General features: G+C 44.3%; 1 protein-coding gene across 1 annotated transcript; it reads left to right on the top strand.

Annotated features, from left to right (window-relative positions):
* Positions 1–8,819: 8,819 nt before the first annotated feature.
* On the top strand, positions 8,820–40,420 carry CALHM4 (calcium homeostasis modulator family member 4). The gene is made up of 2 exons (XM_077487075.1): positions 8,820–9,451; positions 38,099–40,420. Exons 1-2 carry the CDS (start codon positions 8,891–8,893, stop codon positions 38,540–38,542), a joined length of 1,005 nt encoding a protein of 334 aa, XP_077343201.1. The 5' UTR covers positions 8,820–8,890; the 3' UTR covers positions 38,543–40,420.
* The last annotated feature ends 18,839 nt before the right edge of the window (positions 40,421–59,259 follow it).

Raw genomic sequence — 59,259 nt, 5'->3', positions numbered from 1 at the left:
CCACAAGTATAATGTAATTGTCTGCTTTGATTAAGCAAACCCGGCTTTACTGTATACTCAGAGAAGTCGGCAGCTCTTGCTGTTGAAACAACCCAGTTTGAATCAGTGTTTATAAACAACATTGCTCCAGCAGGAGATTATACAAAAATACAAAAGGTAACATGTTGTTACATTTGTATCTTTCTGTTCATTCAACTGCAGATCAAAGGGAAGCATACACCATCTATCTCTGCCTAGGAATGCTGATCCCACACTATACATTCATATCACATTCATATACCAAAGCACAGTACACCTGCTGACCTACCACTATATGATCAATAACCCATTAGGCCCCTTTCATATGATTAGTGAGATCTGGTCCGCCTGTCCATTTTTCAGGCAGACCCGATCTGACCCTACATTTTCCTCTATGGAGCAACGCATGTAAACATACATGTGTCTGTTTACACCCACCTACTTTCAATCTTATGCGATCCACTGAAAGAAAACAGAAGGGGATCCGTTCACCTCCATTTGAGTGGATTGGATTGGAGGGCAGTTGGGTGTAAATGGACAGCGAAGTCCATTTACATCAAACTACCCATAGAGCAGAATAGGCTGTGACCTGTCATCCACCCACACTCCGCAACCGCCAAGATTTTCACTATCCCCGATTACCGCAGACACTGCAAAAAACATCATTAATAAACTGCGTGACAGTACCTCACCTATTGACATCATCCCCACTAAACTACTGAAAGAATGCTCCGACATCGTGGCTCCAACCATAACCCACCTCATAAACCGATCATTCATCGAAGGGATTGTTCCCAGCATCCTCAAACAAGGCATTGTCAAACCTCTACTCAAAAAAACAAACCTGGACCCTCAGGACCCAAACAACCGCAGGCCAATTACAAGCCTCAATACCATTTCCAAGACAGGGGTTGACAAATTTGCTTGGAATCTAGGAGCCAGCTTAAAAAGTTAGGAGCCAGGTCCGTGACGACGATCCGGACCTGTCCCTGGCCTGACATGGAGACGAGTGAGGGGAAGATAGCAGCGCCGTCACCGCCCCCCCGTCTCCAAGTCATTGCCCATAGCTCTTAGAGGGACATTTTATTTTTTTCAAATGACAATTTTTTTTTCAATTGCATTTTAGTGTAAATATGAGATGTGAGGTCTCTCTGACCCCAGATCTCATATTTAAGAGGACCTGTCATGCTTTTTCTATTACAAGGGATTTTTACATTCCTTGTAATAAGAATAAAAGTGACACAACATTTTTTTTAAAAGAACAGTGGAAAAAAAAAAAGTTAAAATAAAGCAGAAAAAATAATAATTTTTAAACGCGCCCTGTCCTGCCCGCATATAAAAATCGGTGTTCGAACCACACATAGGAGGTAGCGCCATGATCGGTAGAGCGAGAGCAATAATTCTACCCCAGACCTCCTCTGTAACTCAAAACGTGCAACCTGTAGAATTTTTTTAAACGTCGCCTATGGAGATTTTAAAGGGTAAAAGTTTGTCGCCATTCCATGAGCGGGTGCAATTTTGAAGCGTGACATGTTGGGTATCAATTTACTCGGCGTAACATTATCTTTCACAATATAAAAAATAATTGGGCTAACTTTACTGTTGTCTTATTTTTTTATTAACTAAATTATTTTTCCCAACAAAAGTGTGCTTGTAAGTCCGCTGCACAAATACGGTGTGACAGACAGTATTGCAACAACCACCATTTTATTCTCTAGGGTGTTAGAATAAAAAATATATATAATGTTTAGGGGGTTCTAAATAAAGGGAAGAGGCAGGTAATATAATACAGGCAGAGGAATCTTCATTAACATTGCTGGTTTGTCATACCAACGGCGACCACAAGAGGGCGCCAGATTCCATAAGGAATCATAGGACCGCAGAAGGCCTCAAAGCCGCGGCCTAAATTTTCGGCCGCCGGCGGAACGGCCCGACGCGATCACGCTGGGGGGGGTCCACAGACACAGGATACCCCCAGCTGTGCTGCCCCAGGCGCGAGGTCACTATTTCTAGTCGCCAATGCGACATGGCGACCGGGTTTTGTCGAGCCCTGTTCCAAGATCATGGAGAAAGCAGTAGTACATCAGCTACAACTCCACCTGGATACTAACAAACTCCTGGACCCGCTGCAATCAGGCTTCCGCCCAGGTCATGGAACAGAAACAGCACTCCTGAAGATCTGGGATGACGCCCTTGAAGCAGCAGATGACGGAGAGCCGTGTCTCCTCGTACTGTTAGACCTAAGTGCAGCGTTTAATACAGTAGATCACAATACTCTACTCGTCTGCCTCACAGAAGTAGCCGGAGTCCAAGACATAGATCTCCAATGGTTCGCGTCCTTCCTAGGAAATCGGTCACAGACAGTGAAACTAGGAAAATACTTTTCCGAATCTCGGGCAGTCACCTGCGGAGTCCCTCAAGGCTCTCCTTTGTCACCCGTTCTCTTTAACATTTATATTTTCGCCCACTGCTCCAAATCATCAGATGCTCAGACCTCTGCTTCCACTCTTACGCTGACGACACACATCTTTATTTAAGGCTCAATGGAAAAAAAGATCACCAACAACAACTTGAAAATTGCCTCAAATCAATAGAGGACTGGATGACCACCAACTCCCTCCAACTGAACGAATCAAAGACAGAGCTGCTTATCTTACACCCAAATCATAAACCCGCAACCAAAACCCCCTGCTCTCTAATAACTGTCTTTGGGCAGGCTATCCCCCCAAAAACCAAAGCCAAGAGTCTCGGGGTTATTTTAGACGCACAAATGTCAATGGATGCGGAAATAGGAGCAGTAGTCAGGGGATCTCACCATCTGCTGCGCATGCTTCGCAGACTCATCCCTTTTATCCCAAAGAATGACAAGGCAGTGGTAGTTGGAACAATCATCAATTCACGATTGGACTACGCAAACTCGCTTTACATAGGATTACCTCAATATGAACTTGCGCGATTACAACTTATCCAAAACACGGCGGCAAGGCTGATAACAGGAAAAAAACCATGGGAATCCATCTCTCCTTCGCTGAGGAGCTTACATTGGCTAACTGTAAAAAATCGGATCACGTTCAAGACCCTTTGCCTCACCCATAAATGCGTGCATAGAGAAGCTCTGCAATACCTAATGGAGAAAATAAATCATTACACACCAAACCGCAGTCTTCGATCAGCCAACAAAAACCTCCTCCTCGTGCCCAAAGCCCGGTATAAATCCAAGGGGGATCGGAGATTCGCTGTCCAAGGGCCCCGGCTATGGAATGCTGTACCAATCGACATCCGTCTAGAAGAAAATCACCTGGCTTTTAGGAAAAAACTAAAGACCTTCCTCTTTTAGCTGATGATCAAAGCTTGCCACAGCGCCTAGAGGCGATTCAGTTCGCATTGTGCGCTATACAAGTATTTCATTCATTCACCCACTAGTAGACTCAGACTCCTGACTTTAGGCCTCCTTCACACTCGCTCTTTGTGGTAATACATGTTCCTGCTGGTAGGCTGCCCTATTTGTGACAAACATGTCAAAGGAGCCCCAGAATCTTTTTTGGGAATGTTTTATCAGTGCGAATTTGCCGTACAATAAAATGCACTGCTAACCGTGTTGGGGGGGGGGGGCATTTGTTGTGCGGTTCTGGGAGGACATTCATGGATGCCCTCCCAGAACTAGAGCTGTAGCAATCTTTCTGCTATAACATGGTCAAGAAGTGGTTAAAGTTTAACCACTTGCTAACCTTGGGATGTACCTGTACATCATTGCGTTTCAGTGGTTATACTTGGGTCATGGTTGAAGGAATTCGTGAATTAGTTCCCCACCTATGGTGTCAGTGGAAGGAACATTCCCCTGTCTTTAGTGTCAGTTGAAGGAATAGTGTTTGTATAAGTGGAATGAATGGTGCTCCAGGGGCTGGATAAAGGTAAGCAAAGTGCAACATCTGGCCCTCGGGCCACAGTTTGCAGACCCCTGGTCTATAAAACCGGAAATGATGAGGATTTTGTCACTTTCGGTTTCAGCTTGTGAAAACATCTTATTAAACCAATTTTGGTTTTATCAGATGCTTTGGAGGGCAGAAGAGAGAAATGGGGTCTAATAGACCCCAGATATCTCAATAAAGAGTACCTATCACTGCCCATGCTATCACAAGGGATGTTTTTCATCTCTTGTGATAGCAATAAAGTTGATCCAAAAAAAAGTTTAAATAGATAAAGCACCCCCATACCCCCATGCTCACGTGCAAAGGTGAATGCACATACATAGGTCCCACATGCATATGCGATATGGCTTGGGCAGCTAGTGGTTAAAGAAAGTTTATTGAAGTCACTAAATTATTTTATTTATTTATTACAGGTACCTACATTATATAGCACCATAAATTAATGCAGCACTTTAAAAATATATTGCACATTCACATCAGTCCTGCTCTCAAGGAGCTTACAATCTAAGGTCCCTAGTGCAGGCCATGGGTTGAATTCCGAACAGATTTTCTTCTCGAAAGTTAGAAATTTGTGCATTTTGCGAACCAATGGTGCCACCATTGATTTTGAAATTTGACCAACCAAGCCTTCAATTTTACCTGATGTTGCTACAGAAAAGATTTTTTGCGGCTGGGAATCTTCTTTTCTTTCCAGTTTACAGCTCTTGCGCATTTATTTTTTCATTATATTTCTTGCACGATTCTCCCATTAATGATTAGAAATTTGTTCCCTTTCCAAAAAATTTACAACATGCCCAATCACTCATACTCTATGACTGCATGAAAATCGGCCATTGCTGTGGGCCACTGATGGTGTGAAACTCTAACAAAAATTCTAGGCTCTTGTACACACGGTCGGACATTCCGGTGGAAAATGTCCGATTGGACTGTGTTGTCGGATAATCCGACTGTGTGTGGGCTCCATCGGACTGTTGGGCTATAAAACTTTCCGACAACGTGATCCGATCGAACTTTGTCCAATTGTGTGTAGAGAATTCCGATCGGGCAAAGTGCCACGCATGCTCAGATCAAATTCCTAGACCAAAGCTATTGGTTACTAGCCTGAACGTAGTCCCGTCGTAATGAAATAACGTCATCACGTTACGTACGATCGGATTTTCCGACAACTTTGTCCGACCGTGTGTATGCAACACAAGTTTCGGACAAAATCCGTTGGACAAAATCCAACGGATTTTGTTGTCGGAATGTCTGACCGTGTGTACAAGGACTAAGTTGCGATTTTCAAAATTCATAATTCGACCCACGTATACCTGGCTTAACTCACATTCACACATACCCATGCTATTGCCAATTTAGACAGGAGCCAATACTTCTATGTTTTTAACCCCAACAAAGGGCCATGGATTAATATTTTCCAATATCCAATTCTAGCACTAGACCTCCTCTGTAACTCTAAACATGTAACCAGTAAAAAAATGGAAAAATTTAGATTTTTAAGTACCGAAGTTTGGCGCCATTCCATGACTGTGTGCAATTTTAAAGCGTGATATGTTAAGTACCCTGTTTCCCCTAAAATAAGACCTAGTGTGATTGTCGGTGATAGCTGCAATAAAAGCCCTACCCCCCAAATAAGACCTAGTTAAAGTCCTTGTAGGTCTTCTTTTCAGGGTAGGGCTTATTTTTGAGGAAACAGAGTAGGGCTTATTTGGGTGGTAGGGCTTATATTGCAGCCAACACCGACAATCAGGCTAGGTCTTATTTTGGGGGAAACAGGGTATCTATTCACTCGGCATAACATCATCTTTCACATTATACAAAAAATGGGATAACGTTAATGTTTTTTTTTATTTTTTTTATTTTTGCGCAAATACCGTACGAGACAAAAAGTTGCAACGACCGCTATTTTATTCCCTAGCGGGTCTGCTAAAAAAATATATAATGTTTGGTGTTGAGTATTTTTTTAGCAAAAAAATGGAGTGTCCGCAATAATGTTGCAGTCATGATAAAAATCGCAGAACGCCACCATTACTAGTAAAAAACAAAAAAATTATAATAAAAATGCCATAAATCTATCCCCTATTTTGTAGATGCTATAACTTTTGTGCAAACCAATTAATTATTACGCTTATTGCAATTTTTTTACCAAAAATATGTAGAAGAATACATATCGGCCTAAACTGAGGGAAAAAAAATGTTTTTTTATATATATATATATATATATTTGGGAGATGATTATTACAGCAAAAAGTTAAAAATATTGTGTTTTTTTTTTCAACATTGTTGCTTTTTTGTTTAAAGCGCAAAAAATAAAAACCGCAGAGGTGATCAAATACCACCAAAAGAAAGCTCTATTTGTGGGTAAAAAAGGACGTCAATTTTGTTTGGGTGCGATGTCGCACGACCACGCATTTGTCAGTTAAAGTGACCAGGGGCGTGGTTGCTTATTGCAATTTTTTTACCAAAAATATGTAGAAGAATACATATCGGCCTAAACTGAGGGAAAAAAAATGTTTTTTTATATATATATATATATATATATTTGGGAGATGATTATTACAGCAAAAAGTTAAAAATATTGTGTTTTTTTTTTCAACATTGTTGCTTTTTTGTTTAAAGCGCAAAAAATAAAAACCGCAGAGGTGATCAAATACCACCAAAAGAAAGCTCTATTTGTGGGTAAAAAAGGACGTCAATTTTGTTTGGGTGCGATGTCGCACGACCACGCATTTGTCAGTTAAAGTGACCAGGGGCGGATCCTGGGGGGGCAACAGGGCAATTGCCCCCCCAACTGAAAATATCACACTGACTGACATGATTTGGTTGTCACAGTCACTTGCAGGCTGTAGCGCTGCTCGAACCGAGTCTCTCTCTCTACTGATCGGCTGATGAGACAGAGAAAGAGACTCTAGTGTGTAATTACATGGCGCCTGGATCAGGAGGAGCCTGGAGATGGGTGGAGCTGCGCCATTGGCTTGGCAACTCTGTACTCATTGCTAGCACCTGGGCCGCCTGGCATCTAGCAACGAGTGATGTCATTGAGTCAGTCATGTTGGACTCAGAGTCTCAGACTCAGAGCCAACATGTCAGTGACAGGAGCTGCCTGGAGTGAAGCCTAGGGAACCAGTTGTTGCTGCAGTCTCAGACCGCAGTAGTGAGTAGTGGCAGTGGCACTGTGTGGCAGAGGCAGAGCGCCAGCAATCTTCCTTCTAGGCGGCTGCCCCCGAGTGTGTAGGCCCCTCCCACCGGCAGCACCTCCTCCTTCCATCTTGTCTACACTCCACAAAGTCACACTGAATGCAGGCCTCCACCTCTGATAGCAGGAAAGTGACACAGCAAGTGACAATTGGCAACAAATGACAGGGGACGTGGCAAGTGACAGTCTGCAACATGTGGCAGGTGACGTGGCAAGTGACAGTCCGCAACATGTGGTAGGTGACGTGGCAAGTGACAGTCCGTAACGTGTGGTAGGTGACGTGGCAAGTGACAGTCTGCAACGTGTGGTAGGTGACATGGCAAGTGACAGTCCGCAACATGTGGTAGGTGACGTGGCAAGTGACAGTCTGCAACGTGTGGTAGGTGACGTGGCAAGTGACAGTCCGCAATGTGTGGTAGGTGACGTGGCAAGTGACAGTCCCCAACGTGTGGCAGGTGATGTGGCAAGTGACAAGACGCAATGTGTGGTAGGTGACGTGGCAAGTGACAGTCCGTAACATGTGGTAGGTGACGTGGCAAGTGACAGTCCGCAATGTGTGGTTGGCAACATGGCAAGTGACAGTCTGTAACTTGTGGTAGGTGACGTGGCAAGTGACAGTCCGCAACATGTGGTAGGTGACGTGGCAAGTGACAGTCTGCAACGTGTGGTAGGTGACGTGGCAAGTGACAGTCCGCAATGTGTGGTAGGTGACGTGGCAAGTGACAGTCCCCAACGTGTGGCAGGTGATGTGGCAAGTGACAAGACGCAATGTGTGGTAGGTGACGTGGCAAGTGACAGTCCGTAACATGTGGTAGGTGACGTGGCAAGTGACAGTCCGCAATGTGTGGTTGGCAACATGGCAAGTGACAGTCTGTAACTTGTGGTAGGTGACGTGGCAAGTGACAGTCCGCATCGTGTGGTAGGTGACGTGGCAAGTGACAGTCTGAAACTTGTGGCAGGTGATGTGGCAAGTGACAATCCGCATCTGTTGGCAGACGACGGTGGCAAGTGACAATCCGCAACGTGTAGCAGGTGGTGTGGCAAGTGACAATCCGCATCTGGTGGCAAGTGACACCCTCAGGGCTCCCACTGATTCTGCATTATGGTGAGTTGAACCATTTAATTTTATATAACAATGTAATAATAGAAACAATGTGCTTCAATCATCCTGACACCATCACAACCATGGCGCCGGGATAATTGAAGCGCTAACACCAGCCATTTCCCTGATAAATTGCCTGCAAAAAAACGTATTTCCTGGCAGTGCCCCTCCCCAGACTAGACTCTAGATCCGCCCCTGAAGGCGACGCAGTGCAGAATCGCAAAAAGTGCTCTGGTCAGGAAGGGGGTAGAATATTCCGGGGCTGAATCGGTTAAAGTTCTAGTGCGTGTAAAGGCAGGCGTCCCAATTGTTTTGGTAATATAGTGTAATTCGCTGACTCCCTTATGTGACTAACTGAGCCTTCTTCCTGCCATAGCTCTCATGTATGTGTAGCCCTGGAAGAAAAGCCCTCACACCTATGTGTAGATTAGGAAGGCCATTGTTTATAAGAAACTACATGGAGTCCTATTACAGAGGAACATCCTCTGACTGACATGCTAATTCCTCTCAGAATGGGTACAGGGAGGGGGCGTGGCCAGGAAGGCAGCGCTGATTGGACACGCCCTGAAAATCCTGAAAGTTCACAGAACATTAGGAGTGCTCCTCTAAGAGAGACACACAGGAGGAGAGGACAGGAGGGCAGGAAACATGACTCTAGCGTCTCTCATTTCTTTCCTGAAAAGTAAGGAGTCCATCATCTTCAATGCTATAATAGCTCTGCTGACAGTGGGCGGCCAGCAGTTGTTCTCCTTCTTCGCCTTCAGCTGCCCATGCAGCCCCACTGATAACCTGAGGTATGGACTGGCCTTCCTGGGGGTGCCCGCTCTGCTCCTGTTCATTGTGGGCATTGTGTTCAATGACAACACGTGGAGGTTGTTTATGGGGACGACGTACGACGTGTCCATCCAGGAGATCAGCAGCCAGAGCCTCCTGATAAAGTACAAGCTCCTGTGCTTCGTGCTGGGGAACATCCTGGGCAGGTCTCTGGTGGCTCCCTTCACATGGCTGGCGGTGACCCTACTCAACGGTGCCTATTATACCTGTGCTGCCAGCGAGTATGCCAATGTACAAAGATACGACATCCTGAAAACCATGAGTGTGGAGGACAGGAGGAGGACCCTGGCTCAGTTCCCGTGCCCGCAACTAGTACTCAGCAACTTCACCAGAGTCCGGGAGGAGGTGGTGCTGGAGCTCAAGTACCAGTCTCAGGTAATCCCTCATCATTCTAGGGCGAAGGATGCCAGGCAGCAGCTGGTACTTGCCCCATCCTACTAAGGCTATTACAAAGATAACCCCCCCCCCCGTTTTTCTACTAAGGCTTTTAGAAAAATACCCCCCCCCTTTTTCTACTAAGGCTATTAGAAAGATAACCCTCCTTTTTTTTCTACTAGGGCTATTAGAAAGATAACCCCCCTTTTTTTTCTACTAAGGCTATGAGAAAGATAACCCCCCCCCCCCTTTTTTTCTACTAAGGCTATTAGAAAGATAACCCCCCCCCCCTTTTTTCTACTAAGGCTATTAGAAAGATAAACCCTCCCCCCCTCTTTTTTACTTTTTTTTTTTTTCTTGTATATCCAAAAAAAAATGCACCAAAAACGCAACACAGGTGTGTTTCTGATAAATTTTAGTCACTTTTTTTGATGCGTTCTCCATTCATTTAACCACTTGCCTACTGGGCACTTTCACCCCCTTCCTGCCCAGGCAGATTTTCAGCTTTCAGCGCTGTCACTCTTTTTAAAACCATTTGCCAACTGGGCCATAGCCGAAAAAGACAGCTACAGCACAGTCGGCTTATTCTGGGAGGGCGTCCATGGACGTCTTCCCAGAATCTTGCTCTTGCGCGGCCCCTGGGATGCGCTCCTGGAAATATCTGTGACCGCATCACGGTAAATGGTCGTGGCCGTTTACCACATGACTGATCTGTCAAATGACGGGGCGATCACTTGTAAACAAATCGGCATCATGTCATGGCTAAGGATGAGCTCAGGCGTGTTTGCATACTCCACGTGCAGAGCCCGCCAGGAAGTCGGCGCAGCACTGCGCTAATCACAGGCAGTGAGACATTTCCTCCATGGGCGGCTGCAGAGATCGGGAAATATCTCACTGCCGGTGATTAACGCAGCGCTGCGCCGACTTCCTGGCGGGCTCAGCACGTGGAGTGGGAGAAAACACCGGAGCTCATCCCTAGTCATGACGCCGCTTCCTCCCTCCCCTCTCTGTACCAATCTGTACAGTGAGAGGGGAGAGATTGTTTGTAACAGCGCTGTGGGCTGGATCGGTAGTGCCCACAGCACTCCTCAGTGCCAACACTCTGCAATTATTTTAATTTTTTTATAATTAAAGAATTTTTATTGAAATATCCATACAAATAGTTCTTTTTCTAATCACTCTGCAATAAATTTTAACAGAAACAAAGAATTTTTTTTTTTTTCATACCGAATTTTAAGTCTCTTTTATTGATTTATAGCACAAAAACCAAAAAAAAAAAAAAAAAAAACAGCGGTGATTAAATACCACCAAAAGAAACCTCTTTGTGTGGAAAAAAAAGGACAAAAATGTCATATGGTTACAGTGTTGCATGACTGAGTAATTGTCATTCAAAGTGTGAGAGCACTGAAAGCAGAAAATTGGTCTGGTTAGGAAGGGGGTTTAAGTGCACAGTGGTTAAAGTGGTTGTAAACCCTTACAAACCACTTTGACCTACAGGTAAGCCTAGATTAAGGCTTACCTGTAGGTCCATGTAATATCTCCTAAACCTATATGGTTTAGGAGATATTTGCCCGAAAACAGGCACCGCTGTCTACGGCACATGCGCCGTAGACAGCGGGGCACTGAGCGCGGCATTCTCAGCGACGGAGCTGCCGCGCGTGTCGGCACGAGAGTGACGTCATCGTGGCTTCGCCGAATGACAGCGGCGGAGCTGCGAGACCCCCACCAACAAGATGGATGCGCCGGACTACAGGGGACAGCGGTGACTTCGCTGGCTCCTGTGTCAGGTAAGTGACACATAATGGGCTACTATGCGATGCATAGTAATCCATTATGCTTTGCCTTTGCAGGGAATGAAAGAGGAAGTAAACTCATCAGGGTTTACTTCCTCTTTAAATAACAATTGCGTGGCCATGCTACAGTGTAACCATGTGACATTTTTTTAAATCTTTTTCTTCACACAAATAGAGCTTTCTTTTGTTGGTATTAAATCAGTTTTTTTATTTATTGATTTTTTTTTATTTAAAAAAAACAAGAATTTTGAAAAAAAAACGTTTTTTTTCTCAGTTTCTGTCGGTAAATTTTGTAAATAAGTATGTGTGTGTGTGTGTGTGTGTGTGGATATATATATTTTATTATTATTTTTGTCCTTCACTGATGTGCGCTGATGAGGCTGTACTGATGGGGAGGTACTAATATGCTGCACTTATGAGTACTGATAGGTTGCACTGATAGTTGGCACTGGTGGGCACTGATCAGCTGCACAGATAGACAGCACCGATGGGTGGCACTGATAACCAGCACTGAATGGCATCACTAATTGGCACCGGTGGTTACTGATTGGTGGATACTGATTGCTGGCACTGGTGGCGCTTTATTTTAATCAGAGCACTGATGATCAGTGCCCTGATTACTTGTCTCGATGTCCCCTGCGAGGAGATTCCACTGATCGGCTCTCCTCGACACACACTCTGTCAGTGTGAGTCGATGAGAGCTGATTACCGGCATTTCTGTGTTTACATGAGATTGGACACAGCCGATCATATGGTTAGAGACCTTTACAGAGATCAGGGTTGCTAGGACACGGCCACGTGAAAGCGGCCGTTCTGGGATGGCGTCCCAGCACGAGAGCTGCACTGAGGGCAGCAAACGGTTAAAGAGGAGTTCCAGCCTGGGTGAAAAAAAAAAAAATGAAAAGATTGCACCTGCAAATACTGGAGCTGCTGACTTTTAATATAAGGACACTTCCCTGTCCGGGGAGCCTGAGATATCGAAGCCGATTCGTCCATCAGCTCCATGTGCAGGCATCGACATCCTTACTAAGGGAAACAGGAAGTGAAGCCTGTTTTCGACTGCACATGTGCGAGTTGCGCAATGCTATTTGAATGGTCCCATCTTCTGGGACACACACAAGTCCCAGAAGGCGACGGGGGAATAAATGTTTACATACATGCTGTGCTTTCTTTTATATGGGGATGCTTTACATTTTTTCACACTCATTGCATTACACTGCATTTAAGGCTGGGTTCCCACTAGTGTGCATTAGATGAGTTTTTCTCTGCATCCAATTCGTATGTCAGGAGATTGTGACCGGCTCTCTATGGAGCCAGTTCACACATCTCTGGTGCGATTTCCACAGGAGCTCTGCACCTTTTGGTCCGTTTCAGGTTTAAATTCAGCCCTAAAAAAGGGCTGAAATTGGACCTGAAACTGTGAATGGGGACGTACCGAACTCCTGCTGTGAGCCACTGCATTTTATAGTGGGGACCCAGCCTTAAGGGCCTATTCACACCTGCGTGAATTTAAAGTAGAACTATAGGCAAAACCTTTTTTTTTTTTTTTTTTTTTTTTTTTTTTTTTTTTTCCATTTTGGATAGAGTAAGGGAGGGTTGTAACCCCTGTCAGATTATTATTATTATTATTTTTTTGCTATCTGTGTCCCATTGGGGAGATTTTACTTTCTGTCCCATAGCGAAACAGGAAGTGAAGGGAAACCCATGCAAATTAAGGGAATCTCGCTGGGAAACACAGGTCACCAGAACTAGTGTCCCCATTGGAAGATTTCCCCTCTATTACTTTTCTGGGGACAACCCAGAATTTGGGATTCTTTTACGTTCACTTTCAATGATAATGGTAAACGGGACAAATATAGAGAAAGTGGATCTCAATGGAGGCACAGACAATAAAAACTGATGGGCATGGGGAGTGCGCATGCGCGGCGCCCTGTGATGGCCGCCTGAACACAGGGCTCCGCAACGTCCCGGCCTCATCGCTCTCTTAGCGGCTGAACACCGCCGTAAATCCGAGCGAAAAGGATAGCGAAGGTATCCAACATCGTAGGGGCTCGAACGGATGCCAAAAGGAAAGGCGAGGAGAGGGCTGAACACCCGTCTCGCTAGCCTCCCCGGAGCGGACGGCTCACCTAAGATGGCGGCGGAGCGATCGCCTCACGAGGCCCTCGCAGACACGAGGGGATTGTCGCCCTGGCGGGACAGACTCCACGACGAGGTATGTGGAGGGGATCTCACCCTTCCCATCAAGGGAGGTCCACAATCCCCTGCATCCACCATATCGCTGATTCAGCAGACTTTGGAGGACATCCATTGCTTATCTCCTGAGGGAGCCCACAGACCACAACTTGCAGAGGCCTTCACGGAAGCAGCACAGCTCATCCCTCACTCACCCCAGTCCCCTCAGTCTCAGGATATGTCCTCTATGTTCTCCAAATTTGCAGAACTGCTTGATAAGGGGCTAGCGCAGACAGCATCCAGAATTACTTCTGACATAAAATCTGATCTCCATATGCTGGGCTCCCGCATTGAAAGTATTGAAAATAAAATGGATGCCACGATCGATCGAGTGAACCAGAATTCCGATCGTTTTCAGGAACTACACGAACAACTTACGCCAAAATCGACGATTTGGAAAATAGATCCCGCAGACTTAATTTCCGCATCAGGGGGCTCCCTGAATCGGTAACAGATGTACATGACGCTGTCCATTCACTCATAAAATCCCTCATTCCGGATATCAGATCTCACAGATTGGAATTGGATCGCGCTCACAGAGCACTGGGTCCCCCCCGCCAAGATGGACTCCCACGCGATATAGTGGTTAAGCCGCACTACTATAGTGTTAAAGAAGAGGTGATGAAGAAAACCTGGTTATCGCCCCAGCTTCAAATTATGGGTCACCCAATTCAACTATACGCTGATATTTCTCCCTTCACCATCCAAAAACGGCGATCCCTGAAACCTTTATTGACGATCCTGTCTCAGAAGAACATTAAGTACTGGTGGCTATTCCCGTTCGGCTTAAAATTTGACTTTAATGGTAAACCTTTCCGCTTCAACTCACTCCATGAAGGAGAACTACTGCTCCGCAAGCTCGGCCTTATCCCATCGGATCCACCATCCCCCATGCAGACCACTTCCTCTGGGATGGCCAAACGCCCTCCGCCTTCCAGCCCTATTACTTCACTCTGGATCTCCCCCAAACACAAGAAAGCTAAAGACGGACTTCCTCCATGATGATGACGTAGTCCTATTTTGGGTTCCGAAAATTTATTTTTCTGTGGGACTCCTTTTCCTTCTATTTTGGAGTCCGAACCTTACCAGGTTCTATTGTTTCAAAACTTTTGGTTAATTGCATTCACTCATTTTGCCCCCATTCCAATACTTGTGATGTGTGCAAGTTATATATCACATCCATTAGCAATGTCTTGTTTTAGGTGTTCAGTTTTATCTGTGGAATTTTTATATATCTTGCCTTTAGGTGAGAGCAGGGGGGGCCGGGACGTTCTCCCTGAGCACTCTTTCCTTTCTGGGTGGGACAGTTCCTGTCTGTGTCATCCAGTCTGGACGTCTCCTCCGTTGTGAGGATAGAAATGTTGGTTTCCTTCGGTGGGCGGAATTGCTATTATCCCCCACCTGGGAAACTTATGTCTTTTTTGTTTTTTTCTTTTCTCTATTTCATTTTCTTCTTTCTCTTCTTTTCTCTCCCTGATATAGCTTATGAAGCGGTATCTCTTTCCCTAGCGTCTCATCTGGATGTTTGGGAGTCTCTCTTGGATCCTCGATGTATACAACTGGTCACCAGCGAGAGGGTAGGTCACAAGGGTATCCCTGCCTTCTGTTCCTTTCTGCTCCATGGCTGACATCCCACACCACAAACCTGTACTGCGCCTAGCATCCCATAATGTGCAAGGTCTGAATTCCCCCATCAAACGTAAGAAAATTTTCCAACATTGTCACTCCCAAAAAATTGACATCCTCTTTTTACAAGAAACACATTTCCCAAAATCTTATCAACCCTCTTTCATCCACGCAAAATTCCCCAAGTTTTATTTAGCCAATTCTGACAAGACCAAGGGGGTTGGTCTGTTTTTTTCGGGCAGAGTTAAATTTTCTTTGGTTTCTGAATGTAAGGACCCGGGCGGCAGATTTATTCTTCTTAAAATTATTATTGAAGAACAAATTTACTCTCTTATCTCATACTATGCTCCCAACAAGGGGCAGGCACAGTTTTTCCAATCCATGCTTAACACCTTGTCTCCACTGACGGAAGGAATAGTCATTTATGGGGGTGATTCTAATTTAGCCTTCGACTCTGGGGTAGACAAAACACGCCCTCCCGGAAGGGACAGGGTTCGTCCGACAAAGCAGAGCCTAAAGGTAGCCAGACAATTATATCACTATGGTCTGATCGACGCCTGGAGGGAACTTAATCCCAGGGTTCGGGATTATACTCATTATTCTAGTCCTCACCAAACCTTTGCAAGAATTGATCACTTCTTTATCCTCCAACAACATATCCCATTAGTGCGTCGGTCCTCCATTAGGGTGCCTTATTATAAGCACTTCTCGCAAACTCTAGCCCCGTATCTTGCTCGGTTTTTTAATCACCTTAGATCTGGCTCTCCTCTGGATAAGGCCCTCAATTCAGCTTTTGTTACGGTTATCCCAAAACCTGGTAAAGACCCTAGTAGCGTGTCTAATTATAGACCCATATCTTTGATCAACAACGATCTTAAAATCTTAACTAAACTCTTGGCTAATCGTCTTTCTAAATTCATTAACCAATACGTGCATGCTGACCAAGTGGGTTTTATCCCGGGGAGACAAGGCCCGGATCAAATTAGGAGGGCAATAGACATAATCTCACTGTTGCAGTCCCAGTGGGACGGGGGTCCCCCTCAACAGGGATGCCTCCTCTCATTAGATCTAATGAAGGCGTTTGACTCGGTGTCCTGGTCATTCCTGTTCCCCACTCTTGAAAGGTGGGGATTTGGACAATCCTTCATGAACATCATTCACGCTCTTTATTCGACCCCAGAAGCTCGAATAAAGATGCAGGGTTATTTCTCGAGCCCCTTCTCTATACGTAGGGGCACAAGGCAGGGCTGCCCCTTGTCTCCATTGATTTTCGCCATGGTCATTGAAACACTTGCTATATCAATCAATCAAATCAATTTAATGCAGTAAACTACAAAATACATTACAAGCAGACACCTGATTCTTTCCCTTGTGGCTGGTTAGAAAAATTACAGGCCAATCCAACCCTACTCCATTGTGTATTGTTGTATACGTTATTGTGTAGATAGGTGTTTTTTCCCTAATAAAATACTTGTATATGTATGACCTAACAATCATGACATGTGAGTTGGAAATGATTATGACAGCAGGCAGTTCTGATGAAGAAACCCTCTGGTTCTAGAATGCAGAAGTTGCATAACAAGACATTGCTCAGCTAAACAGACAACCAAATGACATTGCCAAGCTAGCAAAACCACACTTTCTAGCATCTTAAAACCTGTCAAATATAAAGTTTTTGCATAGAGGTCACCCACCTGCCTTTTTGTCTCTCTTGTAATTCTTTACACCTACATTCCCAGATCTGCCCAATGATTTTTGAATATTTTTTGTAATGGCGGGACTTTGCAGCAGCAGGAATAGTTAGGGCTCATTCTCCATTGAGCTGATTTAGGCTCTGTTCACACTATTGCAAATTGGTTGTGGAATTCCCGCATTCAATTTGCAATAGCAGGAGATTGTGAATGGCTGTCTATGGAGCCGGTTCACCTATCTCCGGTGCGGCTCCGGCGCAGATTTGCAAAGGAGCCCCTGTGCATATCTTATTCCATTTCATGTCCGAATCCAGCCCAAAATTCGGGCTGAAATCAGATCTAAAAATGGTGAACCAAGACGCACAGGACCCCTGCTGGGAGCCCCATCAGTATTGGGTGTGAACCAAGCCTCAATCTGCATTGATCAAAGCAGGCTCAACACAAGAGAATAGACATGGAAATAATTTATTTTCATGTTATGTCCTAATACCAAGTATGAATTGAGCTGCGGAGAGGGGAGCACTAGCAAAAGACAGCAGAGGACCATCCCTGGGTTTATCAGATGTAGCACTGACGAACTGGTCTAACACCAACACCGGGCACCACCGCCTTGCCAGTCTCAAAGAACCTGATGTCTATGCCGCCTCCCGATTGTTGCGTCTTGCAAGCATGCAGATGTTAACAGAAGTGGCTGGGGTGCCTAGCCAGTTGATTGGCCAAAAGCATGGGAGACCCTAGACCAGGGCTCGACAAATATCTTCCCCTCACTCGTCTCCATGTCAGGCCAGGGACAGGTCCAGATCGCCGTCACGGACCCAGCTCCTAACTTTTTTAGCTGGCTCCTAGATTCCAAGCAAATTTGTCAACCCCTGCCCTAGACCAGAAAGCGTAAACACCCCTGGCCTCAAAAAAACTTTAAAAGCCAGATATATCGCTGCCTTGAGCACCAAGCTGGGTAACAACCCAAAAGGAGACCTCGAGAGCATGTCAGACATATCATGAAAAATATGACCCGTGATGGGAAGTCTGCTGAGCACAGCAGGAGGGCTACTGTTCTGGATCCCTTTTGAGGATGGCTTTGATAGGCCTTCTTTATTTTCCGCGCACCCTATCGGGGTCTTCCAAAAACATGAAATGTTGAATCCCAGCCAGATATGTCCTGATAGTGCTGTGGGCCAATTTGAGTTGGGAGTGGCAAAAAGCAGTAAAAGCGAATAGGTACTGGATGTTGTAACAGTCAGGACTAGGAAACCTCGATCAGAAAGCCAAGCAGTGTCATAAGCCTTTCTGGTATTCAAAGACAAAGATTTATCGATCAAGGCTGCTGCGTCCGCCCAATGGGAACCTAATCCATCACTAGCTGTTGGAACCTAAAAGGCGTGGCGCAGGCATCTGTGTCCAGGACCTGCTGGAAAAACAGTGGGAAGTTAAAACGGGGCAGAGCATCAGCCGCTACATTATCTACACCATTGACGAACCTACAATGTATGTGAAAATTCAAATGGAGGGACAACCAAATGAGCTTACGCACAAAACCCATGATCAGCAAGGACTTGGATCTGCCATTGTTGATGATTTCAGAGGTTGCCTGGTTATCTGTGGGGGAAAAAAACACCATCTGTCCTGCCCACAAATGCCCCCATACCTGTGCCACTGCCACTATGGGATACATTTCAAACAAGGCCAATGTCTCCGTAAACCAAGGAATTGCCAAAACCTCATCCTTCTAATACCGGCAATACACGGTTCGAATTTTCTTTTGAAAATCGTATCTAAGAATTTTCGTATGAATTTTGCACCATTAGTGGGCTACAACCACAGCCGATTTTCGTGCGGAAATCAAATTTGAGGAATCGGACATGTTGGAAATTTTTGGAAAAAATAACGATATACTAATCAATGATGGGAGAATCGTGCGAGAAATGTAAAAAGAAAAGAAAATTTACGGAGAGAAAAGAAGATTCCCGGTCACGAAAATTTGTTTCTGTAGCGACATGAGGTGAAATTGAAGGCTTGGTCGGCCGAATTTTGAAAATCAATGGTGGCATCATCGAATCACAAAAAAACAAACTTTCTGATTTTGAAAAGAAATCTGACCGTGTATGGCCTGCATAAGACCCTGCCAGCCAGTGTGAGCCAAAAATGGCCACATGGCCTTTGGTGGCCGCTGCATCTGTAGACACGTGAGGGGGAAAATTAGACACTGCAGGGATAAACATGGTGACCCCATTCCAATGCTGGAGGGACTCATCCCACATCAGTAGATCTGATAGAGCGGAAGGATCCAGGATAACCTGGTAATCTGAGCTGGGGGCTGAAGGTAATAAAGATAACAACCTGGAAATAAAAGCCCTCCCCTGCGGAATGATTATTGCAAAATTCATCATTCCCAGCAGTGACTGCAACTCGACCCTGGTACAGACTCTGGAAACGGTAAAGGCATGAATGCGATCTCTGATCCTAACCAGCTTGTCTGTAGGAAGAGTGGACTGCGTATCAAGCGTGATACCCAGGAAAGTGCGACTAGTAACAGGACCTTCCACACCACACCTGAGCGCTCATCTTTTTAGAGCTACAAGCATTAAGCAGAAGAACAAGCCAAATCCCATTCATTTCAATGACCCCTGTTCACATTCTGTTACCTGAAGCAAAATGCCTGTCGCTCAAAGTGCGAGCTTGTTTTTGGTCCCATAGACTTAGTTTTTATGAGCGTTTTGTTGCTTGTTTTCTGCTCAAACAGCAGCTTTCCACCCCCTAATTTCCTCTCCCTCACCTCCCCCTAGTGCTTTCTATTGGTTAAAAAAAAAAAAACACCTGAAGCTGTAAAACACTTACAAAAATGCCTGAAAAAATGCAAACGCAGTAAATTGCTATGCTCAGGTGTGAATGGCACCGAAGGTAAAAAAACTTCTGCTTTTACAGTTGACATGGGTGGTGGGAATCTTAACGAATATTTTAACATTTTGGGTAAATTTAGTGTTTCATTGTGAGTGCCTACAATTTCCTAGTAATAAGAACAAGTCTCTACATGACAGATCTGTTGTATTAGATAAGGCTCTTGTAAATCGCAAAACGCTTAGAAAGAACAGTGATTTAGGAAGGTTTACAGCTTTTTAAAATACACTTTTGAACTTGCGTGTTTAAACGTTATTGTCCTAATGGGTCCAATATATGGTTGTTACTTTTAGGCAGTGCACATTGTACAGGGGACGCTGGGTTTGGCAGTAAGAAGCGTGACTAATGCACACTGTATGTCTGTTCATGTCACTAGTAGCTGTTTTTCAGGTTTCATGTAAAGTCTTGTTTGTGTTTTAACTATATCTGGGATGTTTGCCAAATTATTGAAATGAAAGACCTTTGTGATTGTAAACCTAAATTTTAAAATAACCCAAACGTGTCCTACTCAATTGCTCTGTGTAATAGTTTTGCGAGGAGCAACCCCCGATTCTCCTCTACTTACTGTGTTCACCCTCCTAGGATTCCCCTTTAGCAAGTTTTGCTGTGGGAGCAGTTGTACGATCATGTGAACACCCATACGATCTGATTTAGCCACATTTTGCAACCTGATTTTGGGGTGTCATTCAGTTAACAGTGACACCCACACAGCAGTCTGCATGAACATATTACGACTGTGATACAGTGCGGGATTCACCTGCATTTCTCCCACCACAGAGCTCACGTTTCACTTTGGTCAGGTGGTGTCTCATTTTGTTGTTGCTTTTAGGGTTTTTGCTTGTCCATCATTTTATTCAGTGCATACCGCATGATGTTTCAGGTGGACTCCACATTTTACGTTCAGGAACAGCAAGGTGCGCTCTGTGTCTTTTGGTCACAGGTCATAGCTAGTTGCACTACATACCAGGATCTGTCATGTCTACCAATCCGTGCGGGCTGAGGTTTCATTTTTAAATGATTGTGATATTTGCAGTTTTCTCGTCTATACTTCATACCTTTTTATAGGTTGCACGTCACTTAGGCCGCGTACACACGGGCGGACTGTTTGCCCAACTTTGTCCGCTGAACAGTGTTTCAGCGGACAGTCCGCTCGTGTGTGGGCTTTCAGCGGACAGTTTCAGCGGACAGTTTGACGGACAAAGTCTTTCGGAAATTCCGAAAAACTGTCCGCTGAAACTTGGTTTGAGCGAACAGTCCGCCCGTGTGTAGGCTACTTTCGAAATGAGCAAACTGTTCCTGCTCGGAGGAAAGTCTGCTCATTTCGAGCGTGTGTGAAGGTAGGCGGGGCCCGCGACGGAGACGTCGCGGGCTCCGCCGCCTGGAATGGACTTAAAGGGGAACCCCAACGCCGAAAAAAATCGGCGTGGGGGTCCCCCCAAAGTCCACAACAGACCCTTGTCCGAGCACGCTACCCGGCCGGCCAGGAAAGGGGGGCGAGCGAGCCCCCCCTCCTGAGCCGTACCAGGCCGCGTGCCCTCAACATGGGGGGTGCCTTGGGGAAGGGGGGGCCGCGCGGCCCCCCCATCCCAAAGCACCTTGTCCCCATGTTGATGAGGACAAGGGCCTCTTCCCGACAACCCTGGCCGTTGGTTGTCGGGGTCTGCGGGCGGGGGGCTTATCGGAATCCGGGAGCCCCCTTTAAGAAGGGGGCCCCCGGATACCGGCCCCCCACCCTATGTGAATGAGTATGGGGTACAATGTACCCCTACCCATTCACCTGTAAAATAAAAGTACCCAAAAAAAAAACACAACACACGAGAAAAAATGTTTTATTGCACAGCTCCGGGGGTCTTCCGTCTTCGGGGGTCTTCTCGCCGGACTCCTCCGCTATCTTCTTGTAGCTCTTTTACTAGCGGAGGAGTCCGGCTTTCTTCCTCCCCGCCGCCGGCCTCTTCTCCCGACTTCGGGGGTCTTGTCCCCCTCTTCGGTTCTTCTGCCGGGCCACCGCGCCTTCTTATAGCTCTTTTGCAGGCGGTGGCCCGGTCTTCTGTCACCGTCGCCGCCTTCCGTTCTTCTTCTTCTTCTTCTTCTTGTTCTTCTTCTTCTTCTCCAGGAGATGTTGACACGACGCTCTCTCCGGCCGGAATGCCAGAGCCGCCCTGCGCTGCCACTTATATAGTGCCAATGGGGCGGTGTCACATGGTATATGTCACATGGGTTGGTCACATGGGTTGATGTCACATGGGGACTATGACATCGTAAGGGGGCAGGGTCACCATGTGACATCAACCCATGTGACCAACCCATGTGACATATACCATGTGACACCGCCCCATTGGCACTATATAAGTGGCAGCGCAGGGCGGCTCTGGCATTCCGGTCGGAGAGAGCGTCGTGTCAACATCTCCTGGAGAAGAAGAAGAAGAAGAAGAAGAACGGAAGGCGGCGACGGCGACAGCGGCGACAGAAGACCGGGCCACCGCCTGCAAAAGAGCTATAAGAAGGCGCGGTGGCCCGGCAGAAGAACCGAAGAGGGGGACAAGACCCCCGAAGTCGGGAGAAGAGGCCGGCGGCGGGGAGGAAGAAAGCCGGACTCCTCCGCTAGTAAAAGAGCTACAAGAAGATAGCGGAGGAGTCCGGCGAGAAGACCCCCGGAGCTGTGCAATAAAACATTTTTTCTCGTGTGTTGTGTTTTTTTTTTTTTTTGGGTACTTTTATTTTACAGGTGAATGGGTAGGGGTACATTGTACCCCCATACTCCTTCACATAGGGTGGGGGGCCGGTATCCGGGGGCCCCCTTCTTAAAGGGGGCTCCCGGATTCCGATAAGCCCCCCGCCCGCAGACCCCGACAACCAACGGCCAGGGTTGTCGGGAAGAGGCCCTTGTCCTCATCAACATGGGGACAAGGTGCTTTGGGGTGGGGGGGCCGCGCGGCCCCCCCTTCCCCAAGGCACCCCCCATGTTGAGGGCACGCGGCCTGGTACGGCTCAGGAGGGGGGGCGCGCTCGCTCGCCCCCCCTTTCCTGGCCGGCCGGGTAGCGTGCTCGGACAAGGGTCTGTTGTGGACTTTGGGGGAACCCCCACGCCGATTTTTTTTCGGCGTTGGGTGTCCCTTTAAGTCCATTCCAGGCGGCGGTGCCCGCGACGTCTCCTTCGCGGGCCCCGCCTACCTGTACACGCGCTCGAAATGGGCGGACTTGCCTCCGCCTTACGTGGGCGAGTCCGTTCATTTCAAAAGTTGAGCGAACTGTTTGGCAAACAGTTCGCTGAAACAGTCCGCTCGTGTGTGGGCAAGTCCGCTCATGCAAATTTTGAGCGGACTGTTGCGGCAACTGTTTGACGAACAAAGTTTCAGCGAACAGTCCCCGCGTGTGTACGCGGCCTTACATTCCTATTTCTGCCTACCACTGTCTGTAGGTTCCAAGCTCTGAATTTTTGTTTTTAATTGCCTGTATTTGCGCTGCAGGTTACTTGAGCTCGCTTACTACATACACATGGGGGTTACGATCACCATATTCACCATCACCCGTTGTTCCTGTTTGGTTACTTTGTTTCACGGCACCTACATGTTCATTTAGAGTTAGGCACGGTGGGGTGTCATCTGAAAGAACAAATTGAACTTTTCTAGGGTCTGATGGTTTAAAGTTGTGTTTTTTTTCTACAGATTTGAACACATGGCATGTTTTGGAGAGCGACAGATTTGCCGTCATCCCTCCTACTCCTGTTAGGGGTTTGGAGCACGGCAGCGCCCCATCTCTGAGAAACTGGACTATACTGAAGCTCATTGCAAAGCTCCAAGCAGGGCAATCCCATTCTCTGCTACAGCGGAGTTGTTCAGGCTTTTATTTTCTAGCCTGTCCTAGCCACAGCCATCCCCTAGTGCAGAGCATGTGTCCTTGCTCACATCACTAACCCAGATTCACACAGTCCTAAACACACTCTCCACTTCAGTTCAACTGCTGCAAGATAGCATGGATGTGATGGAGGCCCACCCAGCCAAGGTGGAAGTTGCTGCTGCTCCTGTAGCCTCTGTGCAAGCTGGCACCTCTGCAGGTAATATCAGTGTGCCATTGCCTGTAGCTATTCCTTCGCCACTAACAGTGCTGCCATCTGTGTCCCCTGTGCACTTCATCCCTGGCAACCTCAAAGATAACTTGGAGGGGAAGGATAAATCTGGCATCCCTGGTCATAGCGTCACAAGACATTGTCGAAAACAAGTCTTATGCTTGTGGGGAAGTCTCTGTGGTTCTCAAAACTAGAGACCCAAGGCTCAATCGTAAACTCAGCATAGTGGAATTTGTTCTGTTCTTCAGTGTTTACAGAGACGTCATTTGTGCTGTTAGTCCTGGCAGGAGAGTTGAGTTGGACCTTTATCTCCACAAGGTGGTGGACCTGGCTCACAAGTACGGTGGCTATACATTTTACGACTATCGCCGGCCTTTTTCAGCGAAGGTTGCAGACACTTGGGCGCAGTTTCAAATGGTCACATGTTGGAGCAACATTGACACGGAACTGTTCTGTAGGCACTTTGTCAATCTGAAATCTCCAACATGTGGCCATTGTCAGTCATCAGCCCACACCACCAATTGGTGTTCCAATCTGGAGCAATCCCTGCCTTCTGTTTCTGCCAGGCAGGTGTCCAGTGGATCCTCCACAGGGTCATCTGGGAAGACCCATAACATTTTTTTTAGGCAAGACTCAGCTCTGTAACAATTTCAATTATGTGACCTGTAACTACAATCAATGCAGACTCCTTCATATTTGCGCCAACTGCTTCAGGACACGCCCCAAATCCTCCTGTCCTCTTAAGTCATCTGGGGCTTCTTGACTAAGCCGAGTCAATGCTTCCAGGTTAGAGTTCTGGTTGTTACCCCACCCATCCCTATCTCTCAGGCAATTTCTTGTAGGGGGGTTTTCATATCATATTTCAAAGTTGGCTTTTGGGTCCAAGCGTAGTCTTGGGCTCTTCAACTTGGAGAGCCCTGCGCAGTCCCAAGGATCTTGAATCACTCACGGAACTGTTTGCTGATTTGAATGTCCCCGTAGCTGCCCACAAGGTGGAAGGGCCTTCCTAGGTATTACCCTTGATACCAATCACATGATCGCCAGTTTTCCTCGAGAAGCTGGATAGGATTCGTGGCACTATTCACAATCTTGTCAGGTCCCCTGTTTGCTCTAGGAAGGATTTGCAGTCTCTGTTAGGCATGCTCAACTTTTGCCTTGAGGATTATTCCTCAAGGCAGGTCATTTGTGTCTAGGCTGTTGGCTCTCCTGCCTTTGTGCCAGGACACAGATTCAGCTGTAAGGTTACAAGCTAACGTGGCTGCTGATCTGCTCATGTGGGACCAGTTTTTGAACAATTGGAAAGCTATCTCCATGTTTATCCATCTTCCTACTGCCAGGGCCCCCAGATTTTTTTTCAGATGCCGCAGCCTCAGTGGGTTTTGCAGCAATTTGTGGATGTCAGTGGTTGGCCGGTCCAAACAAAACCCCCAAAACTAGTGGGTTCTGAGAGGTGTTTTTCAGCTGTAAAAATGCTCTAACATCACAAACCACCAAAAAAAAAAAATGCAGATAGCCACTCAAACACACACCAGTGTTTTTTGTTTTTGATCCATTGAAGAAAGAGAAAAACCAATAAAAATGCTAGCTCTGAAAAACGCTATTGCAAAAATGTTGGGAAAAACTCACTGCAAAGCTACTGCCTTCTTTAAAATATAACGTCCAGTGTGAGGCCTAAGAGTTGAGCTTGGCTCAGCCACATGTCACCTCTCAAGCCTCTTTATGGGCCAGTGAGGCTACCTAACTGGTTAAAGAAAGCTGTCAGGAGCAGGAAGAGAAGTTTGAGTTTTTCAGGAAAAGTAAAGATTTGCAGAAATATTAAGCTTCCTATATCTTTGCATCTACTGGTTATTTTGTTATGCGATTTTCTTTTTTTTTTTTTTTTTTTTTTTTTTCACTAAAGCAATTCTCTGCTTATGTATTGTTTCATTACATTCTCTGTTTTACCTTGGTTTGTGACAGGTTTAGTGTAAATTTTATATTTTAACTGGAACTTTCTGGCATTTATGAACCTAGAAAAAGCATGTAGTTGCAAACGTCTTAAACGGGACTCTTATTAGCAGCAAATGTCAACACAGACAGCTCGAACAAATCTTATATCACTAAATCTATCACCTTTTTAAGCTATTGAGTCTTGCTGTTGGGTCACACACCACATTGAAGGTCCAATAGGTAGACTAATGACAGTGAGTTAAATTAGTTTCAGCCCTAAATAGTCACTAAACCCACATCATAAAAACTATCAATACATGGTGTATTACATGCTATTCATACTTGCTCAGTCCCCATGAGATTTGTTTTCTGTATTCTGCAAATAACCTAGTTGATCCTGCTGCTCTCAGGTCACCAATTCAGGTAAGGATTTTGCAGCTGTGATGGCAACTCTACACGTGCTCAATTTTCTATGCTGAGCATTTCCTCCCTATCACATCTGAGTAGCCCATGTGACTACAGAGTCACACATATGGTCGTGTACACAGTGGTAAATGCCAGAGCGCTCCCTCGCTCCTCCTCCATGCCTACTAACCAGCTAAAGACAATGAGGGGCAGGATATTACATGCAGATTATTGGAGGCTTCAACTCCTCTTATTCTAAGACACAGGCAGGGGGGGCGCGACACAGCCTGTGACTGGTGGAATTCCACCCACACCCTGTTTTATTTCCACAAGAAAATAAAGATTTATTTTCAAGTATATATTTGCATGCCAACTTAAAACAGTTTATTGATCTCATTTAATTATTTTTACTCTGTATTTCAAAGGCCTCTTTTTTTTTTTTTTTAAACATGTGACCAGCAACAGGGGACTACAAGCTCCTCCTGCTTATATTTCCCCACAGACAGGCTGGGAAAGATCTGGGTCATGTGACAACTGTATATTGATTAGAAAAAAGGTACTTGTATTACTACTTCTTTTTTTTTTTTTTTTAATGAAGAGTCCTCCAGCTACACAAATGAGGTGTCCCTCCACCAGGACATTGTATTTTGATAGCAGGACCTGCTGATGGCTTCCAGCCCGTGTCCCTGAACCTTCTGGGAAAATGAAAATATTGAATCTTGTCATGATGCCCCAGGTGTGTGAAAGAGTGAATTGTCATGGGTTTGGGACTTGTCGGCTTTTCTAAGATCATGAAAGAAAGCCTTGTAATGTCGCTCACTTATAGGAATGTGATGGAAGCTGGTGTGTATGCATAATTTATTTTTTGTTTTTGTTTCCATTGAATATTTTTATGGGGGGCTGCAGGATAAGCAGACCTTGTATTTTCATGCAAGGTCCACTTTAATCTACCTGCAGACATTTTAGAGTCCAGCAGTCACAATTCTTTTTAACAAAAGATCATGCTAAGAACATGCATGTTGACAAATATGCATATATATGCTTATGTAGAAGAGCGTGGGAGCATACAGACTATTGGGCATCGTCCTTTCTTGGTGTACAACAGTAGTGATATGCAAGGTAATGTAGCAGATGTGTGCTACAGTTTGGATAGGCCTATAGGTATACAAATGTTCTCAGATACAGTATAAATAAAAAATGTATGATTAACATTTTGAACATTTCTGATGTCTGTAGGTACTTTTTAAGGGATGCTGTGATGGGGGGGGGGGGGGAGAAGAACACTAGAGATAAAGGGCATTCTCCTCTACCTGCAGCATCCACCCAAACCCTCCTGTCAAGCTTGAATACTGGGCTGCCTTGATAGGTATAGCTCCAAGACTTATGGGTAGTGTGAAGTTTGCAGCTAACCCCCCCCCCCCCCCTACACACACACACACACACACACACACACACACACACACACACACACACTCCTTTAGGCCCATCACTATGAAAAGCAGCCTCACTGGGCAGTAAAAAGGATTGTTTGGGAGGCTCTTGCAGCTACGTGACTTGGGCTACTTTCCCACTGGGGTGGGGGTGTGTTAGCGGTAAAGCGCCGCTAGTCTTAGTAGCGCCTTACCATTATTTTAGCAGCACTTTTCAGCTGCTTGCGGGTGCTTTTAACCCCCACTAGTGGCCGGCGAAAGGGTTAAAAGCACCCGTGTTGCACTGCCCATTCATTTCAATGAGCAAGGCATTTTGGGAGTGGTGTATACACTACTCTTACACTGCCCCCAAAGATGCTGCTTGCAGGATTTTTCCCATCCCGCAAGTGCAGTGCGCAAGAACTCAGGCTTTCACACTGGGGAGGTATGAGAGGTGCTTTACAGGCACTATTTTTAGAGCTAAAATGCCTCAAAAGCGCCTCGTTGTGAAAGGGGTCTAAATGTTATACCTGCAGCAGGTTTTTTTTTTTTTTTTTTTTCCTATTACAGAATCGCATTAGGCCCTGACTTTAATGCAATCGTCATCCTTGGAGCTAAAGCCACCTCAGTTGCCAATTATGCCATCTCTAATGCCATTATTGGCCACTGAAGTGATCTCATTAGACAGGGGGTGGCAGGTGTGTGAGATTAGGCCCCTAAATCTGAGAAGTCAAATTATTAGTGAATATTAAATCACTTGGACACAGAGAGGTTTTGTTGGGTCACACAAGTATCCTTTTTAGAATATGCAGAGGGCGAAGCGTCTCAGCTGTTGAAGACTGGCCTGGAAACAGCTTATCTCGTGAGAAAAGCATAGCAATTAGACAAGACTTTCTTACCTATCCAGCTGCTTATTAGGGCTGTCTGAAACTGCTTGTAGGCATGACATCTTGAGAATCAAAGCATTGTGACACTAATGTCTGTTATTGATACTTTGCCTTTTATGCCTGTTTCACACGGACTGTCCGTTCAGAACCGCCTGTCAGTTTTTTAGGTTGAGCTGAACGGACGCTCCATAGACCTCTATGGAGCGTCGGATGTCAGCGGTGACATGTCCTGTTATCTACCTGCTCAGCGGGGATCGGCGGAGCGATACCCCACTGAGCAGAGCGGGCTCCATACACGGACACGTCCGTGTGAAGGAGCCCTTAGGCTTCATGTACACTGCTGCTAGCAAACGGACATTTAGGAGTAGTTGGGCTGTGTGTTTTTTTTTTTTTTTTTCAGCTGCCCCTGAACTCTCCTCTGTTCTTTTAGGGCCCTTTCAACCTGGGGCGGTGCGAGCAGCAGAGGTAAAACGGTGGTATTTTTGGCGCGGCTTTACTGTCGTTTTAGCGGCGCTATTTGGCCGCTAGCCCCCGCTTTAACCCCCTGCTAGTGGCCAAAAAAGGGTTAAAACTTCCCGCAAAGCGCCACTGCCATGCTGCCCCATTAATTTCAATGGGCAGGAGTGGTGAAGGAGCGGTGTATACACCTCTCCTTCACAGCTCCAAAGATATGCTGCTTCCAGGAGTTTAACATCCTGCAAGCGCACAGCTCCAGTGTGAAAGCCCTCGGCTTTCACACTGGAGGCACAGGAGAGGCGCTTTACAGGCGCTATTTTTAGCGCTGTAGCGACTGCAAAGAGCCCCAGTGTGAAAGGGGTCTTACCAGATCATGCACACCGGGTCGTTTCTAGGCAGTTGAGTTTAGAAGCATTTTTTGGAAGCAAAAAAAATACGTTCAGAACGGATGTTCAACTGCTTGTAAACACGGTTACTCGCATTTAGATGCGTTTTTGTTTACAGGCTTTTTTTTTTTTTTTTTTTTTTTACTATTTGAACAAAAAACTATTCTGAACGTAAACGTGGCAAAACAAATGTTAAAGCGGGAGTCCACCGGGACTCCGCGTTTTTTTTTTTTTTTTTTAAAAGCCAGCAGCTACAAATACTGCAGCTGCTGACTTTTAAATAGTGACACTTACCTGTCCAGCGCGCCCGCGATGTCGGCACCCGAAGCCGATCGCTCGCTCGGCTGCCGGGTCCCGCCGCCATCTTGGGTATGGGAATCAGGAAATGGAGCCTTTCGGCTTCATTTCCCGGTTCCCTACTGCGCATGCGCGAGCCGCACGGCGCAATCCGGACGGTCCCCGCTGCCTCTGGGAGCTGTGTGTTTCCCAGCAGGCAGCGGGGCACTTGCTGAAGGGGGCGGGCGCTTGCGGAACGGGGGCATAACGTACGCCCCGTTCCGCAGAGAGCTAGCCCGGAAGTGGGTGCAGTTACCTGGATTATCCAGGTAACTGCACCCCCCTCCCCCCTGAAAGGTGCCGATTGTGGCGCCGGAGGGGGGGGGGATTCCGATGAGCGGAGGTCCATTTTAGGGTGGACCTCCGCTTTAAAGGTCGGTTACTACTGTATCTGTCAAGGTAAATAGCTCAGGAGAGGTTGTAAAATGTCCTGTGTACATGAAGCCTTAATGTGGTTTCAAACGCATGTGATCTTCAGGGTCGTTTTCAATCAGTGGTGGTTAACAGCCATTACAAAGACATGACTAATTGATTTTGTGTGGTTAAAAAAAAAAAAAAAATGCTGGGCAACCAAGTTTGCAGTATGACATTCAGCCCTCAGCAGATATCTATTATTGCATAGAAGCAAACTGTTTCAAATTGAGCATGAAACCAAGTTTCATACTTTTCCATTGAAAATTGGGAGACCCATTTTACTGAAATCAACAAAGATAGTTTTCAAAGCCACCTATCATATTTAACCACTTGCTTACTGGGCACTTAAACCCCCCTCAGTCCCAGACCAATTTTCAGCTTTCAGCGCTGATGCACTTTGAATGACAATTGCGCGGGCATACAACACTGTACCCAAATGAAATTTTTATCATTTTTTTCCCACAAATAGAGCTTTCTTTTGGTGGTATTTAGTTACAGCTCGGAGTTTTATTTTTTGCTAAACAAACAAAAAAAGATGCAAAAAAAAAAAAAAAAAAATCATGTTTTAATAGTTTGTTATAAAATTTTGCAAACGGGTCATTTTTCTCCTTCATTGAAGTGCGCTGATTAGGCGGCACTGATGGGCTGCATTGGTGGGCACTGATGGGCTGCATTGGTGGGCACTGATGGGCTGCATTGGTGGGCACTGATGGGCTGCATTGGTGGGCACTGATGGGCTGCATTGGTGGGCACTGATGGGCTGCATTGGTGGGCACTGATGGGCTGCATTGGTGGGCACTGATGGGCTGCACTGGTGGGCACTGATAGGCACAGTTAAGGCGGCACTAATAGGCACAGATAAGGCGGCACTGATGGGCAAAGATGGGCACAGATAAGATGGCACGGATGGGTGGCACGGATAAGTGGCACGGATGGGTGGCACGGATGGGCACTGATAGGTACCACAGATAGATGGGACTGATGGGCACTGATAGGTGGCACTGATAGGTGGCTCTGATAGGTGGCACTGATGGGCGGCACTGGGGTGCAGCACCTTTGAGGCAGATTTTGGGTGGCACTGTGGGCGCTGCTGGGTGGCACTGTGGGCACTGCTGGGTGGCACTGTGGGCACTATGGGCGCTGCTGGGTGGCACTGACAGGGGGGCACTTACTTTATTTCAGGATGGCACTGCGGGTGGCAGGTGGGCACTGGCAGGGGGCAGGTGTCCGTTTAAATTGCTGGCCGTGATCGGGACTGATGTCCCGAACACGGCCGCCGGCGATCGGCTTTTTTTTTTTCTCCTCGCACTGTCAGCGCGAGGAGGAATACTAGCCGATTACCGGCTCCGTTTTATCACATGATCAGCTGTCATTGGCTGACAGCTGATCACGTGATAAGGGGTCGGGATCGACCCCTTACACGGATCGGTGATCAGGCGAGTCTCACGGACTCGCCGATCACAGAGCGCGCCGCGCGCGCCCCTCAGGGGGCGCGCAGGCCGCTCGTATCCGGGATGACGTCAATAGACGTAGTCCCGGAAATGTGGGTCCGCGCTATTGCCGTCATTTTGCAATAGCGCGGTACCCAAGTGGTTAAAGTGGTTGTAAACCCTTACAACACACTTTGACCTACAGGTAAGGCATACCTGTAGGTCCAAGAAATATTTCCTAAACCTACATGGTTTAAGAGATATTTGCAGAAAGACAGGCACCTCTGTCTACGGCGCATGCGCCGTAGACAGCGTCGCACAGGCGCACTGAGTGTGCCGCGGTCAACGGCGATATGCTGTGAGTGGCGGCTCCCGTGCGCATGCGCGAGAGTGACGTAATCGCAGCGGAGCAGCGAGACCCACCGAGAAGATGGATGCGCCGAACTACAGGGGACAGAGGTGACTTCGCTGGCTCCTGTGTCAGGTAAGTGACACATAATGGACTACTATGAATCGCATAGTAGTCCATCATGCTTTACCTTTGCAGGGAATGAAAGAAGAAGTAAACTCATCAGGGTTTACTTCCTCTTTAAAGCTGAATTAAACCTCCTGTCCTTTACAGCCAAGGAAGCTGTCATCTGGATGGCTTGACAGTTCAATTGAGAGCTAACCTAAGCACACTAGTAACTGTAACAGTTCTAATTTACAGTATGCCTTGAATGCAACTGTTTTGGAACAGTGAAATTGGTGGGTTTAATACTACTTTAAATGTACAGGACAGCTGCAGCCATGGCCCAGTATAACCACTCAAACTGCCATGACGTACCAGTATGCCATTTAACACCAAGTGGTTAAGCTGTCTGATGACTGTGTAGCAGTGACAACAGTTATTTATGTTGAGACTTTAAAATTTCCGGTCCTATGTGACTATGGCAAGGCAGAGCTGGCTACATACAAAAGCAGAAAAGGAAGTGGTATAATATGACATGACTCACTAAAAACCTACAAAAACACACAATTCATAGTCCATTTGTTAGTGTGTCAAAGCAGTGCAAAACATGCACCAGTAATTGAAAGGGAGCTCTAAATCCACCTTAAAGTGTAAAATCACACCAGTACCAGCACCTTTTTTTTTAAAGTGTTCCTAAACCCACAACAATAAAATCAGTCTGTATATTTATAGTAAAGCATGTTTGTTATACTTGCTTTGAAACTTAAAGGGTTAATCCTTTGCATTATGTAAAAAGGCTGTTTGCTCCTGTCTTCTCTGATCCTCCCCTTTAACTGTCCCAATCCATCTGCTGATAGAACAGAGCCTTGGGGGCACTGTGCACATGCTCAGTTTGGGTTGTGTGGTGTGTGCATGTGATCAGCACTGTCCAGACAGAGGGTCAGGGGTCATGCAGCCTCAAAGGACAGTCTGAGTAGAATGAAAACTTCTACAAGCTTTAACCAGTGCTCGACCAGACTGATATATACTGCTGATAAGAAAAGGTATTTTAGTCCATTTAAAATCACTAAAATAATTGCATTTCCATGTTCTGTATACTGTGGGAGACTATTTATAATGATGAATGCTGACCAGAGGATGTTGACCCCCCTAAAGTAGAAAGGTTAAATAGAACTCAATATTTAAATCTTCAAAAGGCTTTAAGGCCTCATGTACACTGCTGCTGGTAAACGGACGTTTAGGAGCAGTTGGGAATTTTTTTTTTTTTTTTCAACTGCTCCTGAACTCTCCTCTGTTATCTTATCACTACATGTACACAGTTGTTTACAGTCATTTCTAGGCAGTTGATTTTTAGAGTCTTTTATTTATTTATTTTTTTGGAACGTAAAAAAATGGGTTCAGACGCTGAGTTTAGATGCATTTTAATAGTTTCTAAACATGGTAACTGGCGTTTTAGCTGCATTTCGTTTACAGGCGTTTTTCATTTTGGGCTATTTTTAACCACTTCAACCCTGGAAAATTTGGCTACTGCTACTTGCTTTAACTGACAATTGCACGGTCATGCGATGCTGTACCCAAACAAAATTAACATTCCATTTTTTTCCCACAAATAGAGCTTTATTTTGGTGGTATTTGATCATCTCTGTAGTTTTGATTTTTTTGTGCTATAAACAAAAGAGCAACAATTTTGGAAAAAATAATACTTTTTTACTTTTTGCTATAATATCCCACTTTTTTTTTTTTCCCCCCTCAATTTAGGCTGATATGTATTCTACATGTTTTTGGTTAAAAAAAAAAAAAAAAAAAAATCGCAAAAGGCATATATCGATTGGTTTTCGCAAAAGTTTTATAGCGTCTACAAAATAGGGGATAGATTTATGGCATTTTTTTTATTATTTTTTTTTACAAGTAATGGCGGCGATCAGTTTTTTTTTTTTTATTTTTTTTTATCGAGAATGCAATATTGCGGCAGACAAATTAGACACTTTTTTTTGGGATCATTGACAATTGTACAGTGATCAGTGCTATAAAAATTTTAAACATAGGTTACTATCTGTCAAGTTAAATCGTTCAGGAGAGGTTGTAAAAAGGTCCTGTGTACATGAACCCTTACAATAGCTAGATGAAAATCCACAATCGTAACAGATCTTGATAATTGTGCAAAGGACATTCGTATATTGCTTCCACAGGGGGCATTATACAACATTAAAGGGGTTGTAAAGGTTCCCATTTTTTTTTTTCACCTTAATGCATTCATTGACAGAACACTGTGAATGAATGATGCACTGGGCAGGCAGAGCCCTGCATTGCTATGTTTTCTGTAGATTTTTGGTAGTGAGCAGGGGGAGAAGATGCCAAACAGGGGATCAGGGGGTACATGGCCCGGTACGTTTATTACTCTCTAACTATGGGTCTAACATGTTACAAAAGGTGAAATTCTCCTTAAGAGTATCTAAAACTAGTGTGCATGGTGGGGGCACAGGTTCACGTTGAAGATCTCTGGTGGAATGGAAAAGCAAAATTTTGTCCACTGGCTGATTTGCGTCTGTACCTGTCGTGGTGGGGTGTGTCTTTGTATTTTTTATTATTATTATTATTATTATACAGGATTTATAGAGTGACAACTGTTTGCACAGCACTTTACATTATAAAGGGAAGACAGTACAGCAACAATACAATTGAATACAAGAGAGTTGGGCCCCTTTCACACATGTGGACCGTATGTCTGTATTTCATCCATCCATATTCGGATTAAATATGGACATACATCAAAATACGGACATGCCTATGGGATAGTGGGTGTCCACTGACACCCGATATCATCCGTCTCTGCTATGGTCCAATTCTGCAGATGGAGGAATATCTGCAGACTGAGCAAGCAGATGTTCACGCTGCGGATCATCACGGATCCCTCCCGTGTGAAAGGGGCCTTGAGAGAAGTCTGCACCTGAAAGCCTACAATCTAAAAGGGAGGGGCTGGTGGAACAAAATGTAATAACTGTGAGGGATGAACTGATAGGAGAAATAAAAGATTGTTGTTAGCTAAAGGCAAGATACAGTAAGTGCTCATGTTTCCTCTTTTCTAAGCTGCATAAAAGAGCTGGGGGGAGGAGAAGCAGCAGCACACCGAGCTTTCCAGTGAATGGTTTGCAGTAGGGGCATGTCGAGACAAGTCTGATCATTGGAGGAGAGTAGCCCAGCATAGCTAGAGAACTGACCACAGTGTGCTCTCCTACTTAGTGTGGACAGTTTTTAATAGGAAAGCAGAGTGACTAGCAGGAACACCAGGGATTTCACACAAAGGAAGCAATACAAAGAGAATAGGATGCTTTCTAATATAAGCACATGGTAAAGCAGGCATATTAAGTTGTAGAGTAACAAACGATTTACTCTGAAACATTTCTATCTGCTGAATGGGTCCTACTGTAATGATATGATCACTGATTAACCACTTAAGCACCGGACCATTTGGCTGGCCAAAGACCACAGCACTTTTTGCAATTCGCTCTGCGTCGCTTTAGCTGACAATTGCGCGGTCGTACAATGTGGCTCCCAAACAAAATTGACATCACTTTTTTTTTTTTCACACAAATAGAGCTTTCTTTTGGTGGTATTTGATCACCTCTGCGGTTTTTATTTTTTGCTCTATAAACAAAAAATTGGGACAATTTAAAAAAAAAAAAGCAGTATTTTTTGCTATAATATCCCCCAAAAATATATATATAAAAACAAAAAATAGTTTTTTTCCTCAGTTTAGGCCAATACGTATTCTTCTTCATATTTTTGGTAAAAAAAAACCCAAAAAAATGCAATAAGCGTTTGATTGGTTTGTGCAAATGCTTGTTTACATTTAGCATATCCCTGTTCTTCGTCTCCGTGAGACTATCGCGGGTATCCCCGCGGACATCGAGTCCGCCAGACCAGCTATCGCTCTCACTGAGGGCGCGCGCTCGCAAGTCACCTCTTAAAGGGCAGTGTACAGGTACATTATTCTGCCTGTACATACCTTTCTGCAGCAGTATATCTGCACGAGGCAGTCGGGAATCTGTTAAAGCTCTGGACCCACTCTGGAGATCCTTGATGTTCTGTAGTCACAGCTTTGACACTTCCCAAGTGTTCAGCATAGCTACTATTCTTACGTCTGTCTCATCCCATTCAGGGCTGGTGGCTGTTCTTTCCATTTTGTATTGCATTGGTTGGTGTGTGTATTTTTGCATTGCAGTGAATGTTTCCCCAGAATTGAAGATTACCAACATGTTGGATTTTATTAATAGTACTTAATAAATATAGTTTCTAAAGTTTTTACTTAATCTGTTGTAAAATTGCCTGTGGATCCTGCCAGTTTCCCTTGGTTCCCTCCTCAAACTGACCATGTCAAGCACAAAGGCAGATCCATGCTGGTGTGGTCAGTTTGCATTCCTTGTATTGGTGCTAGGATACACAGGATGTTGTGCTAATGCATGGTGAGCCTGTATGTCCAGTAGTCGGTTTTATGGAAACACCCTGTCCAGCCCTGCTGTGTTGCAGATGCAGCCTGTATGGGCCTTCATCTGCTTTCTAAAATGAATCCACACAAATGGGGAACACACTGTACCTCTCTGTGTGTCATGTCACACAATGGCCACCACCTTGCTGTACAGACATGCCTTCTGCTATGGGGAAGAAGACAAAGGAGGCATTATATGACCGCAGGATAAAAAATAAGAAAAAGTACATACCGGTATTATTTTGGGTAAAAATAAAAGAAAATTGAGTTGGTGATTTGAGCTTGCTGCTGTAAGCTGGGTTCAAACTATTGTGGATTGGATGCGGATTTCCTCACATCCAATTCGCATAGCAGGATATTGTGACTGGCTCTCTATGGAGCCGTTGTGAATTGCCCAGTGCGTCTTTTGGTCCGTTTCAGGTCCCAATTCAGGCTGAAATCGGACCTGAAATGATGAATGGAGATTCATCGGGCTCCTGCTGTGTGCATGTTCCAGTGTGAACCCAGCCTCAATATTGACTTTTAAACTACTGTGTTCTAAAATAATTTTAAGTCTTTTTATGAGTGCCAGTTTCAGATTGGCGCATGGCCTTTTCATCTTGCAAAGGCTAGGAGGAAAGGACCACTGTGCCTTTGGTACAAGTTATTCTTTAGGACCTTTCCCTCCTGAATACAGCCCACCTGGTCCAGTAGTTTCCTTTGTCCCCATTCCAGCTACCTTCACTTTACAGCTGTGCCCAGAGCTGTATATTTCGGAAGAAAGGTAGGCTGCTCAGAGCAGGGCTACTCTGTGAAGATCGCTACATTTGGGACATAGGCAAGTACTGGACTGGGCTGCCCTCGGGGTGGGGGCATGCCATGAAGCACAACTTGTTAAAAAGCATACAATAGGTCTGCACCACCCCCTTGACCATTGTATATTGACAAGAGGAGAGCCAGGAATAAGGATAATTGTTATGAGATCATTTACCTTAATTGACCATTCCTCATGTTGGCATACAGTGGTCAAAGGGTATGGGCAGACCCATTGGGGTTGATTTACTAAAGGAAAATTGTCTTTTCACTTTGTAAAGGAAGGTGAACATTGCATTACCCAGAGAATGCAGTGCTTTGAACAAGGCACATAGACGAGGCATTTTGCATTGTCTTGGGATGGGAATAGCCGCCCAACACAGCCCTACTACATCTGTTGTGAATAGACTCTTATTGTTAATAGAAAAAGATTTTCTTTTCATACTGCAGCACTGTGAATTTCTAAAAATTCAATGCCATATGGCAACCTGGAGGCGTTCCGTATGGTTGGTGTACAGAACGTCCCCAAAAAATGTCATTTCCTGCTTGTGTGAAGAACTCTGCACAAAGAGTCATGTCAGCTTTTAGGCATTCCCTGCAACAGAAATGTATTTTTTGTTAGATACTCCCTAATAGTTAATCACTTCTAAAGGAATGCAGACATTGCAACTTCTCATCAGAACATAGAATGTGCACCATCTGATTAAAAATTGAATTAGTCATTCCCATTCACAATCCGTATCCAATACATTGTGAAACAAACAGCAATTTTTTTCAGAGCAGAGATGGGTAGGAATCTGCAACAAAGTTTGTGTACAATCACAATGTACATTGATCACCCAAAAGTGCAATTACGTTTGTACATTTTCCACTAAAATGTTTGTGCAAAGGCTATTTTAAAAAAAAAGATATAAGGATTTTTTTATGCTTTTACTCATTCTCTATTATCATTTCTTTCAGGTTACCGGATGGCTTTTGGTGGCATTTGTAGCAGTCCTATTCTTCACAGTCCTATGTGTAGGTAGGTGTTGTTCACCGCTCACCTACCTTCATCTGAGGTATTGGACCAGCTACGTTAATAACGAACAGGCTTTATTTGAGCAAGCAGTGGACCAGCATTCAAGGATTTCTGCTCTGGAAAATATCAAAAAGTTTTTTGGTTTTTCACCTGGGAGTACAAAGGTTTCTGAAATTCGGATCCCATCACGGATGGATTGGAAAGCTATTTCTGGACTTGATCTCATTAAAGCAGTCAATCAGGACTATTGCCATTACAGTCTTCTTCACTCATGGGCAGATGAAGATATAGGAGATGGAAAAATGGTTGCTATTGATTTAGAACAAACCACTGTCGTGCCTCCTCCAGTTCCCATTCCAGTTCCGTCTATATCTATAACTTCATAAACGTGTAGTTCCATCATCTTCTTCCAGTCCACCCAAAATGCATACTGTCGTATGACACAAAACCCACCTAACAGGGCAAAGCAACAGATTACTTTAATCCCTCCTTAACACCAGTACAGAATTCCAGAATTATTTTTGCTCCCCTGCTGCTGCTCTCTTTAGCCATCAGTAATGTTTAAATATGGAGCTTGTAACTCATTTTATTTGACAGTACTTGTGCTTGCTGATTGGCACATGGGCTAGAAAAAGTCCCCAGCCCTAGTTGGAGCAACCAGTTTTACACAGGCCAACCTTTCTTCTCTGCTTTGCATGGCCAAAGCAGAGGAGAGAATATATGCAACTGTGCAGCCCGAAGCACAATTAAAAGGCAATCCTATTTGTTTTCCTACATAGTCAAAAAAAGTTTTGAGATTTATACATCTTCTATGAACATCCTTATAAGGGGACAGCTCTTCCTGCAAGATTTCTCATTATAATATACAGTATTAGGGGGAGAGTAAACGGGAAGTGAGCACACACACTTCCCTCACGTGGGTTGCAACAGACCTCCAAACTTGCCACAAGAGATACAACTCTAAATTTCAACAAGCTAAAATCACTTTTGGGTGGACTGACCAATATCTACCAAAGATTGTAGGCTGCTAAATCCTGAAAATATTTGGAAAATATATGCAATGCAGTTCAATGGGTATAATATATAGGCGGTTCTAACGTTAAAACCCTGTTTTTGCCTTGATGCCTTCTCTGCATTAAAATAAAAAAGGTTTTACCACTTGTTCCACCCCCCCCCCCCCCCACCTCTAAACACTTTCCTGACTGAATCAATCCAGTGCTGTACCCGGCAGCAGTTCTCTCTCCCTGCATCCACAGGCACAGAAGCAACGATGAGAGCCATGTACTCCTGCTGCTGTCAATCAAAGCCTGTAAGGAGGGAGTGGTGAGCGGGCTAAGCCATAGGTGCGCCCTCATAGGAAGTGGCTTCCTATGAGGGCGCACCAAGAAGATGAGGTGCTGAGTGTAGACGGGGAACCCCAGAAGAGGAGGTTTTAGGGCCAGGTATTGCACAGAGCAGGTTAAGGATAACATCACAGAGCTGCACGATTCTGGCAAAAATGAGAATAACAATTTTTTTGCTCAGAATAAAAATCACGATTCTTTTTTTCTTTTTTTTTTTTTTTATTAAAAAAATTGCATTTGAAAGATCGGGGCTCAAATACGGTGTGGCATAAAATATTGCAACAACCACCATTTTATTCTCTAGGGCAGTGATGGCAAACCTGGGCACCCCAGATCTTTTGGAACTACATTTCCCATGATCAACTACACTGCAGAGTGCATGAGCATCATGGGAAATATAGTTCCAAAACATCTGGGGTCTCTACTAAAATTTTTAAATATATATAATAGTACAACAGGTAGTCTTTTACCCCGTCTTATCATTATTTTATACTGTGACATGTCAAGTAACTGTAAAATGCTATTTTATGAAAACAAACCTGTTATTGTATGGAAATACATCTTTTGGGATTCCAAAACTAAATGGTACATTTATTGGCACATTAATTTAATTATTCTATTTAAAAAAATCTTAAGATTCAAATATTTTTTAATGCACTACAGGTAGTCTTTTATCCGTTTCTTATCTAATTAGTTTATACAGTGACATGCCAAGTACATTTGTAAAGTGCTATTAGTTTTTATAAACCCATCTGTTATTGTATGAACTATAAACACTTACACTATTGAGTAATACTTTTATACATTTTAAAAAAATGTACCTTGCTATGTAAAAGTTGTCTTCATTTAGTGTATTACCTCACTGTTTTTTCACTTCTGAAGTATGTGAATTTAATAAAAACTGGAAGTTTATTTATACAAGGTTGTGCATGCAGCTTTTTATTTTTGTTGAACTTTGTTTTACCATTGTTTTTTAACCACTTGCCGCCCGCCCTATAGGCAATTGACGGCTGCAAAGTGGTTGCATAATCCTGACCGGACGTCATATGACGTGATCAGGATTATGAGCCGCTGCACGCCCCCGGGTGCGCGCATCGCGGCGATCGTTGTTGCGGGGTGTCAGTCTGACACCCGGCAACTACGATCTCGTTAAAGAGTCTCCGACGGAGACTCTTTACCACGTGATCAGCCGTGTCCAATCACGGCTGATCACAGTGTAAATGGGAAGAGCCGGTGATCGGCTTTCCCTCACTCGCGTCTGTCAGACGCGAGTAGAGGAGAGCCGATCGGCTGCTCCTCTGACAGGGGGGGTCTGTGCTGATCGATTATCAGCACAGCCCCCCCGAGGATGCCCACACTGGACCACCAGGGACGCCACCAGACCACCAGGGAAAAGGTAATCCTCCCTAGACCACCAGGGATGCCAGTCAGCACAATGGGTGCCAATCAGTGCCCATAATGGGCATCACTGATTGGCATGCATTATTGTTTGGCACTGATTGGCATCCATTACTATAGTGTGCCCACCTGTGCCGCCTATGAGTGCCCACCTGTGCCGCCTATGAGTGCCCACCTGTGCCGCCTATGAGTGCCCACCTGTGCCGCCTATCCATGCCCATCCGTGCCAGCTATCAGTGTCCGTCCATGTCGCCCATCCGTGTCGCCCATCAGTGCCACCTATCAGTGCCACTTCATTGGTGCCCATCAGTGCCGCCTTATCAGTGTCCATCAGTGTAGCCCCATCAGTGAAGGAGAAAACGTACTTATTTACAAAGTTTTGAAACTGAAACAAAAAAAAAACATTATTTTTTTTCAAAATTTTCGGTATTTTTTTATTTGTAGCGCAAAAAATAAAAACCGTAGAGGTGATCAAATACCACCAAAAAGCTCTATTTGGGGGAAAAAAATGATAAAAATTTCATTTGGGTACAGTGTAGCATGACCGCGCAATTGTCATTCAAAGTGCGACAGCGCTGAAAGCTCAAAATTGGTCTGGGCAGGAAGGTGTTTAAGTGCCCTGTATTGAAGTGGTTAAGCAATGAAGATCCCCATGCAACCACCTTGACATTATGTAGCATACAGATAATACAGTGCTAACAGCTGGCGCATATATTAGTAAAGGTAATGGTTTGTTTTGTCCAAGCAAAGTAACGTTAAATAAAACCTGTAGTTAAAGTGGATGTCCATGCAAAAACTAAAATCCCTGCATCTATAGCCACCAGCATTCTAACACTAACCTCTCTATCCCTGCAAAGAAAAAATGAGTATACATACCTTTTTTTTTTTTTTTTTTTTTTTTTTTTTTTTTTTTTTAACCAGTTGCCGACCGCCGCACGACGATGTACGTCGATAGCATGGCACGGGCAGGCATATTGGCGTACATGTACGTCCCTTGCCTCCCGCGGGTCGGGGGCCCGATCGGGCCGGTGCCTGCGGCGGTCGGTATTCGTGCGGGAGCGATCCCGGACGAGGGGACGGCCATTCGTTCATGGCCACCCCCTCGCGATCGCTCCCGACGAATAGGAATCCCCCGTGACATCACTTCCTCTCCTGTAATGTAAACACAGGAGAGGAAGTGATGTATTCTCTCCTCCGTGTCGGTATTTTCCGTTCCGACACGGAGGAGAGCGGATCGGTGAGTTGCACCAACACTCTACACACACAGTAGAACATGCCAGGCACACTCACACCCCCCCTTTACCCCCCGATCACCCCCCCAATTACCCCTGCCCCCCAGTCACAGTGACACCAATGTCATTTTTTTTTTTTTTTGCATTGGTGTCATTTGTGACTGTAATAACTGTTAGGGCAGTTAGAGTTAGCCCCCTTTAGTTCTAATGTACCCCCCTAACCCCCCCAATAAAGGTTTAACCCCGTGATCACCCCCCGTCGCCAGTGTCACTAAGGCTGGGTTCACATTGCAGCGGTTTATGAGAACGAATGTGATTCGCACCGCACTGCAGTGCAAATCACATCCGATCTCTGTGCGATTCGAGTTCAGCCATTCGCCGCACCCGCCGCACCCGCCACACCCGCCGCACCCACCGCAAATTCGCACGGGACCCTTTTTTTGGCCCGCAGCAGAATCGGATCGCATGGGTGTTCACACCATGCGATCCGAGTTTGCAGATCGCACTGCGATATGCGAACTGATCTGGGGGTGTCAGTAACATTTCACTGACACTCCCAGCAGTTCGCATAGGGCAGTGTGAACTGCCGCCGGGAGGCATGCGATGCGGGAACCCGCCGCGGATTTGCGGCGTTTCCGCATCGCTCCAGTGTGAACCCAGCCTAATAAGCGATCATTTTTCTGATCGCCGTATTAGTGTCACAGGTGACGCTAGTTAGGCAGGTAGGTATTTAGGTTCGCCGCAGCTTTTTATAGCGCCAGGGACCCCCATATACTACCGCATAAAGCCCCCTGATTGCCCCCTAGTTAACCCTTTCACCAGTGATCACCATATAACTGTTACAGGTGACGCTGGTTGGTTAGTTATTTTTTATAGTTTCAGGGCACCCACCATTTATTACCTAATAAAGGTTTAACCCCCTGATCACCCGGCGGGTGTCATTTGTGACTAATAACTGTTAGGGCAGTTAGGGTTAGCCCCCTTTAGTTCTAAGGTACCCCCCTAACCCCCCCAATAAAGGTTTAACCCCGTGATCACCCCCCGTCGCCAGTGTCACTAAGGCTGGGTTCACATTGCAGCGGTTTATGAGAACGGATGTGATTCGCACCGCACTGCAGTGCAAATCACATCCGATCTCTGTGCGATTCGAGTTCAGCCATTCGCCGCACCCGCCACACCCGCCGCACCCGCCGCAAATTCGCACGGGACCCTTTTTTTGGCCCGCAGCAGAATCGGATCGCATGGGTGTTCACACCATGCGATCCGAGTTTGCAGATCGCACTGCGATATGCGAACTGATCTGGGGGTGTCAGTAACATTTCACTGACACTCCCAGCAGTTCGCATAGGGCAGTGTGAACTGCCGCTGGGAGGCATGCGATGCGGGAACCCGCCGCACATTCGTGGCGTTCCCGCATCGCTCCAGTGTGAACCCAGCCTAATAAGCGATCGTTTTTCTGATCGCTGTATTAGTGTCACAGGTGACGCTAGTTAGGCAGGTAGGTATTTAGGTTCGCCGCAGCTTTTTATAACGCCAGGGACCCCCATATACTACCGCATAAAGCCCCCTGATTGCCCCCTAGTTAACCCTTTCACCAGTGATCACCATATAACTGTTACAGGTGACGCTGGTTGGTTAGTTATTTTTTTATAGTTTCAGGGCACCCGCCATTTATTACCTAGTCTCACTAGTGTACCCCTAAATTTAGGGGTGTCTACTTTCCAAAATGGGGTCATTTGGGGGGGGTTTGTGCCATCTTGGCATTTTATGGCCTTCAAAACTGTAACGCCCTTAGAAAGCCTGAAGGCGGTGCTTGGTTTTCGGGGCCCCGTACGCGGCTAGGCTCCCAAAAAGTCCCACATATGTGGTATCCCCGTACTCAGGAGAAGCAGCAGAATTTATTTTGGGGTGTCATTTCACATATGCCCATGGCATGCGTGAGCAATATATCATTTAGTGACAACTTTGTGAAAAAAAAAAAAAAAAAAAAAAAGTTTGTAATTTTCCCGCAACTTGTGGCAAAATATAAAATATTCCATGGACTCAACATGCCTCTCAGCAAATAGCTTGGGGTGTCTACTTTCTAAAATGGGGTCATTTGTGGGGGTTTTGTGCCATCTTGGCATTTTATGGCCTTCAAAACTGTAATAGGTAGTGAGAAGTGAACTCAAAAATTTACGCCCTTAGAAAGCCTGAAGGCGGTGCTTGGTTTTCGGGGCCCCGTACGCGGCTAGGCTCCCAAAAAGTCCCACATATGTGGTATCCCCGTACTCAGGAGAAGCAGCAGAATTTATTTTGGGGTGTCATTTCACATATGCCCATGGCATGTGTGAGCAATATATCATTTAGTGACAACTTTGTGAAAAAAAAAAAAAAAAAAGTTTGTAATTTTCCCGCAACTTGTGGCAAAATATAAAATATTCCATGAACTCAACATGCCTCTCAGCAAATAGCTTGGGGTGTCTACTTTCTAAAATGGGGTCATTTGTGGGGGTTTTGTGCCATCTTGGCATTTTATGGCCTTCAAAACTGTAATAGGTAGTGAGAAGTGAACTCAAAAATGTACGCCCTTAGAAAGCCTGAAGGCGGTGCTTGGTTTTCGGGGCCCCGTACGCGGCTAGGCTCCCAAAAAGTCCCACATATGTGGTATCCCCGTACTCAGGAGAAGCAGCAGAATTTATTTTGGGGTGTTATTTCACATACGCCCATAGCATGTGTGAGCAATATATCATTTAGTGACAACTTTGTGTAAAAAAAAAAAATAATTTTTTTTTTTGTCATTATTCAATCGCTTGAGGCAAAAAAATAAAATATTCAATGGGCTCAACATGCCTCTTATCAATTTCCTTAGGGGGTCTACTTTCCAAAATGGGGTCATTTGGGGGGGTTTTGTACTGCCCTGCCATTTTAGCACCTCAAGAAATGAGATAGGCAGTCGTAAACTAAAAGCTGCGTAAATTGCAGAAAACGTACCTTAGTTTGTAGATGTGACAACTTTTGCGCAAACCAATAAATATACAATTATTGACTTTTTTTTTACCAAAGACATGTGGCTGAATACATTTTGGCCTAAATGTATGACTAAAATTGAGTTTATTGGATTTTTCTAATAACAAAAAGTAGAAAATATCATTTTTTTCAAAATTTGCGGTCTTTTTACGTTTATATCGCAAAAAATAAAAATCGCAGAGGCAATCAAATACCATCAAAAGAAAGCTCTATTTGTGGGAAGAAAAGGACGCAAATTTTGTTTGGGTACAACATTGCATGACCGCGCAATTACCAGTTAAAGCAGCGCAGTGCCAAAGTGTAAAAAGACCTCTGGTCATTTACCAGCAAAATGGTCCGGTCTGAAAGTGGTTAAGGTTAAATTGTTTTTATTGAAAGAAACGGTATACAATACAAGTATAATGTACTCATTTCAGATGAAAAAGTGTTACAAGTACATGACAAATATTAAACAAAGTAAGAAAAAGAAAAAAGATATGCTGGATCACGGAAAAAATACAAAAAAAGAAAAAGGGACACAAGGGGAAAATAACAGGACAAAGAAAAAAGGAATTGCAGTACGGTTGACAACATGAAACCGGTTTTTTTTTTTTCCTAGGTTAATCTCCAACATTCAACTCTAGCGCGACAAAAGTAACTAGTATTTAAAATGAAACATATGTCCTTATAAGGTAACGGTTTCCATATGACTCCTCCGCACCCCAAATGGGATCACGCTGTGTCAGAGGAGTCATACCAAGCCTTGTTGAGTAACTTTTTCCACAGAAGGCGTGGAATTGCATTGTACATCATAGAGGAGGCTACTTTCTATACCAGTCCGTCCAACATTTCCATTGCACGTCTACGTTTTTACTACACGAGTTCCTAAAGGCCAATAACCTTTCATATTGAAAATTGAGATTCACTTGAGCTAGAACTTCTGATGGATTTGGGGATAGTGAGCTTTTCCAATGTCGTGCGATAATCAACTTAGTTGTGTTCAGAATTTGAATTACTACTGTGCAGAATTGGGTCGGATAAGTATCAATTCCGAGGTGTAGAATTGCTAAGGCGGGGTCTGGAGGTTGTAGCACACCTGTAATTTCAGCGAGGATGGTGAACATTTTCCTCCAGAGACTAGAAATGCTTTTACAATGCCAGAATATGTGCAATGTCGTACCTACATTACCACAATCTCTCCAACAGAGAGGAGATTGTGTATTAAACATTCTAGCTAGTTGGTGGGGAGTCCTATACCATTTATGTAAGATCTTTTGAGTGAGCTCCCAGTGGCTTACACATCGAGTAGCAATATATGTGCATTTAAGGGCCCTGCTCCATTGAGTAACATCGTAAGATTTGTTCAAATCCTTTTCCCACGTTAGCATGGACGAGGACTTCACCATTTCCTTTTTATATTGGAGAATGTTATAGAACACTGAGATTCCCTTTCCCACCGTGGTGGGGGAGAGAAGGAACTTCCATGCCGAGCTGTCAATTTCAGTGTTTGGTGGAGGAAACTTTAGGAGAAAGGATGAAACCTGTTTATACAAAAATTCACTCTTTTGGGGAATAGCATATGTAGATTTTAATGAGTGGAAAGGTATTAGTCGTGAATCGGAGTATAAGTCGTCAACCCACTCTAATCCATTCTCCTTCCATACATTAACTTTACTATATGGGAGTAGAATGTTCAGTGTTTGAATTGGGAACCTGATGGTGGCACCAAGGTTTTTCCTCGGTTGTTGCAGGCGTAAGTGTCTCCAGGCTAGAATAGTAGCCATGATCGTAGGGGAAAGGTAGGTTAAGGTTCTAGGTCTCCAAGCGTCAGCCAGTAGAAAAAGACTTAAGTGGGAGGTGTTCGCTATGGAAGCTTCTAGATTGGTCCATAAAGGTTCAGATCCCTGTAGGAACCAATGCTTAGTTTGCGAAAGAATTGCTGCCCAGTAGTAGTCCTTAATGTCAGGGAGGCCCATTCCTCCCGCATTTCTATGTATTATAAGTTTGTTAGAAGGGCATCGAGCCCTTTTTCCTTGCCATATGTATTGTTTAAGGAGTTTACTTAGGTCCTGGAAGTGTGACTGTTTATATACTATTGGTAGGGTTCTGAAGATATATAGTATTTTTGGCAAAATCATCATTTTGTAGGACGCTATTCTTCCTGCCCATGATAGCTCTGTTTTAGAGAATTGTGAAATATTCTTCTTCACATCTTGTAAAAGGTTTTTGATATTTACTTCTGCTATATGAGATAAGTCAGTCGTTAGCTGAATTCCTAAGTAGGGGATTTGTTTGGAGGTCCATACGTACGGGAACGTTTTTTTGAGATGTGAGCTTGTGTGTTGGTTTATTCCTAAGTTCAATATTAGAGACTTGGTAAAATTTACCTTATAGTATGAAATATGACCAAACGTTTCTAAGATTTCATGCGCGAAGGGTAGAGATACAGCTGGGTTAGTTAAGTATAGGATGAGATCATCTGCGAACAAATTAACTATATGGTTTTTATGGAGGACTTTGAGACCTGATATGTGTGGATGTGATCTAATGGTCTCCGCCAGGGGTTCTATCATCAGATTAAATATAAGAGGGGACAGGGGGCACCCCTGGCGGGTACCATTCGATATTTGGAAGGATTTAGACAAGTGTCCCATAGTAAACACCTGAGCTGAGGGGTTGGAATATAGTGCTAAGATAGAAGAAAGGGCCTCCTCCCGAAAACCGAATTTTTGCAAAGCCGCCGCCATGTAGTCCCACTGGACTCTATCAAACGCCTTCTCTGCATCTATAGATAGAAGCAGAGAAGGCGTTTTCCGAGCCGTTGCCTGGTGAATAATATTAAGCAAGCGCCTTGTAGCGTCCGACGCCTGCCTCCCCTTCGTGAAACCAGTTTGATCCGGGTTTATCAAGGTTGGCATAAGATCAAAAATTCTATTTGCTACCATTTTGGCATATAATTTAATGTCTCCATTGAGAAGGGAGATGGGGCGAAAATTAGCCGGTGCATCAGGAGATTTACCTGGTTTGGGTAAGGTAACGACGTAGGCCTTGAGCATTTCTGTTGGAAATGAACCGGTCTTCCTGGCTGTATTAAAGATCGAAAGGAGATGAGGGGACAATATTTTGGAGAAGGTTTTATAATATGCATTTGATAGTCCGTCAGGGCCAGGGGATTTTCCTAATGGTAGGGAGTGTATAGCTTTCTCTAATTCGCTAAGAGTAAATGGCTCATTAAGGTCATGTAGTTGGGTATTGGATAGTGAAGGTAGTTGAATTTTGTCTAAAAAGGAATTTATTTGTTCGTTAGATGGTCTGGAGGAGTTGGGATCAGCGTGTAGGTTGTATAAGGCTGCATAATAATCCGCAAATGCATTTGCGATTTCTTGAGGGTGTTCCATTCGCTGTGCGGTTTTAGAGTGGAATAAGAATGGAATTGCTGTTTTGACACGTTTTTCTTTCAGGCGATTGGCTAAGAACTTACCTACCCTATTATTATGTCCATAATAATTAAGTCGGAGCCTTTTCATGGCTCGGTCGTGTATTGTGCAGTACCATTCTCTAATTTTGCAGCGTACATTATATATTTGGTTTGCGAGGTCAGCAGATGGATTTGATTGATTGCGGGTTTCTAGATTACGCAAGTCAGCTAATAGGTCATTTAGCGTGGAAGCTCGGATTTTTGGGATTTTGGATTTAATTTTAATTAAGATTCCCCTTATATACGCTTTGTGTGCGTTCCAATTGTTGAAGGGACTAGTATTAGTAGGGTCATTAATGATGAAGTATTCATCGAGCTGTTGGGCAATTTCTTTATGCAGTTTCGGGTCTTGTAGTATGGTTTCATCATTTCTCCAAATACGGACCGGGACATGGGATCTACCACTATCAATATGAATTACAACAGGAGCATGGTCCGACCATGTAATGTCAAAAATAGAGGATTTTGTAATTCTATGTAACATGTTCTTATCCGTAATAAACATATCCAACCTGGAGTAGGAATTAAATCTAGGGGAGTAATATGTGTAAGATCGTTCACTGGCGTTAAGGCAACGCCAGGCATCAAAAAGTTCCTCTTTAATCAAGAAGTCTTTAAATTTGGGGAGATGATTCCTAACTCCAGAGGATGTGTCTAAATCTTTATCTAGTATCATGTTGAAATCCCCACAAATCAGGATGCTGCCAACTCGCATCAGTTCTATGCGGTTAAAAACTTTCTTCAGGAACCTTAACTGGTGCGAGTTAGGAGCATAAATACACGTAAAAGTAATAGGGATTTTGTTCACTTTACATACCAGAACAATGAATCTTCCATCAGGGTCAATAAAGGAGTTATCAAGTACAAAATCAACCGAGTCTCTTACCGCGATCATTACCCCCCTTTTTTTAGCTGAAATCGAAGAGTGCACAATGAATGGGAAGTTTTTATGCGTGCAAGGCGGCATGGACATTTTGTGGAAGTGAGTTTCTTGTACCGCCAATATGTCTACATTCAGTTTGGTTGCTTCTTGCCATAAAGATCGTCTTTTGGCGGGGTGGTTGAGACCCCGCGCGTTAAGCGACATTATATTAATGCTCATAGGTCAATAGCATGGAGCGACGTGTGCTAAAATGTAATAGACTCCAACTCGCTGTCCTAGAAAATACTCCCATCAGAAAGCAATGGAAAAACAAAAATTTAGCACAATCTAGTAGGAAGTGACCACCTATGATCGAATGTATACGAAATGCTGAAGAAAGTTTGTTGGGTAGTTAACAGAGGAAAGCATTCTGTAAAGGAATAGTTCCATCTGTAGTCTGTCAACCTGTGAACAAGGCTAAGCGCCATGAGATATTCAACCGTGAAAACAGTAATTGGGAAAAAAAGGGGTAAATAACCTAAAACAAAAAAACACAAAACGACGTAACCAGGATAAAAAGTAAGGCCTTCAGAGACCGGGCACTGAAGTGCCCAATGTGGAGGGGTAATGGTACGATGACAGGTACCTGTTGCGCTCGGGGAATTCTTATGGGTCCATTGACGGGAGGAGAACATGTGAACAGATCATATCAGGTGCGACGTGTTTTCGACCTTCTGGGCCTCACTACTTGCCAGTCGTCATGAATCTTGGCTGGAAGGTGTACTATCTGTTGATGGACAGGAGGCGTTGAGTCGGGAAGCACAATTTGCCATTGTCTCAGAAAAGGGAGACCTTCTTCCAAGGAGCGGATGATGTGGGTGGAACCGTTATGGGTTACCTGTAGGGTAGCGGGATATTTCCATTTATATTGGATGTTGTGATTCCTCATGGCCTTAGTTAGCGTTGCCATATTGCGACGAAGTTGCAAAGTGTATTGCGACAAATCGGGTAGAATTTTAAGGGTGGACATACCCTCAGGTAAGATATTCCCTTTTCGTAATGCTTCCATTACTTTCTCTTTAGTGGTATAGAAGTGGAGTCGAAGCAGAACGTCCCTGGGGATTTCTTGAGGCAGGAAAGACGGTTTAGGGACCCTGTGGATTCTGTCGATTGTCACGTCCAGTGGTGACAATGACGGCACTAAGGTGTGAAAGAGGTCTTGGGCGTAGGGCAAGAGTTGTTGTGTAGTGACCGTTTCTGGGACCCCCCTAATTTTAAGATTGTTCCTACGGGAACGGTCCTCAAGGTCCGCCATTTTCCGTTGGATTTTATCAATAGCTTCATGGTGTGCTGAGTGCGAGTCCACCAATGTATTAAATGAGGAGGTGACATCACTCATTTTGTTTTCCACCTGTTGTACCCTGTCGCCAAGTTCGTTTATTTCAACTCTGCATTGGCGTAAGCATGTTGTCATGTCTGTTTGCAATGAGGATCTCAATAGCATTAATAGTTCCTTTAGCATAGTGTCAGAAATGGGTTGCCCTGTGGTCGGAAACTGTGCAAAAGGGTCTTGCGTGCACTGAGGGGTATGTCGACCGCTGGTAAGGTCACTCACCTCCATATCCCTGTCTGTTGCCCTGGGTTGTGGGTGGGTGACTGGCTCCATCCTGGGTTTCGACTTGACTGGGCTCCTGGACGACGGAGACGTGTTGGGAGAGTCAGAGTCTGAAGATGGAGTTCCTGTGTCTTCCTCCATTTGCGCTGCATCTTCCGCTCGAGCCTCCGTGCACACTGGAGGCTGCAGTAGTTGCTGTGTGTGTCTCCCTCCGCCATCTTTCTGTGGCCCGCGATCTATGGCCGGGTAGTAAGCCGATAATTTAAGCTCGTTTGGCTGCTTCTGATGTTTCCGCGGCATGTTGAAATGCACGGCGGGTGTTTCCGAGATGCGGATCGGTCGTTCTGCTGGCTCTGGCAGGTCTATAGCGGGTGATTGCTGCCTGATTCCCCGAGCGCTGAGCGGAGCTCTTCTAGATAGCGGCCATCACGCTGCGCGGTCGCCACGCCCCCCCTACATACCTTTTTTTGATGCCTCTCCGATCTGACCGAATCCTACCCTGATCTGTGAGCCATGACTTTGTTGTGGAGGCGGGTGCAGAGGACACAGACTTACTATGGGGCTTCCATTGTGGTCCATGTGTGATGTCACTTCCAATTAATTTCACAGCCATTGTCGGCTGTGTCCTTTTCAGAGCTTTCCCGCTGGAGATCGGGTCTGATTGGGTTCAAGAAAGGTATGTAGGTACCGGTAGTTTTTTTTTTTTTAACTTTACAGGGCTAGAGAGGTTAGTGTTAGATCGCGGTGTCTGTAGATGCAGGGATTTTAGTTGTTGCATGGACTTCCACTTTATCTATACGTTGGCTGGCTCACAACGGATAGCAGGCGCACAGTGGGGCACGATGCTCGTGGCTGACAGTTGCGATGACCATCGGCCACGAGCGATCGTGAGCTGGAGAGACAGAACAGGGACGAGTGTGTGTAAATACACACTTCCCTTTTCTGACAGGAGTCACAGATCATGTGTTCCTATTGGCTAGGAACCGCAACCTGTCACTTCCTGTAGTTAGTCCCCTCCCCCTTCAGTTAGAATCATCTCCCAGGGAACACAGATAACCCCTTCACTGCCAGTGAAGTTTTTACAGTAATGAATGCATTTTTAATCACACTGATCGCTGTATTAATGCCAATGCTTCAAAATTGTCTTTTTTTTTTTTTGTTTTTTTACCAAAAATATGTAGAAGAATACATATCAGCGGCCTAAACTGAGGAAAAATTGTGTGTGTATATCATTTTTTTTATTTTGTGGGGGGGGGGGGGGGATATTTGTAGCAAAAAGTAAAAAAAAAAAAATGCTTTTAAAAAAAAAAAAATAATTTAAATTGATGATTTTTTTTGTTTATAGCGCAAAAAATAAAAACCGCAGGGGCAATCAAATACCACCAAAAGAAAGCTCTATTTGTGGGGGAAAAAAAGGACGTAAATTTTGTTTCGATACAACATTGCACGACTGCAATTGTCTGTCAGTTAAAGCAAGGCAGTGCCGAATCGCAAAAAGTGCTCTGGTCAGGAAGGGGGTAAATTCTTCCTGGGCTGAAGTGGTTAAGCTACTGGAAAGGAAATGGGCATGTTGTGTTTCTTTTGTTTATAGACCGGTTCTGACCTTCACAATATCCATAAAATATACACCTAGAACACATTAAAGTCAGTTGGAATGTGTGTCTTGTAGTCTGCCACTAGGTAATATGATTGTGCTGAAATTGTCATCCATTCACACTAACAGTACGCATGATATCAGATGATTGACAGGGTTGATTCACTAAAGGAGCTGAGGCTGTTTATATAATGAATGTTTACATTGCAAAGTCGGGGGCTACTTTCACACTGAGGCACTACAGCGCTAAAAACTTACACTGGATCGGTGCGCTTGCAGGACGGTACAAAAAGTCCTGCAAGCCACATCTTTGGACGCAGTAGGAGCGGTGTATTCACTGCTCCTAAAGCGCCTCTTCCCATTGAAAACAATGGGGCAGCGCCACTGCAGTGTCGCTATGCGCGTGGTTTTAACCCTTTTGAGGCTGCTAAAACGACGGTAAAGCGGTGCTAAAAATAGTGCTTGCTTCGGTGTGAAAGTAGCCTAAAGGTAAGTAAACAAGTGAAAGCTGTGATCTTTTGAATATCCATGTGAGAGAAATAAATACTTTATTTTATTTATTACTCCTTGTTATAATTAGGCCCATGCTATTTATTGAATTCACACTGAATTTATTGAATTTATTGAATTCACACTGCCTCCTTGTGACCTCACCAACTCAGCATTCATCACCGGTGACGTTACAAGGGGGTGAGGTTACTGCCTTTCACTTGTTTAACTGTCAGTGGAGCAGGCATTCGGGGGTCAGCATCCTCATGGGCAGAGCTGCTCCCCCCCCCCCCCCCCCCCCGAGTTCAGTGGGCAGCTTTATTGACAATGGATCCACATCAGGACATTGTGTTTTTTGTTTTGTTTTTTAATAAAGGACTTGTAAAAATTCACATTTTTTTTGTGTATGAGTAGGGATACAATGTAGGGGTACAACTCATTCACATGGGGGGGGGGGGGGGGGCTGGGATCTTAGTCTGATTCTCTGACTAACACAAAATTTGTCCGAATTTGTATTGGACTGAAACAAATTGCACATGTCTACCTTTAACCCCTTTGCTGCCAGAGCCATTTCTGCAGTTTTGCACATTGCACATTAAAATAAAAAATCATTTTGAGACAGAAGATTGCATAACACCCCAAAACATTATATATTTTCTGAAAGCAGACACCCTGTTCACTTCCTGGATTTACACAGACACACCTGCAGCTCTCATTGGCCCGCTTATGACTCACGAAAGAGAGCTGTGCCTGATGTCATAAGCCTAGGCTTTTTTTTCCAGACAAGAAACAGGAAGTGGGCTGTATAGGGTATTTATAGCAGAAAAAAAATGTTTTACTATCCAAAGTTAAAACAACAAGGGCAGAAAATTTAATAGATGGAAAGTTGAAAAAAAAAAAAATGACTGAAGTTCCCACTTGCCTACTGGGCACTTAAACCCCCCTCATGACCAGACCAATTTTCAGCTGTTGGTGCTCTCACATTTTGAATGACAATTACTTAGTGATATAATACTGTACCCAAATTATTATCAATTTGTACCCAAATTATTTTTTTGGCATTTTTTTTCATACAAATAGAGCTTTCTTTTGGTGGTATTTGATCACCTCTGGGTTTTTTATTTTTTGCGCTATAAATGAAAAAAGACTGAAAATTTTGAAAAAAAAGGGAATTTTTCTTTGTTATTTTTTTTCATAAATTTTGGCCACGATTTATACTGCTACATATCTTTTGTAAAAAAAATAATCCAAATTTGTGGATATTATTTGGTCTGTGTGAAAGTTAGAGAGTCTACAAGCTGTGGTGCAAATCATAAAAAATTCATCACATCTGATGTACTGGTGATCTCATTTCTTGAGACCCTAACAAGCCAGGAAAGTACAAATACCCCCCAAATGACCTTTTTTTTTAAATTGGACATTCTAAGGTATTTACTAAGATGCATGGTCAGGTTTTTGATGTCGTCATTTTTTCCCACAATTCTTTACAAAATGAAGATTTTTTTTTTCCCCCACAAAATTGTCATTGTAATTGGTTATATCTCTCATGTGGCATGTGTATACCACAAATAACACCCCAAAATACATTCTGCTACTCCTCCTGAGTATTACGATACCACATGTGTGGGACTTTTTTCACAGCCTAGCCATTTAGTGAGGCCCAACATGCAGGGAGCACCGTCGCATGTTCTAGGAGCATAAATTACACATCTAACTTCTTGACTACCTATTACACTTTTGAAGGCCCTGGAGCACCAGGACAATGACACATGACACTGACATGGCATTGATGATAGATGGCACTAATATGTGGCACTGATGACACGTCACACTGATGACAGATGGCACTAATGACACATGACACTAATACGTGGCACTGATGACAGATGGCACTAATACGTGGCACTTATGACAGATGGCACTAATGACACATGACACTAATACGTGGCACTGATGACAGATGGCACTAATACGTGGCACTTATGACAGATGGCACTGATAAGCTCATTCCCACTTCCTGTGCCTGTCAGCCAATCCCAACTTGGCTGACAGGCACAACGGAAGTGACGTGGGAATGAGCTTGGCGCTCATGGATAATGTATTGTGTTCCATCTTGCTAAATGTGAGTGTTTTAGTGTTACTGTCCACCACCCAGCATTGATTCTTAGGACAATGAGAGGAGGACCCTGAAAGGAAATCGTGATTTTTTTTTTTTAAACCACCAGCCATTTATATAAAGTCCTCCAGAAGATATTGCAACCGCTGGTTTTCTAATGCAGTTACCTTACAGCAGTAAGGTGAGAGGCCACTTCACACGGAGGTGTCATGCATGGAATAAGTAGACACCTGTTTATATTTATCAATTTGCACGGTTAAGCCTGTAGCACTACACTCCACTGTTTTTCATCTTAATCTCAAGAAGATTGCCTCAGAGACTTGTTACTTGTCACACCTTCAATTCACTGTTCAGTTTGTCGATCAGCTTGAACACCGATTGACTAATCACCCACATTTGTTATACACGTCGTCTGTTTTTTTTTTTAAGAATTTATTTGCTTGGTTTACACTGCCACCTTGTGCACATCTTTATTATTGTTTTTAAATTTTTAGTACATTTATTATTTAGTGACACATTGGTTACACTTCGGTTCAACAACAGTGAGCATCACTTATTATACACAAACACTTATTGGTCACGGATTCACCTATCGGTGTTTTCAGCCCTATACATTGTTTTTTCTACTTCCAGTGATAGTGTGGGAGTATTCCTCTACCAGTCTTGAATTCTGCTTCTTGGTTATGCTGTAAAACCTTGGATTGCGAGCATAATTCGTTCCAGAAACATGCTTGTAATCCAAAACACTTGTATATCAAAGCAAATTTCCCCATAAGAAATAATGGAAACACGTATGATTCCTTTCACAACCATTTATTCATAAATCTTTCAGTGTATAGTCCTTATAAAAAGAATATAGCAATGTGAAACCAGGATGTGTAACCATAAAATGTCCATCCACAAATGGTAGCCTTCACAAGGGGTTTAGAAGCAAAATCCAGCAAGAGATACAGAGTATAAAATAGAAGAGAGGTGCCTCTAAGTGTAGAAATATGTTGCTAAATGTTCTACCTTCATTAAATGTAACCATATTGCTACATTTAGAGGCGGCTCTGTTCTCTTTTATACTCAGTTGTGACATGATGGTACTTCTATATTGAGACATCACTTGTATATCAAGTCAAAATGCATTAAATAAATGTTGCTTGTCTTGAAAAATGCTCTCAAACCAAGGTTTTACTGTATTAAGTAATGACAAATCGATCATCGAATAAACTGGACCACAGAAGATGTGTAAAATATGCTCTGGTTCACAATGGGTTAAAAAAAAGTATAAGCGCTGAACTGTTTAAAGCTGAATTCCAGGTATGATTTTTAATGCATAATTATTGGTCCAGCGTGGACCAATTGCCAGTATGTATATCTCATACCTAGTCATGGCTACTACAACAATTGTCACAAGCCCCTTGGTCCTGTGCTGCTTCTCTTCTGTATAATGGTCACGGAGGTTTGTTCCCTAGGCACTGTTACCATTTACAAAACACCTCATATTTTTTCAATGAATGCCCCTGATTGGACAAGGTGGAGATTATGGTATCACTGCCGTTCCTTGCTCAACCAGAGAATGCCTTGTATTCATTAAAGAATACAAAGAATTTTGCAAATGGCAGCAGTGCAGAGTAAGCAACCCCCTGCAGTCAGTATGTTGAAGGGAAGACAGCAGAAGACCCGTAAGATCAGAGTGATCACTCTGGTAGTGCTGACAACTACACTGATTGGCAGCTTCCCGAGCAGACCGTCAGGTGTAAAATATGCATATTTACATTGTTCCAAGTTGAACCAATGTAACGATGCAATAAGAACCATAGCTAGACCTTAGTTTTACCCACTTAACGTCCACCTCATAGCGGATTTACTGCTACAGAATGGCTATATATATATATATATATATATATATATATATGTATATATATGTGTGTGTGTGTGATTCTGCACTTCTGCCCGCAGGGGGAGCGCACGTGATTAAACACAGCAGAAGCTGATCTGCGGGTGCTGGGCACTGGATGTCCTCCAGTGGTCGTCGGTAAACCACAGGACGGAGATGCAAACGTAACTTATTTGCTCCATGAGGTGAAAATCTCTTCTTCAGCTAACTATTATGTTGTGCTGTGGGTCGGCTACACACACAAATGTTATTGTTGTTAATGTATGTAATGCATTAATAATAAAAAATATTCAGCCTTTTCAACTCCTTTAATTAATTGCTTGGAGTCTCTAAAAAATTGCCTGAGTTTGCCACATTTTAGAGCACATTGTCACTGTAACTTCACCAACTTAACAAATACACTGGTTTGGAGCATTGAAATAAGAAGCCACACATTGTTAATATAAAACATTTTACTCCAAGCACATTCACATGTGCGTTCTAAAAGGTTTTTGAACAAACCAACATCTTGGTGTATAACATATATGTTTGCCATTATTTTGCCTTTTTTGGGTCTATACAGACATGTTTAAAAACATAAGATACACATCCCCAACGCAGGAACTTATAAAGTTCGACTTTGCTAAGGTGAAGGCCATATGAGACATTAGTATCCCAAAACTGTGTGTTGATGTTGCCTTCCTCAGATGGGGTGATCTTACCCCTCTACATGCCAAAATGTGAAGCCACGTACACGTAAATGCATAACTGTTAAATGTCCCCTGTGATCCCCTGCCTAAAATGTGTGCCTTTCCCTACATCTATTTTGCCAAAGCCCCAAAACACACAGTGTGTCAAAATGTGCTATCTCCCATCACGGGATATCAATATACACGTTTTGGGGGTGCAACTCCTTCCTCCAAACTAAAGTAGATGAGAGGAAGGGGTTGCACCCCCGAAACATGTCCACTGATCCCACATGTTGCCACACATATTTCAGAACGGTCAACCCACTTTAGTGCAAAGTGGATTTGCCTTTTGGAAATAACCCCCAGTGTGTCAACATGTGCTAGCTCACATTATGGGGGATAAATGGATGCGTTTCGGGGTGCAACCCCTTCCTCTCATCTACTTTAGTTTTGAAGAAGGTGTTGCACCCCCAAAACACGTACATTGATATAAAGTGATGGGAGATAGCACATGTTGACGCACCATGTGTTTTGGGGCTTTAGCAAAATAGATGTAGGGAAATACACACATTTTAGGCATGGGATCATGAGGGAATTCCGAATTTTGTGGCCAAATTTGTGTGTATCTTCAAAATTTGGCTTTGCAATTCATAAAAACACATAAAGATTACAATTAAAACATTACTTAGGGCAGTGTTTCACAACTCTCCTTCTCCAGATGCATTTCTAGGTCAGGTTTTCAATTTTTGGCACAGGTGATGATGTCACTTCCGAGGTTAGTAATTCACACATTTTTAAAATGCGGAAAATAAAGAAAACAGGACCTGGTGGTGCATCTAGAGAAGCGGAGTGGCTAAACACTGACCTCAGACACTATAAAGCCTAGGTTCACATTGGAGCGATTTGTCATGCGCTTTGATCGATAAAATCACATGACAAGTCGCAGCCTATTTGCGGCAATGGCACTGTTCCAGTCGATGCGACACTGATTTATCGGCGTTACAACAATTTGCAAAAGTAGTTCCTGCACTACTTTTTCCAATTTCAAGTGCAACTTCAATAGAAACCTGGGCATGAAGCCACACAAATGTAATCAATTTAAAACTGTACAAACACATGTACAACATAATGACAAAAATAAAACATGTTTGGTTTTTACATTTTCGCTAAAATATCAATGATGTTGATAACTCTGTTTTGTACATCATGGATGTTTTCTTTCATTTTCTCCAATTCCCTATTGCAAACCAAGAGCTCACTGATAAGTATTTGTGCACTTTCCTGCTGAAGTGATTTTGGTCTTCCACAACATCCACATCAAAAACACACCATGTATTAGAAATATGCAGGCATTCATCTATTACTTGAAGCTGTGGTCTCAGACACTGACCTGTGGCCGACACTATTTTTGAGAACTTCACACAGTACTTCCTGT

This window comes from Lithobates pipiens, unplaced genomic scaffold (genome assembly GCF_037356315.1).
Source record: "Lithobates pipiens isolate NorthernLeopardFrog02 unplaced genomic scaffold, aLitPip1_a1.2 Scaffold_18, whole genome shotgun sequence".
Lineage (NCBI taxonomy): Eukaryota > Metazoa > Chordata > Amphibia > Anura > Ranidae > Lithobates > Lithobates pipiens.
The sequence above is the reverse complement of the archived record's forward strand: the minus strand, read 5'-3'. Positions and strand labels throughout refer to the sequence as shown.

Coding starts and splice junctions, on each gene's coding strand:
- CALHM4 (XM_077487075.1), top strand. CDS start 8,891: ATGACTCTAGCGTCTCTCATTTCTTTCCTGAAAAGTAAGGAGTCCATC. Junction 9,452..38,098: donor AGCTCAAGTACCAGTCTCAG/GTAATCCCTCAT, acceptor CATTTCTTTCAG/GTTACCGGATGGCTTTTGGT.